Here is a 72089-nt window from a genome sequence, read left to right on the forward strand (position 1 = left end):
GTCCGCAGCCACCCTTCCTCCCGGCACAGCTCAGCAGGACACCACCTCTTCCCTACAGACCTCCAACTCTGGCACCTCCGGTAGGTGCCCGCAGCACCACGCCGGCCCTCTGCGGCCCCCGAGGTACTCGTCCAGCGACCACCCACCCCCCGTTGTCTACCGACCTGGGGGAGGAACGCCGTGGCCCGCAGTCAAAGCCCCGCAGCTCGCGCAGCACCTAGCAGGACGCCGTGGGCAGCGCCGATCCAGCCACTCTCCCGCAGGGGCCCCGCCGCGCAAGGCCCTCAGAGCACTGCCACCTAGGGCCCACAGTACTCCCTGTCAGCCTCACACCGCCCAGCCCCACGAGCCTAGCCTCGACCAGTGCCGCACTCACCGGTGTCGGCCTCCAGGCAGTCCGTCCTCGATCTCCCGCTCCACTGCCTCCAGGAGACTGTGCCCGGCGTCTGGATCGCCACTTCGTCACCGCTCAGAGCCCAGGCCGGGAGCCGGTCCGCGTCCGCGGCAAGGCTCCAGGCGAAGCACCACTCGGCTCCTGCAACTGTTCCTCAATGCCCCGCAGGTCGCCAGCAGCAGCAGGGGGCAGGGTAGTTCAGCAGAAGTCACCCCCGATCTTCAGCCCCAGCCTCCAATTTCTTCCACGCTACGCGATGGAGCCGCCCAGTCCCTCTCAGCTCTCCGCGCACAGCGCCGACATTTTGTCTGCCAGCTCGCAGCCCGCGCCACCACAATATTCAGGGCGATTACTCAGTGCCCACACATGCTACACTGTCATAAGTCACGCCGCTGGCCCCCTGGGATCCTCCGCCGTGCTCAGCGACGGTGTTCAGCGCCGTTCAGGATGGTATTAGCCTAGTTTAAGGTTCCGGCGTGCGGAGCTCCCTCACAGGGCAGCCATTCTGCTTCGCGCCATAGCCAAACCCCCCAAGTGTTTCTAAACTACCTTAACAGTCAAAGGCGTCAAAATCTACAGCAAGTGCAGAAAAACGGCACTTACCAATCAAATGGTGTCCAGGTTCCTACTGCCAAGTTCTCAAATCGACTAAACGGTCACTGCACAGCGAATCAACAGAAGAGATCTCAGTCGAGGACCGGCGCCACCTGGATGGTCAGAACAGAAAGAAAGGGAAAACGCCGTGGATGCCAAGACTTGGGTCTCCTCCGGCAGTGATCACGTCCAAAGTGAGATTCCAATCCTTCGTCTCGACCAGTCCTTCAGGCATCTGAGTCGCAGATGAGCACCATGTTAGAATAGCAAGCCTCAGCCAGGCCTACTAGTGCAAGGGATTCGCCCTTCTCTGCTTAGAGTCCTTAGACCAATAATAAGAAGTTGGCACAGAAACTGGAATAGTAAAGACAGAGTTTATTAAACCTCATGAGGTGGAACTACAACACCCTTCGGTAGAGTATGAGGTAGCACACTGACTGGAAGGAGCTTGGTCCTTTTATACCCACACAGGGGCTGAAATGAAGGCGGTACAAGGCACAGAGTGTTGGTTTCAAATACATATAAGGTCATACAGAGAGTGTGCTAGCAACAAGTGGAAAGGGCTGACAGCTAATTCTGGTGGACACATCTTGACAGTTACAAGTTGGAGACAGCTGCATGCTCAACTGAGCATGTGCAAAGCAGAAGAGGATAAATATATCTTGTTTCTAGGCAGATTTCAAGAGCAGTTAACATGAAGGTAGGACAGAGCACATGGCAAACAAAATGGCCGACAGAAATACAAAATGGATTCCGTAAAACGGACAAGATAGTCTCTAAATACAAGATATCTTCTTCTAATGCTTAACCTAATCATTGCTAAATTACCACAACTCAATCCCTAACGACTGATGTTCAATGGCCTTAAGTATAGTTGTGTTCCTGAGCAGAATACCTGTAATATTACTTATCCCACTGTATTTGCCCATAAGTTTCTAGCTGGAAAAAAAGGAGAAGATCTTGCCCAGTGAAATTAAATTGCCATATCACTTTATATCTGAGGTAAGCATTGGCAAAGCGAAAAAGTCTGGCCTATGATTCCCATTGGCTAGACAGTTCTTTTTAGTCATGCTGTACAGCAGGTATGCTGTTGTACAATATGGATGAAAATAAAGTGATATGACTCGGGTGTCACGCCATTTTGTAGGCCAACACACATGTGCCTGCCTAAAATTGAGATGAGAACTTTTTTTTCATTTGATTTCTCAATCTGAGATGGGTTAGTAAATAAAAAGTTGAACAAAATTCACTTTTTTGATATGGAGCGAATGCATTTAAAAAAAAAAAACGAGGGATTTATGATCCTCAAGTACAAAGTATTTCAATGGTTGCAAACCCTCAGATTCAGTAAATCTGCAACTGCTAAAACACATTTTTTAAACACATTTTAAAGATTTGGCAAAGGGTTTCAGAATTGTTAAATGACTTAGGAAATATTAAGGAATTGCTATTTGGAAGGGGGGTTCTTCCAAATACCTATTCTTTAAGGCATTCATTAGTGTTGTGCGACTGAAATCCAGTTACAAAATATTAATATTTTCAAAGGAAGCGGTAACCCATTTGTAAACAGGAAGGATTCCCCAATTTGTGAATGGTGAACAAAAATTGTTTAACCCCTTGTATGCTCATGACGAGCTGAGCTCGTCATGGCATACAGTGCTCGGTGCTCATGACGAGCTCAGCTCGTCATGAGCCCCACGCGCGGGGGGAGCGCCAGCGCTCCCCCCGCGGGTGCCCGATTTCCTAAGTTTCTGCGGGGAAGGCAGGGGAAGACCTTCCCCTGCCCCCCCGCCCGCGTCATCAATGACGTCAGTGCGCGCGGCGCGCTGACGTCATTGGAGGTTCCCTTTCTCCTCCGACGCGCAGGGACGCCATTTGCTTCCTGCGCGTCGGAGGAGAAAGAGGTAAGTTTGGGGCCTGGGGCAGGTGGGATTTAAACTAAAGAGGCATCGGGGCAAAGGAAAGGGTTTTCCTTTCCCTCGATGCCTCTTTAGAGCATTCCTGCTGCACGATCATGCGATCGTGCAGCAGGAATGCCCACTAGACACCTGGGATTTTTTTTGTACTTTGGGGTCACTTTGGGGAGCCGCCCCTTGGGCAAGGGTCGCTCCTACATTTGGGGGCAATATGTTTTGCTTTGTCTGGCCCCCAGGGGGGGCCAGAATTCGCGTTTTTTTTTTTTTTAAAAGCCGCATTTTGGGGCACTGTTGTGCGTTGGGGGAGTGGCCCCTTGGGCAAGGGTCACTCTCAAAATGGGGGCCATTTTGTGCTGCCCTTTTGTTTATTTTTGGTTTGGGGAGCGTCCCCTTGGACTAGGGACGCTCCTGTATTTGGGGGGCATTATAATATATATATATTTTTTTTACTGAGGCAAAGAGCAGTGGAGTTGCCCCTTAGGCAAGGGCCACTCTTTTTTTTGGGGGCTATCTTGTGTGGCCCTATTGTTTTTTTTAGTTTTTGGGAGCGACCCCTTGGACAAGGGTCGCTCCCCTTTCTGGGGCAGTAGCATACAAATGGTTCTATGCACTGGGGCAAAGTGCAGAGGAGTGGCCCCTTGGGCAAGGGTCACTCTCCTTTTGGAGGCCATTTTGAGTAGCCCTAATGGTTTTTTTTTGTTTTGGGGAGCAACCTCTCGGACAAGGGTTGCTCCCCTTTAGGGGGCAATTACTTTTGCTTTGTCTGCCCCAACTTAGGGCAATCAAAGGGCACAGGGTCAGTCTGATTTGCATATGGCCATGTCTGAACTGGGTTGGTGAAGTGAGCTAAACAATGATGATGGATTAATTCAAGATCAGTTGCCTGGGGGTGAGTGTTAGATATGCGCATGCGCTCCGTCCGTCATCCCCTTTGGTATCACCTGGAAGGGCAGTTCTGCTTTTTTTTTTTTTTAGGGCCACTAGGGCACCAGGGTTTATTTTTATTTTGGTGATCCGCCCCATGGTCATGGGTCGTTCCCCTTCCTTTATGGAATGAATGAATGAATGAAATGAAATTTATAACGCGCAACTAAGCCCGTAGGCATCAAGGCGCCTAACAAAGTAAAATCAAAAAGGCAGAGCCCAAGCTAAGGATAGGCTATGGCGAACAGCCATGTCTTAAGGACCTTTCTAAAGGCTTGCTTTGAGGGAAGAGTTTTAATATCAGAAGGCTGGGGCCAAAGTTGAGAAGGCTCTGCCACCCCACCTAGCTCTACGGACACGGGGGATGGATAGCAAGGCTTTATTGGCCGAGCGCAGGGATCTGGAGGGGGTATAAGGATTTAGCAGATCCCTTATGCCTCCTGACTTGTTCGAGGCCAGGGCCCCATAGATCAAGCAAAGGGACTTGAATGAGATCCTGGCCTCGATTGGAAGCCAATGCAGTGCTTTCCTGGCAGCCGTAGCAGAGGCCCGCCTGGGAAGATCTAGTACGAACTTTGCAGCTGCATTCTGCACCATTTGGAAGGATGATTGTGGCCTTTTCTGCCCTCTTTGAGTGGCAGAGTAGCAGTCCCATCTGTTCCCAAGGGGGGCAGAAGCCAGTAGACACCAGACTTTTTAAAAAATGTGTCTTTTTGGGGGTGTCCTCAAGGGCAAGGGTTGCTCCCCTATTGATGTTATACTGTTAGGCCCACCCACCCCTTAACTTGGCATGTTGGACTAGTGTATTTTTTGTGTATGTGAATATAATGTTTTTTTTTCTTCTTTTTTAATCTAGTCTAAAGCTTTTGATTCCTGTTTGCAATTTCGTCAGTGGTTGTTCTCCAGTTTTGTGTATTTGCATTTTTGTAGGTAAGAAAATTATTTTTGTTGTATGTACTCCAAATGAGTAATATTGCAATGTTTGGTTTTTTTTTTGTAAGTGGTGTCTTAGTGGCATTTAGTTAGTGTTTTGAGCATGAACATTTTTGTGATGTGTTTTGAATTGTCTTATGTCTATTTTTTTCTCTTTCTTTTTTAGTGGGATATTGTTGATCCATACTGTGTCAGTGCAGACTATGATGAAAAAGGGTTCAGGCAGATCAGGTCGTTTACCCCTTTTCTAGGTTTGCCCGGCGTTAGCCGCTTCTCACCCAACTCACGATTACCCAAATAAAGAGGCAGGCGCTGGAGACTGGAAGGCAGGAAACAGGAGTTTATTTCCGACGGAACAGAACACGTCAAATCAGACAACAGGGTATCTTCTCGAGGTGCTCTCTCAAGTTTCTCTACGGCTCCGTCTTTTATACACAGGTTTATGATGTACAAACATTCCTTATTGCAATAAAGACACTTTGAAGTACAAAAAGGGCATGTTTGGGACCCCAGCTCCAGGCCCATTCCATACTGACCGCTCTGATGTTGTCTTCCCCTCCCAAATGTGACATGTGATTGTAATCTGCAGCCGGACATTCCAACAGGGCACGAGGGCAGGAGGGGGCGGTCAGAACTAAGGTTGGGCGGGCGATAAGATCATGTTTCGCTATGCGGGGCCGGAGGGGTACATCAACGAGACCTAGTTTTATGATGTGGGACTGGGTCGAGAGGCCAGGTGTAGCCGGGGGGGGGCCATCAGAAGAGAGGAAGGGTGTTCCTGGGAGGGATGCGGGGGTGTCGGTCAGGTCTAGGGGTGTGAAGGCCTTGATTAATCACCGCTCCTCTGATGTGAGGCGAGGTCCTACTGTAGGAAGCAATAAACTGCATCTGTTGGGCTAGGTGATGGCCTGGGATCAGGCCGGGCAATCGGGCAGGGAGGAAGAGGTTACCAAAAGGGCCCGTTCTATGAGTAGAATGAAAGAGCGAGGGGGCCGGGGTCCAGAGTGGTGACAAGGTCGTGTTTAGCGGTGCGCTTATGGCCCGAACAGGAGAGACCGGGGGCTGTCGGGGCGCGGGGTGCTTGCGGGGCTGGAGAGAGAGAGAGAGAGAGAGAGAGCGAGAGAGAGAGAGAGATGATGGCTATCGGCAATGGGCAGAGAGGTCATGACACAAAGATGGCTACTATCTATGTTCGTGATGGAGCCTAAAAGGGAACAAGATGGCGGGGCCACTGTTTCGTGACTTTCTTTACCTTCAACAGTGGCGAGGGTGAACACAAATGAACGCCGCTTATGTACATATACATTTTGTCATTTTCCACAGCCGCCGCTTTTTACATAAGATAGATCATTTCCGTGTTTATCATACATATAGTCGTGTTTAGTCAATGAAATAGCGTTTGTCAATATTGGTAGACTTACATATAACCGTGTGTAGTTGATGCAACATACGAGGTGGAATACATATAAATTTACATTTGTCGTACTTAAAAGTGACCGATGAAACATTTTACAGGCAAAAGTGATTGAGGGAGGAATTTAGTCCAATACAAGCAATTAGTCAAGGGGTGTAGAAAGTTCCGAAAAAGGGGGGGTCTTCGCCACAGTGTCTTTATTAGTAGCGAGTCATCACTGGTAGGTTCTGGTAGTTCGTTTTCTTCCGTTGGCGCTGTTGAGCACCGGCGGTGGAGCTATAGGTCCAGCTCGGGTCCTTCTTTACACGTCGTAGGGTGTGATCTGTCCTTTGCCGTTAGGCCACAGTCCTGTTTCCTAGCTAATCTCTCTTAAGGGTGCCTTATGCTGGGCACCTGCATTTCTTTCTCGGAGTCAGAATCCACGTGGAAAGGATAGAAGGGGTTTTGTCGGATAATCGAGGGAGGAGAGGGCGGAGTGGGACCGGATCTTTGAGACGGACCAGGGGAGCAAAAGGGTGATGCGCAGGCAGGTCCATCAATCGGGCTCAAAGGGGCGGGGACTTCTGGCACGCGTGGGTCAACAAGTAGAGGGCTTCAAGGCAGCCCCCCATTCCTTCGTTTTCTGCGTTTGAGAGTGGTGCATCGTCCCGCGTCCCGTTGCTCTGCGGCTCCATCTTGGGTCGAGGTCACACGCGCCTCACGATCTGTGGCCAGGCTGTGCGTCACGTCCAGCCCCTCTCCTCCGGTGGCTGTGTATCCTTGAATGGGTACAAAACAGGTTTTAGCGAACTGGCAAGAGAAGGCATTTATACATTTCAATTCCGTCCCAGATCTAGGTAGCTGGGGGTACGTTTCATCGGTCACGGTCAGAAGTTATCACTGTGGAGTATGTATACAGGCGTGTCTACTGATTTTGAACTAGGTCTATTTGGCGTTCATTCATGTCGCATGTGGCTTTCTGACCCTAGCCCTGGCAGTCTTTTATCATCATGAGAGAGGGGTAGAGGCTAAACACTCTTTTCTCGGGGAGCAACAGTTAAGCAGGGTCATCAGTTACACCTCGAGTTTACGGAGCTGGGGTCAAGCGGGAGGAACGGGGACGTTTTGGACATCCGTACTTGGGTGCGGAGGGGTGGGGCAATCTGGGCCTAGGAGATTGTGTTTCTAACGAGCTGAGAGCAGAAGGCCACTGACGTATAGTCCTCCTATAAAAAGGGCCAGATTAGGGGGACATCAGTCGTCTTACCTGTCCTTTCCTTATAGCCAATTCGAGTTCTGTCATTTTTACAGAAAAGGAGAGGTAGTAACATGGCAAATTACAATTGTTTTAGTTTCTGGCAATTTTGTCGATCACCTTTGTGTTCGAAAAACCAATTAGGCTCGTGCCGGCGGGGCACAACATTACCACACAGAGGAAGCGGGAGCAGGGGTCGTTCGCATTTTAAATGAACTATTCGGTACACGTACAACATGAAGGGAAAGGACGAGAGAGAGAAACGTGTACAATAATAGGCCATTTTGATGCGCACAAAACACAAAACAGTAGGGGTCATATTATATAGAAACACAGACTGAGGGACAACGTAAATCCATATACCACATACACATGAATTCAGGCGAGGGGGGGGTACATGCATTTACATACAGAATTCAAGACAAAACATAGAACAGTACTTGGCCAAAGACATTTCCTCCTGCATGCTGCGCATCCTTAGTTTCCTATTTAATTCGCCTGGCTGTCTTTTGCTGTTCGTCTCTGTTGCAAATACTTATACTTTCGTCAATTGTTCGGGAACTATCCTGGTCGGGCTAGTACTTACGGTGGGATCTTTGAATCATTTTTAGCGGACGGGTATCCAGGCCAAGGCAACGGAGGGTGTTAGTTGGGGGAACAATGGGCAACTTCGAGTTTCATGGCGTAAGAATCTACTCGTAGGTGCACGTCATTCTTGGTTGCATTATTAGAGAGATGGTCGTTTCTAAGTAAGGGTGCGTTATATCTATGTCTGTTCATCGTGTATAGGTGCTATGTTCAGACCCCCTTTTTCCCCATTCCATCGGCCGTCCAATCATCACTCAAGTCGTACAAAGACATCTCTCTTATCAGGTCAACGCGTGCAACGTATATCCAGTCGAGTTACACACATTCGGTCATACACACATGCATTCATATCACCCAAACCCGCGTTGCTTAGGTCTTCTCCACACTTTAGTCGATGTTCTGATGCGACCTGCAGAAAGAAGGGGAAGAAGAAGGGGTGGGGGCGGCGTTTAAAGACACATTCGCGCGCATAAACCTAAAAGGCTTTTTACTTACTACGTATTTCGACCTATCTCCGCGGGGTGCAGTCCCTTCCATCTCGGCGTTTTAAGCCCCGTGGGACTGGTGGTGCGGGAGGCATAATCATTTATGGACTGCACATTGCATAGATCGCCCACGTGTGGTATTGCGGATCTTGTGTGGGGGGGGGGGGGGTCGAAACAAAAGGGCAATCAGGGTAAAGTGGGTGAACTCGTGTTCTTCTTCGAGGAGTCGGGGTGGTCTACAGTGGTACCGGGTCTGGTTTAGGGGCATCTGAAACAATTTCCCTGAGATATGTGGCATACAAAGTAAAACAGAACATCGGGACCTTTATCGATTGCCTTAGGTTGCACAAAAGTAAAAAACACACGCAACAACTTGGATCGTTCACATTTTCAATATTCCTAGGTACTTTGCTTTTTAACCTTTCAGTAATCGACTTGCTTTATTTCGCCTATATTTTACGTAGATCGGAAACAAGGGCTATGTATTCAAAACTTACCAATCCAAAAGCTACGACTGTATTTGTTGTCACAAAATCTTTATTTAAAAAATGTTGACGTACAAATGCAGGCCTACAACCACGTGGGCCAGCCACGCAGCAGACTGGAACTGTACATGAGGGCATATTTATCTGCGGAAAACATAACCGAGTCGGTGGTTGTTTTATTTCATCAAGGTACGATAAGTGCAATAAAATCATATCGAAAATTCATTGTGGGTAAGTACCATCAGTGTCAAAAAGATTCGAACTTTCTATAATACTGTAATCAATGATGCGTCAGAACTTAATATCAAATTCACTGTTCGAATGTTCGAGCAATACTCATCCCCTCCCGCCATGTGCTTCAAAACTGCATACATATCTCACGATATCAAGTCTGAGCATCCGGAACACAACGGGGAATTGTGAGTTTCGTTTGTACCGGCGCCATTTTGGGTGGGGTCGGGCGGGTCCAAGTATAGTCAAACTGTCTCTACCAACTCGTGGTTGGACCAGAACTTCTTTTCGGCAGTCCAGAAGTTGCGTTAAGGGGCAACAGAAGGGACCGGTGACATGAACCATCAATCAAAGAAAAGGGAGGGGCAACAATCTTTCCTACCGGGTCATACTGATGTTCCACCGGAACTGATCAAATCGGTAGTCTGCAGTATCTTGGGTCATTCAAAACTGAGGCTGGCGCCAGCATGAGGGCGCCGACGTCCCGTGGCTTCGTCTTGGTCGTTCTGCGGGCAATCATGGCAGTCATTTCCCATCAGGGGGCGGTCGGGGCCCGCGGAGGTCGAGGGCCCTCCGCAACTCTCGTAGAATCTTCAAAGCTGAGGAGAACGTTTCTGAACGGAGGACTCGTTTTTCTAGCTGGCCAGCGACCAGGCCATCCTTGCACGTCAGGTTTGTTCCTGCAAGGTCGACCGCCATTTTTAGGAGTTCTGCAGCTACCGGCAGTCACTGGGTCAAATGAGCAGACGGACTCCAGCCTGTTGGGTGAGGCGTCGTAGCACCGCCACAGTGGACGAGACCCTGCTGGGTGTGTGGAGCGTCCCTATACTGCAAGAGTGTACGAACCCTTTGCCGGGTGCGTGGAGCGTCCCTGCACCGCAAGAGTGGACGAACCCTTTGCCGGGTGCGTGGAGCGTTGGGGGTGCAGCTGAGGGGCCTCCACCTGGGGAGGCGGGAGAGGCTCGTCCGCGCCGCCTCTCCCTCCCAGTGCACCCCACGGCGTCTCGCTGACATTTGTTATGGCCGGACCAGGCGATGAAGAAGAGGGGGGGGTCGGAGGCATATGCAAGACATTCCCCCCCCGTGGCCTGCAAGGCGTCAAGAGAAGAAGGGAATGGGAGGACGAGTTCATTCCGGGCCGGGCCATTCACCCCACGACCTCTCTGGCCGAGGGGCGGCCAGCCGCTTCTCCACCCCAGGCCACAGGAGCGGGTCCCTTGGTTCATCCTGGGGACAGGCCTTGGCGCGTGGTGTCGCCTCCGGACTATTCGCGTAATGGTTCTCCACCCCAGGCCGCCGCCGACGGCTTTTGTAGACTTTCTGACGCCCAAAAACCTACTAGAAAGTAGCCCAAAGTAGCCCGACATTGCTACTTTGGGGAAGGAGGGACAGGAACGGCGTCAAGCAGACGGCGAAATGCATTGTGGGTTTGTTGTTGCAGCCATTTGCCGTGTAAATAGTTGTTTAATATATTTTTGTTCAAAATAAAAACGTTTTAACCTGTTACTTTGCTATAGTGTTGTATATTTCTAATATTTGCCTAGGGTTTGTCGTTAATTGGGCGGGGTGGTCGGTGGAGCCGAGCTGTCTCGCAGTCATCATGGTGTTGAGTTCGGCTTTCCTCACTAGTTTCATACTTCCTGAGGGGTTGTTCCTAATGTTTCCATTTCAGTAAGGTTGAAAAGAGATCTCATCAGTGGCCTACTGACTTTACTCGATTCCTTTTGTTTTTCCTAATGATTCTTATGTTCTTTTATTTGCTAGCACGATACCGCGGCTAATCCGCATTTTCTTTATATATGTCCTTTTTATTAGGGGTGTCCTCCGGTGGAGCCAGATGGTCTACCTTTAATAAATGGTCCGGGCTGAACCAACTACTGAGCAATGGGGGGGGATAGGCATGACGTGTTACAACAGGGACAAAAGTCAGCACTACCTTTCCTTCACTACTTTGCGGAGACTAGGTAGAATATTTCTATTCTACAGTATTCGCAAATAGGGAATACCAAAAGAGAGAACCAATTCCAAACAGTCAAGTTCGGACAAACAATCAATCAATCAAATGAGGAATAAAATAGGCGCGACGGGTTACAACGGGGGCAAAAGCCTGCGCTACCTACCCTTCACTATCTGCAAAGAGAGAGATTTTCCTGTTCCTCTCTGTTTGTAGGCAGAGAAGATCCTTTCCAAGAACCAATTCCGAACGATCAAGGTCCGGTCAAACAATCAATCAGTGGGGGATAAAAATAGGCACGACGGATTACAACGGGGCAAAAGCCTGCGTTACCTATCCTTCACTATCTGCAAAGGCTAAACAGAGTATGGCGGCCCTGTGCTTGTTTGCAAATAGAGAATGATCCAAAAAGAACCAATTCCAAAACAATAAATGCTTGGATAACAATCAATCAAATGGAGAGGGAAGTAGGCGCGACGGGTTACAACGGGGGCAAAAGCCTGCGCTACCCACCCTTCACTATCTGCAAAGGGAGAATACTCCTATCCTTCCCCGTTTGTAGACAGAGAATCTCTCAGGACAAAACAATCAAAATGCGTAATACTAGTATTTTCCAATGACAATCAAACAATCAATTCGCAATTTGTCGTGTTTCCACGACCTTACCCGGACCGTATGGACGGTTTCTCGTCTTCCGTTTCCAGCGCCCGATCGTCCTCTATTCTCCGTAATTGCTGTGGCACTCCTGATGGTTCCCAGTCAGGACCGTAGATCACTCGAGAGAGGTCTGTTCGGAACCGGTGAAGTTCGGATGATCGGCTGCCAGACAAGGGTCTATCGGGCAGGAGCTCTTCCCGATCGTTGCAGTCGTTCACTCTGTCGTTGGGACCTCTCTCACTGGATCCACGTGTCGCTGATGGGCCCCACGCTGGGCGCCAATTGATGAAAAAGGGTTCAGGCAGATCAGGTCGTTTACCCCTTTTCTAGGTTTGCCCGGTGTTAGCCGCTTCTCACCCAACTCACGATTACCCAAATAAAGAGGCAGGCGCTGGAGACTGGAAGGCAGGAAACAGGAGTTTATTTCCGACGGAACAGAACACGTCAAATCAGACAACAGGGTATCTTCTCGAGGTGCTCTCTCAAGTTTCTCTACGGCTCTGTCTTTTATACACAGGTTTATGATGTACAAACATTCCTTATTGCAATAAAGACACTTTGAAGTACAAAAAGGGCATGTTTGGGACCCCAGCTCCAGGCCCATTTCCATACTGACCGCTCTGATGTTGTCTTCCCCTCCCAAATGTGACATGTGATTGTAATCTGCAGCCGGACATTCCAACAGGGCACGAGGGCAGGAGGGGGTGGTCAGAACTAAGGTTGGGCGGGCGATAAGATCATGTTTCGCTATGCGGGGCCGGAGGGGTACATCCACGAGACCTAGTTTTATGATGTGGGACTGGGTCGAGAGGCCAGGTGTAGCCGGGGGGGGGGGGGCATCAGAAGAGAGGAAGGGTGTTCCTGGGAGGGATGCGGGGGTGTCGGTCAGGTCTAGGGGTGTGAAGGCCTTGATTAATCACCGCTCCTCTGATGTGAGGCGAGGTCCTACTGTAGGAAGCAATAAACTGCATCTGTTGGGCTAGGTGATGGCCTGGGATCAGGCCGGGCAATCGGGCAGGGAGGAAGAGGTTACCAAAAGGGCCCGTTCTATGAGTAGAATGAAAGAGCGAGGGGGCAGGGGTCCAGAGTGGTGACAAGGTCGTGTTTAGCGGTGCGTTTATGGCCCGAACAGGAGAGACCGGGGGCTGTCGGGGCGCGGGGTGCTTGCGGGGCTGGAGAGAGAGAGAGAGAGAGAGAGAGAGCGAGAGAGAGAGAGAGATGATGGCTATCGGCAATGGGCAGAGAGGTCATGACACAAAGATGGCTACTATCTATGTTCGTGATGGAGCCTAAAAGGGAACAAGATGGCGGGGCCACTGTTTCGTGACTTTCTTTACCTTCAACAGTGGCGAGGGTGAACACAAATGAACGCCGCTTATGTACATATACATTTTGTCATTTTCCACAACTACGTGGTGGTGAGTTTAGTTGCTTCTGGCAAGTGAGTGGTATTGTTTTGCACTGTGTAGTTATTTTTGATAAAGGTGAATTTTGTTCATTGCTTATTTCACATAGTGATTGTAGTTGTTGACGTGTGTGTCAAGTTACCTTTGTGAGTAATCATTATGGCTAGTCGTAGAATGACTGCTCAGCAGGTGGTAGGTATGCTTCTTGAATCTTCCTCTGAGCCGGATTATGACACTGACAGTGCGTCTGAGGGAGAGGAGGGAGGGGAAGATTCTGGCAGTGAGTTTTCTCTCCACATGGAATCATCGGATGATGAAGGTACTCTCAGTGCAGATGAAGGGCCTGTGTTAGAGGAGGACACTGCTGTGCCGATGGTGCAAGAGGCAGCTGGATTGCAGCCTGAGGCTGCTAGTCTTCCTACTGGAAGTGTTGGACTCTGGGTTGATCCTAAATTGGTGCAGCCGGTGTTGCCTGCCTTTAGCGGTAATGCAGGGTGTAGAGTGGATTGTGAAAACTTTTTGCCTATACAGTATTTTCAGTTATTTATGGATGATGTGTTTTTGGGTGAGATTGTTGAGCAGACTAATTTGTATGCTGAACAGTTTTTGAGGGTCAACAGTGACAAACTTAGACCCCACTCTAGAGCTACCCGGTGGACTCCCACAAATCTGGAAGAGCTGAAGAAGTTTTTGGCATTGACTTTATTGATGGGTTTGTTAAAGAAGCCGAACCTGGCTTCATATTGGTCTACCAGTCCTTTGATGGCAACAGCCATATTTCCAGCTGTTATGACTCGTGATCGTTACTTACTTTTGCTACGCATGTTGCATTTTGTGGATAATTCTGAGGCGTTGCCACGTAGTCACCCTGACTGTGACCGTCTTTTTAAGATTCGGCCTGTTCTTGATCACTTTGTTGATCGTTTTTCAGAGATTTACATTCCTGGAAAAGAAATTTCTATTGATGAGTCTTTGGTTTTGTTCAAGGGTTGTTTGGTTTTTAGGCAGTACATCCCTAGCAAGAGGGCACGCTTTGGAATTAAACTGTATATGTTGTCTGAGAGTAAGACAGGGTATGTTTTTAATTTTCGAGTGTACACTGGTAGAGATTCCACTATTGACCCCCCTGGTTGTCCGTCCACTTTTGGAGTGTCAGAGAAAATTGTGTGGGATCTTGCTAGAAGACTGTTCAACAGAGGCCACCATGTGTACCTTGATAACTTCTACACTGCTGTGCAATTGTTTAAGGAATTGTTTAAAGTGGACACTTTTGCATGTGGCACAATCCGCTCTAACCGCAAAGGTTTTCCAAAGGAGCTTGTTTGCAAGAAACTTCAGAGGGGTCAATGCAGTTCATTACGTTGTGGTGAACTACTAGCTGTGAAATGTGTGGACAGGAGGGATGTGTACATGCTGAGTACCATCCATGATGAGAGTACTTCACCTCTGCCAGTTTGGGGTCAGGTTGCTGAAGTGCACAAACCTGTGTGCATTCTGGACTACAATAAGCACATGGGTGGTGTTGACAGAGTAGATCAGAGGTTGGAACCTTACACTGCTATTCGGAAGGCTTGTGTTTGGTATAAGAAGTTGGCCATCCACTTTTTTCAACTTAGCAACTTTCAATGCTTTTATTGTGTTCAAGGCGTGTTCTCCTGGGTCAAAGTTGACCTTTCTTCAGTTTCAGCACTCTGTGATATCTAGCCTTGTTGTTGTGGAGCAAGTAAGTGTTCCTAGATTTGGAGTGGTGGAGGATGTGGCTCGATTGAAAGATCGCCACTTTACTGATTACATTCCTCCCACATTGACAAAAGACTTTCCCACTAGGAGATGTAGAGTCTGTTGGCGAAGAGGTTTGCGGAAGGAGACTCGTCTTTACTGCCCTGGGTGTCCTTCTAACCCTGGGCTGTGTGTGCCTGCTAGTTATAGAGCTTACCACACACAAAAGAATTTTTGGGAGTATCCATGAGTGGTAAAAAGTACTTCCTGGTCTGTGTTTTTTAAATAATTTGTATTCTTTTTTAAGGTTGGCATTTGAGCAATGTTTTAGTTACAGATTTTGTGCTACTAGATTTTTATCTATTTGCAATTATGTTGTTTGTTTTGTTAAAAAAAAGTCAAAATGTGATGGCGATGTGCGTAGGCTGGCGGTGTGGGCGGAGTGGTGCTTGGCTGGCGGTGTGCGTGGAGAGGTGCTTGGCTGGTGGTGTGCGTGGAGTGGCGCTTGGCTGGTGGTGTGCGTGGAGTGGTACTTGGCTGTCGGTGTGCGTGGAGTGGCTTTTTGCTGTCGGTGTGCGTGGAGTGGTGCTTAGCTGGAGGTGTGCGTGGAGTGGTGCTTGGCTGGCGGTGTGCGTGGAGCGACGCTTGGCTGGCGGTGTGCGTGGAGTGTTGTTTGGCTGGAGGTGTGCGTGGAGTGGTATTTGGCTGGCGGTGTGTGTGGAGTGGTGCTTGGCTGGCGGTGTGCGTGGAGTAGTGCTTGGCTGGCGGTGTGCGTGGAGTGGTGCTTAGCTGGTGGTGTGCGTGGAGTGGCGCTTGGCTGGTGGTGTGTGTGGAGTGGCGCTTGGCTGGTGGTGTGCTTGGAGTGATACTTGGCTGTCTGTGGGCGGAGTGGTGCTTGGCTGGCGGTGTGCGTGGAGTGGCACTTGGCTGGCGGTGTGCGTGGAGTGGTGCTTGGCTGGTGGTGTGCGTGGAATGGCGCTTGGCTGGTGGTGTGCGTGGAGTGGCGCTTGGCTGGTGGTGTGTGTGGAGTGGCGCTTGGCTGGTGGTGTGCTTGGAGTGATACTTGGCTGTCTGTGTGCAGAGTGGTGCTTGGCTGGTGGTGTGCGTGGAGTGGCGCTTGGCTGGTGGTGTGGGTGGACTGGCGCTCGGCTGATAGTGTGTGAGTAGTTACTTTCTGTTGGTCACTACACACACTGCGAGTTGAGTGACACTCCACGCAGTCCATCATTTTGTGTAGTTGCAGTGTCAGGAATGTGGGCATGTGAAAGTGATGGGCCCTTGAATGGCGCTGTCTGCTGGTGCAAGTGTTGTAATGTGATGGGTCTGCTGCTGGCGGTGTGAATGTTTTGTATGTGTCACAAGTACGAAAGGTGTATGAATGGCCTGTAAAGAGGTTGGTGCCTTGACGTTGCTTTACAGCTCACGAGCTGTGAGTCAGTGGTTCAGTTTCTCATACTTTCAATTATTCGCAGTGCATTTCATTTTTGTGAAATTACTTGCGTATACAATTGTATGTACTGAATCATCACTCACCCTCGTGCCAAATCCAACCAGTATGTGTGTGTGCTTGCGGATTAGATGGCTGTGCAGTAATATTTGCCTTTTTTCTCTTTCTGAAGTAAGGGTGTACCTTATCCCTTTTTGTGAATTTTGTAATGTGTTGCTTTTCCTTCCGGATGGTGTCAATTGTCTGGTGTGTATCAGGTTTGAAAGGTGCGTGAATGGCCTGTAAAACGGTTGGTGCCTTGTCGTGGCTTTACAGCTCACGAGTTGCGAGTCACTGGTTAGGTTTTTATGCATTTATTTTGTTGACAGAGCATTTCATTTCGTTGAAATATCTTGTTAATAAAATTTTATGTACTGAACCATCACTCACCCTCGTGATAAATCCAACCTGTATGTGTGTGTCTTTGAGGAATAGATAGCCGTGCTAGAATGTTTGACTTTTGAGTTACTCTGTTAAGGTGTACATTACAGCTATAAATAACTTACTAAATGTAGATATTATTGTTAAACCATGGGAGTATATGGTCATGTCTTTCTTGTGAATTCTATTGTTTTTTTTACCCACAATGATAAATCTCGCTCTCAAATTGAAAACTTAATTCAGTCAAAACAATTTGGTTTTGCAAGGGGGTTCCCATGAGTTTTTGGCCCGGGGCTCGGCGGCCATCTTTGGAATCTTCCAAACCCAAACAGTTCTGAAAACTAGACACCCGGGGGAGTCCAGGGAGGTATGGCATGCATGGGTCCTCCATTGTATTCCTACCCAGAATTCCCTGCAAACCTTAAAATTAGGTTAAAAAAAACAGTTTTCCATACATTTTTGCGTGGGATCTCCATGCCAGCACAAATGTCCTACCGCCCAGCGTTCCCCTTACTCTCTCGAGTAAAATGATACCTTACTTGTGTGGGTGGGCCAAAGGCCTGTGACTAGGATGACCCCAAAACTGTAGAATTCTCTGTGCTTAATTTGTCAATCCAGAACGCTCCAATTTCTTAAAAATAAATTTTTGGCCTGTTCTGCTTTGGCCCACCCACACAAGTGAGGTATAATTTTACTTAGGAGAACAAGGGGAACGCTGGGTGGTAGGACATTTTTTCCGGCACAGAGATCCCACGCAAAAATGTATGGAAAAGTGTTTTTTTTAGCTAATTTTAAGATTTGCAGGGAATTCTGGGTAGGAATACGATGGGGGACCCACGCATACCATACCTCCCTGGACTCCCCCGGGTGTCTAGTTTTCTGAACTGTTTGGGTTTGGTAGTTTCCAAAGTTTGCCGCCGATCCCCAGTCCAAAAACTCAGGTGCCCCCGACCAAACAATAAGGTAGTTTTACTATAGGTTTTTTTAAAGTCTCCACCGTACGATTTGGGCCTTTTCCTGTTGCAGCCACTATGCCTACCCATGCAAGTGAGGTAACATTTGTTTTGGGAGACTTGGGGGAACGCGGGGTGGGTGGAAATTTGTTGATTCCAGAACTTTCCACCACAGAAATGTGAGGTAAATGTGTTTTTTGGGTCAATTGTTTAGACTTGCAAGGGATTCTGGGTAACATAACCTGGTGGGAGGCAGTTGAGTCACCCCATCCTGAATTCCCCTGGGTGTCTAGTTTTCAAAAATGTATAGGTTTACTAGGTTTCCCTAGGTGTCGGCAGAGCTAGGATTCAAAAACGAAAGGTAGGCACTTTGCCAAAAAAGGGCCCGTTTTGACTGCGAAATTGAGATGCGACCACGTTGCGTTTTGCGCTGTTTCCTGTCGCAGGCACTAGGCAGACCCAGGGAAGTGAGGTACCATTTTTTCCAGGAGACCTGGGGGAACGCGGGGTGGGTAGAAATTTGTTGATCCACGCAGATTCCAGAACTTTCCACCACAGAAATGTGAGGAAAATGCGTTTTTTTGGTCAATTTTTTAGCTTTGCAAGGGATTCTGGGTAACAGAACCCGGTGGGAGGCAGTTGAGTCACTTCATCCTGAATTTCCCTGGGTGTCTAGTTTTCCAAAATGTATAGGTTTACAAGGTTTCCCTATGTGCGGGCAGAGCTAGGGTTCAAAAACGAAAGGTAGGCACTTTGCAAAAAAAGGGCCCGTTTTGACTGCGAAATTGGGGTGCGACCACGTTGTGTTTTGCGCTGTTTCCTGTCGCAGGCACTAGGCAGACCCAGGCAAGTGAGGTACCATTTTTTTCGGGAGACCTGGGGGAACGCGGGGTGGCTGGAAATTTGTTGATCCACGCAGATTCCAGAACTTTCCACCACAGAAATGTGAGGAAAATGCATTTTTTGGTCAACTTTTTAGCTTTGCAAGGGATTCTGGGTAACAGAACCTGGTGGGAGGCAGTTGAATCACCCCATCCTGAATTCCTCTGGGTGTCTAGTTTTCAAAAATGTATAGGTTTACTAGGTTTCTCTAAGTGCCGGCAGAGCTAGGGTTCATAAACGAAAGGTAGGCACTTTGCCAAAAAAGGGGCCGTTTTGACTGCGAAATTGAGGTGCGACCACGTTGTGTTTTGCGCTGTTTCCTGTCACAGGCACTAGGCAGACCCAGGCAATTGAGGTACCATTTTTTTCGGGAGACCGGGGGGAACGCTGGTTGGGTGGAAATTTGTTGATCCACGCAGATTCCAGAATTTTCCACCACAGAAAAGTGAGGAAAATGCATTTTTTGGTCACTTTTTTAGCTTTGCACGGGATTCTGGGTAACAGAACCTGGTGGGAGGCAGTTGAGTCCCCCATCCTGAATTCCCCTGGGTGTCTACTTTTCAAAAATGTATAGGTTTACTAGGTTTCCCTAGGTGCCGGCAGAGCTAGGGTTCAAAAACGAAAGGTAGGCACTTTGCCAAAAAAGGGCTTGTTTTGACTGCGAAATTGAGGTGCGACCACGTTGCGTTTTGCGCTGTTTCCTGTCGCAGGCACTAGGCAGACCCAGGCAAGTGAGGCACCATTTTTTTTGGGAGACCTGGGGGAACGCGGGGTGGGTGGAATTTTGTTGATCCACGCAGATTCCAGAACTTTCCACCTCGGAAATATGATGAAAATGTGTTTCTTTTGTCAATTTTTTTGATTTGTAAGGGATTCTGGGTAACAGAACCTGGTGGGAGGCAGTTGAGTCACCCCATCCTGAATTCCCCGGGGTGTCTAGTTTTAAAAAATATACAGGTTTACTAGGTTTCCCTAGGTGCCAGCAGAGCTAGGGTTCAAAAATGAAAGGTAGGCACTTTGCAAAAAAAGGGCCCGTTTTGACTGCGAAATTGAGGTGCGACCACGTTGCGTTTTGCGCTGTTTCCTGTCGCAGGCACTAGGCAGACCCAGGCAAGTGAGGTACCATTTTTTTTGGGAGACCTGGGGTAACGCGGGGTGGGTAGGAATTTGTTGATCAACGTGGATTCCAGAACTTTCCACCACAGAAATGTGAGGAAAATGCGTTTTTTTGTCAATTTTTTAGCTTTGCAAGGGATTCTGGGTAACAGAACCTGGTGGGAGGCAGTTGAGTCACCCCATCCTATATTCCCCTGGGTGTCTAGTTTTAAAAAATGTATAGGTTTACTAGGTACCCTAGGTGCCGGCAGAGCTAGGGTTCAAAAACGAAAGGTAGGCACTTTGCAAAAAAAGGGCCCATTTTGACTGCGAAATTGAGGTGCGACCACGTTGCGTTTTGCGCTGTTTCCTGTCGCAGGCACTAGGCAGACCCAGGCAAGTGAGGTACCATTTTTTTCGGGAGACCTCGGGAAACGCGGGGTGGCTGGAAATTTGTTGATCCACACAGATTCCAGAACTTTCCACCACAGAAATGTGAGGAAAATGCGTTTTTTGGTCAAATTTTTAGCTTTGCAAGGGATTCTGGGTAACAGAACCTGATGGGAGGCAGTTGAGTCACCCCATCCTGAATTCCCCTGGGTGTCTAATTTTCAAAAATGTATAGGTTTACTAGGTTTCCCTAGGTGCCGGCAGAGCTAGGGTTCAAAAACGAAAGGTAGGCACTTTGCCAAAAAAGGGGCCGTTTTGACTGCGAAATAGAGGTGCGACCACGTTGCATTTTGCGCAGTGTCCTGTCGCAGGCACTAGGCAGACCCAGGCAAGTGAGGTACCATTTTTTTCAGAAGACCTGGGGGAACGTGGGGTGGGTGGAAATTTGTTGATCCACGCAGATTCCAGAACTTTCCACCACAGAAATGTGAGGAAAATGCGTTTATTTTGTCATTTTTTTTAGCTTTGCAAGGGATTCTGGGTAACAGAACCTGGTGGGAGGCAGTTGAGTCACCCCATCCTGAATTCCCCTGGGTGTCTAGTTTTCAAAAATGAATAGGTTTACTAGGTTTCTCTAAGTGCCGACAGAGCTAGGGTTCATAAACAAAAGGTAGGCACTTTGCCAAAAAAGGGACCATTTTGACTGTGAAATTGAGGTGCAACCACGTTGCGTTTTGCGCTGTTTCCTGTCGCAGGCACTAGGCAGACCCAGGCAAGTGAGGTACCATTTTTTTCGGGAGACCGGGGGGGAACGCTGGTTGGGTGGAAATTTGTTGATCCACGCAGATTCCAGAACTTTCCACCACAGAAAAGTGAGGAAAATGCATTTCTTTGGGCAATTTTTTAGCTTTGCACGGGATTCTGGGTAACAGAACCTGTTGGGAGGCAGTTGAGTCACCCCATCCTGAATTCCCCTGGGTGTCTAATTTTCAAAAATGTATAGGTTTACTAGGTTTCCCTAGGTGCCGGCAGAGCTAGGGTTCAGAAACGAAAGGTAGGCACTTTGCCAAAAAAGGGCTCGTTTTGACTGCGAAATTGAGGTGCGACCACGTTGCGTTTTACGCTGTTTACTGTCACAGGCACTAGGCAGACCCAGGCAAGTGAGGTACCATTTTTTTCCGGAGACCTGGGGGAACGTGGGGTGGGTGGAAATTTGTTGATCCACGCAGTTTCCAGAACTTTCCACCACAGAAATATGAGGAAAATGCGTTTTCTTTGTCAATTATTTAGCTTTGCAAGCGATTCTGGGTAACAAAACCTGGTGGGAGGCAGTCGAGTCACCCCATCCTGAATTCCCCTGGTTGTCTAGTTTTCAAAAATGTATAGGTTTGCTAGGTTTCCCTAGGTGCCGGCACAGCTAGGGTTCAAAAACGAAAGGTAGGCACTTTGCCAAAAAAGGCCCCGTTTTGACTGCGAAATTGAGGTGCGACCACGTTGCATTTTGCTCTGTTTCCTGTCGCAGGCACTAGGCAGACCCAGGCAAGTGAGGTACCATTTTTCTTGGGAGACCTGGGGGAATGCTGGGTGGGTAGAAATTTGTTGATACACACAGATTTCAGAACTTTCCACCACAGAAATGTGAGCAAAATGCGTTTTTTGTCAATTTGTTAGCTTTGCAAGGGATTCTGGGTAACAGAACCTGGTGGGAGACAGTTGAGTCACCCCATCCTGAATTCCCCTGCGTGTCTAGTTTTCAAAAACATATAGGTTTGCTAGGTTTCCCTAGGTGCCGGGAGAGCTAGGGTTAAAAAACTACAGGTAGGCACTTTGCAAAAAAAGGGCCAGTTTTGACTGCGAAATTGAGGTGCCACCACGTTGCGTTTTGCGCCGTTTCCTGTCGCAGGCACTAGGCAGACCCAGGCAAGTGAGGTACCATTTTTCTCATAAGACTTTAGGGTACGCGGGGTGGGTAGAAATTTGTTTTTGATCCACGCAGATTCCAGAACTTTCCACCACAGAAATGTGAGGAAAATGTGTTTTTTTCCTATTTTTTAGGTTTGCAAGGGATTCTGGGTAACAGAACCTGGTGGGAGGCAGTCGAGTCACCCCATCCTGAATTCTCCTCGGTGTCTAGTTTTCAAAAATGTATAGGTTTGCTACGTTTCCCTAGGTGCCGGCAGAGCTAGGGTGCAAAAACTACAGCTAGGCACTTTGCCATAAAAGGGTCAATTTTTAACTGCAAAATTGAGGTGTGACCACATTGCATTTTGCACCGTTTCCTGTCGCAGACACAAGGCCGACCCACACAAGTGGGGTACCGTTTTTATCGGGAGACTTAAGGTAATTCAGATTTGAAAATCAACTGTTATTACCTATTGAGTTTTCGTGCATTTCTCCCTTCCCAATGAACGACATTCAGTAAAAAAAAAAAAAATTGAAAAATGACCAATAATTCTCATGCTAGTATGACTATTCCCAATTTTGAAAATGTGCAAATATATACTGTTTCTAAACTCTATAATTTGTACCCAATTCAGAAATACATAGGTGTCTTTCATACCGATTTCTCCATGTACACATTTTCCAAGAATAAGTGCTCTATACCCGGTAAATAATAAAATACCATTGCAAGTTGCTGCTCAATTTTTGGCTCTGGGTTCGTCGGGTACTTGGTGAAACTACAAGTCCTATATATCCCCACAATCAGGAAGGTCAAACGGATGTAACGGTATATTGATTTCAAAGAGCTGTCAAAATTACAAGAAGTTACAGGTGAAAACTTTGAGACAAAAGGCTGTTTTTTTCAACTAATTTTCAATTATTCCAATATTTAACTGTTAGTTTCTATAAAGAAACCTTTATGGATTTAGACAAATGACCCCTTTCTAAATTCAGAATTTTGTCTACTTTTCGAAAATGTATAGCTTTCCATGATCCATTATTGCTTTCAAACTCATTTCTACCATTAACTGGAAGGAGGTTGAAAGCTCTAAAAATAGCAAAAATAGGCTATTTCCCAGAAAAATGCCAAAACTGTGTGAAAAATGTTGGTTTTCTGACAAAAGACTGTCATTCCCTAAAAGCTGAGAAAATGGAGATTTCATCCCCACAAACCCTTTTTGATAACATTTGCAGGGAAAAACCCAGAGGCTTTCATTTGCAACCCGTTTTCCCATTTTTCTGAAAAAAACAAATATTTTACTGTATTTTGCTTAATTTCTGGGACCCCTCCAAGGCAATCCACAAACCCTGGGCACCTTTAGAATCCACATCATGTTGGAAGAAAAGGACGCAAATTTGGCGTAGATACCTTATGTGGTCAAAAAGTTACAGGGGCCTAAGCGCGCACTACCCCAAATCGCCAAAAAATGGCAAAGCACAGGAGGGCAAAAGGCCTAGCAGCGAAGGGGTTAAGAGAAAAAATGTGTAAACATTTATTTTTTAAATGCTTCCTGCTTCACCGTTAGCAAAACAGCCTGCGTAAAAAAAAAACTATCAAAAACTGCAGCAGGCCACCATGCCTGTGATTCTAGCCAATCATAGTGGGTTGCAAATTGCAACATACCTCATTAATATTTACGAAGCAAGTCGTACTGCGACCCACTACGATTCTGTATTGTGTGAATTGGCCTATTAATATATATGTGGGTCGGTAAAAATCTGTGTGCAACTTGCGATTACATTTACCTAATGCACTGTTCGTACATGAGGCCCAATTTCTTGTTAAGATTTTTTTTTTTTTACTTTCTTGTATTTCTCAAAAATAACTTTAAAAAATATGTGCTCTACTCGTTAGGCTTTGGTAACATCAGAACTTTCGTGACTATTTTGTACTCAAGTTTAATGTGATCTACTTTTCTCTTGCAAGTCTTGAGTCACTCACGTAGCAATGCTACAGAAACGTATGGACACTGGTATAAAATGCCAGCAAGTCACTGGCACAACTTGCCTTTGTGATACTCACGAGAAAAAGGCACATCCCTTTTTAGGTCTCACCTGAGCCAATGCGCTTGCGCATTGCTCCGGTGAGATTATAGTAAGGGGAAAAGAACAGTCTACCAAAACGGCGGATTAGACACAGTTCATGTGATCTATGCGCGTGCACAACGCCAGCCACGTCACACACCACCATTTGTCTGTGCCTCGCATCAGACTTCAAAGGCTGCCACTCCCCCTCAATCAGTCTTCAAAGGCTGCTGCTCCCCCGCCCGCCGCATCAGACTTCAAAGGAATGCGCTCCCGCTCCCCCGACTCCCCGCCACAGCAATGCCGAGAGCTTGTTTTGCTTGTGTGCTTGCATCTTCCTTCCTTGGCCCTTAGTGTTTTCCGTGTTCTCCCATTCAGTGCCTTCTCGACCCCGTACTTGATTGCTATCCAAGCTCCAGCCCTCGCTGCCTCTATCATTATACACTCACCCTGTGTTTTACTGTTTCCCCTTGCTTCTTCCCGGCTCCATCATTCTGTGCTTTGATAAACTGAACGCGCTTTGTGGCACTCAACCCTGCGTGTTCTTAGCTCCAGTCTCTGTGCTGCTGCACCACATCACTCAGGGGCACCACCACATCACCCAGGGGCACCACCACATCACTCAGGGACACCACCACATCACTTAGGGACACCACCGAATCACTCAGGAACACCGCCACATCACTTAGGAACACCACCACATCACTCAGGGGCACCACCACATCACTCAGGGACACCACCACATCACCCACAGACACCACCACATCACTCAGGGGCACCAACACATCACTCAGGGACACCACCACATCACTCAGGGACACCACCACATCACTCAGGAACACCACCACATCACTCAGGGGCACCACCACATCACTCAGGGGCACCACCACATCACTCAGGGACACCACCACATCACTCAGGGGCACCACCACATCACTCAGGGACACCACCACATTACTCAGGGGCACCACCACATCACTCAGGGACACCACCACATCACTCAGGAACACCACCACATCACTCAGGGGCACCACCACATCACTCAGGGGCACCACCACATCACTCAGGGACACCACCACATCACTCAGGGGCACCACCACATCACTCAGGGACACCACCACATCACTCAGGGGCACTACTCACAGGCACCACCACATCACTCAGGGACACCACCACATCACTCAGGAACACCACCACATCACTCAGGGACACCAACACATCACTCGGGGACACCACCACATCACTCAGGGACACCACCACATCACTCAGGAACAACACTACATCACTCAGGGACACCACCATATCACTCAGGGACACCACCACATCACTCAGAAACACCACCACATCACTCAGGGACACCACCACATCACTCAGAAACACCACCACGTCACTCAGGAACACCACCACATCACTCAGGGACACCACTGCATCACTCAGGGACACCACCACATCACTCAGGGACACCACACATCACTCAGGGACACCACCACATCACTCAGGGTCACCACTCAGGGGCACCACCACATCACTCAGAGACACCACCACATCACTCAGGGACACCACCACATCACTCAGAAACACCACCACATCACTCAGGGACACCACTGCATCACTCAGGGACACCACCACATCACTCAGGGACACCACCACATCACTCAGGGACACCCCCACATCACTCAGGGGCATCCCCACATCACTTAGAGACACCACCACATCACTCAGGGACACCACCACATCACTCAGGGGCACCACCACATCACTCAGGAACACCACCACATCACTCAGGGACACCCACACATCACTCAGGGACGCCACCACATCACTCGGGGACACCACCACATCACTCAGGGGCACCACCACATCATTCAAGGGCACCATCATATCACAAAAGGACACTACCACATCACTCAGGGACACCACCACATCACTCAGGAACACCACCACATCACTCAGGGGCACCACCACATCACTCAGGGACACCACCACATCACCCACAGACACCACCACATCACTCAGGGACACCACCACATCACTCAGGAACACCACCACATCACTCAGGGACACCAACACATCACTCGGGGACACCACCACATCACTCAGGGACACCACCACAACACTCAGGAACAACACTACATCACTCAGGGACACCACCATATCACTCAGGGACACCACCACATCACTCAGAAACACCACCACATCACTCAGGGATACCACCACATCACTCAGAAACACCAACACGTCACTCAGGAACACCACCACATCACTCAGGGACACCACTGCATCACTCAGGGACACCACCACATCACTCAGGGACACCACACATCACTCAGGGACACCACCACATCACTCAGGGTCACCACTCAGGGGCACCACCACATCACTCAGAGACACCACCACATCACTCAGGGACACCACCACATCACTCAGAAACACCACCACATCACTCAGGGACACCACTGCATCACTCAGGGACACCACCACATCACTCAGGGACACCACCACATCACTCAGGGACACCCCCACATCACTCAGGGGCATCCCCACATCACTTAGAGACACCACCACATCACTCAGGGACACCACCACATCACTCAGGGGCACCACCACATCACTCAGGAACACCACCACATCACTCAGGGACACCCACACATCACTCGGGGACGCCACCACATCACTCGGGGACACCACCACATCACTCAGGGGCACCACCACATCATTCAAGGGCACCATCATATCACAAAAGGACACTACCACATCACTCAGGGACACCACCACATCACTCAGGAACACCACCACATCACTCAGGGGCACCACCACATCACTCATGGGCACCACCACATCACTCAGAAACACCACCACGTCACTCAGGAAAACCACCACATCACTCAGGGACACCACTGCATCACTCAGGGACACCACCACATCACTCAGGGACACCACACATCACTCAGGGACACCACCACATCACTCAGGGTCACCACTCAGGGGCACCACCACATCACTCAGAGACACCACCACATCACTCAGGGACACCACCACATCACTCAGAAACACCACCACATCACTCAGGGACACCACTGCATCACTCAGGGACACCACCACATCACTCAGGGACACCACCACATCACTCAGGGACACCCCCACATCACTCAGGGGCATCACCACATCACTTAGAGATACCACCACATCACTCAGGGACACCACCACATCACTCAGGGGCACCACCACATCACTCAGGAACACCACCACATCACTCAGGGACACCCACACATCACTCGGGGACGCCACCACATCACTCGGGGACACCACAACATCACTCAGGGGCACCACCACATCATTCAAGGGCACCATCATTTCACAAAGGAACGCTACCACATCACTCAGGGACACCACCACATCACTCAGGAACACCACCACATCACTCAGGGGCACCACCACATCACTCATGGGCACCACCACATCACTCGGGGACACCACCACATCACTCAGGAACATCACCACATCACTCAGGGGCACCACCACATCACTCATGGGCACCACCACATCACTCATGGGCACCACCACATCACTCGGGGACACCACCACATCACTCAGGGGCACCACCACATCACTCAGGGGCACCACTCATGGGCACCACCACATCACTCAGGGATACCACCACATCACTCAGGAACACCACCACATCACTCAGGGACACCACCACATCACTCAGGGACACCACCACATCACTCAGGGACACCACAAGATCACTCAGGAACATCACATCACTCAGGGACACCACCACATCACTCAGGGACACCACCACATCATTTAGGGACACCACCACATCACTCAGGGACACCACCACATCACTCAGGGACACCACCACATCACTCAGGGACACCACCACATCAGTCAGGAACACCACCACATCACTCAGAATACCACCACATCACTCAGGGACACCGCCACATCACTCAGGAACACCACCACATCACTCAGGGACACCACCACATCACTCGGGGACACCACCACATCACTCAGGGGCACCACCGCATCACTCAGGGGCACCACCACATCACTCAGGGGCACCACCACATCACTCAGGGACACTACCACATCAGTCAGGGCCACCACCACATCACTCTGGAACACCACCACATCACTCAGGGACACCACCACATCACTCGGGGACACCACCACATCACTCTGGGACACCACCACATCACTCTGGGACACCACCATATCACTCTAATATACCACCACATCACTCAGCCCAACCACATCATCACTCAGCAACACAACAGCACTGTCCTTGCTTGCTACCAATAAGCATTGCCATAGCCAAAAGGACTTGCATTAGGAAAGTGTAAGCTATTGGCTTTGTGAATAACAATGCTATTAATTTATATATTTTCAAAGCCAACACATATTTAAAAAATGTGTCATTTACAATACCAATAGCTCACACTTTCCTAATGCGAGACCTATTGCATTGTAAATGCTTGTTATTGTTATAGCCCTCTGCCCCCCCACCACCGCCCCCCCACCCACCACAAGCCCGCCCACTCATCCAGCGCCCAACGTGAGGCGTACAGACTCCAAAAGAGTCTGTTAGTGATGAGCATGCAACACATAACCAGAGTTCCGTCGCTACATAAATAATGCCAATGCTGAGCTCCATTATCAACCTTATTTGTTTTAGTTTTTCATTCTTTTTTCACCCTTTTTCTCCTTTTTTTAGTTTCTTTTTCCCCCCTTTCTTAACAACAAAAGAAAATGATTTTTCTGAAAGATACTACATTGTTCTCATTCCAAAAGCACTCAAAGACCATTACTGGGGCAGCCTAATTTAGCCCATCAAGGTATTCTTTGGCTTTGATTTCGGAGAGAAAAAATTTAGTTTGCCCCCCCAAACACTTTAAGCCGAGCAGGGTTGTTAAGATACACCTGTGCCTTCTTATCTTGAAATGGCTTGATTAATTGGCGCAGCCTCCACCGCCTTTCGACAGTGGAATGACAAAAATCTGGGCACACAATGTAGGAAACACCATTTCTGGTTTGTTTAGACTCAGGTCTGGCCTTTTCGAAGACCGCCTACGGAGCAAAAAATTGCCAAAAAGACAAGAATGGCACGGGGATAAGCCCCGGGTTTTGATGGTTGTTTTAGAGTGAAGGGCATGCGGTGAGCATGTTGGATTTCTGAAGCCCAATCCCAGCTAGAAAGTTCTGGCATAGAGTCACAAAAAAAGTCCACCACAAAGGAGCGAACGTCTTCCCCTTCCACCCCCTCGGGGACCCCCAAGACTCGAAGATTGTTCCAACGCTGGCGGTTTTCGAACTCTTCCAGCTTCCATCTAACATCTGCTGGCTCCGCTTCATGAGAGTCAGTCCGTACAAAATTTGCTGCGATCTCAGTTTCGTTAGAGACAATCCTTGATTACAAATCAGTCAGTCGTACTCCGAATGTACTGCAAGTCCTGGTTAGTTTGCGCACAACCCCTTGGACCTTAAGTAAGGCTGCTTGAGCTTTGCGCCCATCCTGGGATGTTTCCTCACGATGTGCTGCGATAGCCTGGAGAATAGTACCCAGGGTTGGAGTAGCTGGGTCTAAATAGGCTGGATGATCTGATTGCTGCTCATAATTAGACACGCAACAGGGATTAATCAATTGGTTAGTCGGAGTATAGTCTCAGGCCAAGTGCTTTGAGCCATGGCGATTCTTTTTCTTTTTCAAAGCAGTTTTTAATTTAGACCCAGTGTCTTTATTTTTTTCCTCGCTCCCACTCTCATCAGTCGTATAGGAAGCAGTATCCTCAGACCACTCAGCTCCATCTGAGAGGGAAAAGAAGTTACTAGGATCCAGCTCCGTGTCTGGATCAGCACTGTTTTCATTGTTCTCATTAGCACAGTCTATATTTGGCACCCTGTTAGGATCATCCATTAATATCTGCGATATTTGGGGTATATGAGTTGGATTGGTTAAATTACCTAGCTGACATTGCTGAGCAATCCCCCAGAAATTAACCCCAGTACCGGTATCTGAACAAACTGTCCCAACAGATTTGCAGGCATCAGTGTCTATTAGCAGGGTGGGTATCGGTAAGATCATACCTTCGTTGCTGCAAAGATCAGCTTCAGGCTGAATCCTCATACTCTGATCATGCGTGGTTACCAAACTGCTGTCTTCTCCGGCACCCGCAAGCATTACAGGTACAGGTAAAATGCTCACCAGGGCAGCGCCCGTGTTTTCATCTCCGGTAAGAGCAATTACAGCAGGCTCTGTGTCGTTGATAATCCGAGCTTTGCTCTGATTAGCCTGCCCAGGAAGCGCTTTTGCAGGGGTTTTCCGAAGTAAGTCAGCCACTGTGGGACCGGTCTCAATCCCCTTCTGTTCGACAGTGCTCCCGCGTTTTGGCGTCCTGGAGGACGGAGCGGCAGCACCCTGTACTTCCTCTGCACCCCCGCCTGTCTTGTCCCCTGGTTCCGCGAGCTCCCGTTGGGCCTGCCTTGCTGCCCTTCCTTAGCCGCTGCTGTCGCAACTTTAGGCACCATGAGAACGCCAGCGTCAGCGCGAGTGCAAGTACCGGACTCAGGGTAAGCTCCGACTGCCGCTTTCAAGTTAGGATATCCCGTCCACAGATAGCGCAGAACTGTGAGCCCAATTATAGTTCCTAGCGTCAATAACCGATTACTAACTGGCTTCTCCTCTTCAAAGCGAGTTTCCGCAATCATTTCTTCATTTGGTATGGCTTTTGCTAAGCATAACTATGTCATATTTCCTTAAAGAGCTCTGATCAGAGCGCACTGCGGTCAAACTCAACCGCCATCTTGCCTCGAGTCTAGGTCGACTACCATCAAAAAGCAACTCCAATAATAATATTGATATAGCAGTTGAAATAATTAAAGTGGTTTTACTGATAAATGAGAAACAAAAGGTACAAGATATTTTTAAAATTTGCCACGGCTTTGAGATTGGGTTAGTAAGTTCCGGGAAGTTAACTAGCAAACTGTAATGGGGAAAATTACAATTTGCTCATGGAATGTGGCAGGCCTAAATGACAGGAGCAAGAGGGCTCGGTTAGCAGAAATAATCAAACAGAAATCTTCGGATATAGTCTGTCTTCAAGACACGCACTTGCCCTGGGATAAGAAAGATCTTTTAAGGGTCAGAGGCTATAATATCCTAGCTTGTACAACACAAACATCAAATACTCGGGGTAGCCATTCTAGCCAAATTATATCTAGGATTGGCTTTACGTAAAGATGACACCCCCGGGAGATGGGCTATTATAGAATTGACATCAGGTCTAACTATTTGTTCAGACTATGGCTCAAACCAAGACGACCCTCAAACATTTGAGGATCTTGAAGTAGACTTCGCCTCGTGGCCAAGATCACTAGTTTTCTGTGGAGATTTTAATATCTCCTTGGGATCCTCACATAGAAAACAAACCCATGATAGATACTTAGGCCGAAAACCAAGGGTATACAGAGCTATTAACCAACTCAGAGATAGCTATGATTTGGTTGATGTTTGGGATGCCAAAAATCAACCTGACCCTGGGTATACTTATTTCGCACACCCCGATAACAAATATGTCAGGATAGGCTATATATTAGTGAGAAGTGATTTAGCTGGTCCAGCAGAAGTTGTTAAATGCCCTGAAATAATTTCAGACCATAACTCCCTAGCGCTGACAATACATCTAACCAACTTTACCAGACCTCGTTCAAACTGGACCTTTGATAGGAAGCTTTTGGTAAAACAAGATTATATCAAAAATTTTTAAAGACTGGGCTCAAAGTTACTTTGATATGAATTGTTATAGCACATCCAGGGGGGTTGTCTGGGACTGTTTTAAAGCTGCTCTTAGAGGGGAAACAATCACCTATGCGGGAAGAACAAAAAAAAAGCTTGATAAGGAAAATCATTTATTGATGCAAGATTTGGCTAGAGCTGAAGCGGAACATATATCTTCAATAACTCAGGGAGAAGATGGGGGACAAACTACGTGTTGCATACTTGTCTTAAAAACAGAATTAAATAGCTGCCTGACCCAGAAAGCAGCAGAGACTTTTCAATCACACCAAAGCAGTATCTATGAAAATGGAGAGAGGGTGGGTAAGCAGTTGACTTTACGCACTCTGCAGAAGATCTCATACAATACGATAACCTCTATTAAAATAGACAACCAGGAATACACAAGCCCAGGGGATATTGCCGAAGTATTCCAACAGTACCATCAAAAGCTATATCAAAGCGATATCCTAGCTGATTCAGATGAAATGTTGACATTTTTAAGGGAATTTACGCTAAATACTGGATGGAGTAAGTTTCTAGATAGTACAACCAGAGAAGATCTTGAAAAAGAAATCAGTATTATAGAGCTGCAATTAGCCCTGTCCGGGTTAGCCTCTGGGAAAGCGTCTGTCCCTGATAAAATCCCTCTTGAACTTTATAAAATACTAGGCGCACAAATAACACCTTAGTATTGAATTTGTTTATCGGTATACAGCTGAGTGACAATCCTCCAGAATCCTTTTTGCTAAGAAGGGCAAACCTGTCAAGATTCCATCATCATACCGACCTATCTCCCTGATTAACTCCTACTCCAAGCTTTATGCAAAGATTCTGGCTAATCGACTCGGGAGGGTCATTGAACATCTGGTCTCCCCCTGGCAACATGGTTTTGTCCCTGGTAAGGGTACAACGGATCATACTCGCAGTCATCTCATTGTCTGATAGCATGTCCAGGATGGGGGGCCGGATGTCAATTATCCTCCTCGACGCCGAGAAAGCTTTTGATCAGATGTCGTGGGAGTTTCTTTGGGGCGTGTTAGAGTTAAACAACTTTGGGCCTGGGCTTAATAATTCTATCAGAGCCAAGTACCAACAACCAAAAGCTAGGCTCCAATTAATGGGTATAGAATCTCGTCCTATTATTATATCGAGAGGAACGAGACAGGGATGTCCCTGTCCCCCAATATTGTTTTCTTTGTACATTAATCCTTTGATTATTAAATTGCTACAAACCCAGAAAATAAAACCAGTTACGGTAGGGGCATACAAGACCAAAATATTAGCTTACGCTGATGATGTGGCAGTATTAACACCGAACCCCGCTGAGGCTATTCTAGAAATAGAAATAATCACCCAGCGATTTGGTCAGTATTCCGGATACTCCCTTAACAAAGATAAGACGATCATGTACTGACAATATGATTATGATGACCCCAGGAAAACAGAAAAGGCCATCTACCTGCGGGTATGCGTAAGCTCAAAGATTGAAAATATTAACAACTTGAATTATGAACCACTAATTAAGAACATCAGGAAAGATCTTGTGAGATTTAATAGCTTATATCTGTCAATTATTGGCAGAGGTAATTTTTAAAAAATGAATATACTCCCTAGGATATTGTATTTGTTTCGGGCTATCTCGTTAATTTTAGAGGCTCATGGAAATTCCGAAAATCAACAGATATACCCCTCCTTGTCAATCCTCTGTGCTACTCCTACAAGCTAACGATGACATGGCTAAAAGGTGGGAAAGGGTGGGGGTAAGAACGGTATGGGATTTCTTGGGGGGAGAAGCCAATAATAGATTTCTGAATTTACAGAGAACTTTTGAAATTTCTATTAATGATTATTTTAAATTCATTCAGGTTAATACTATTCTTGGCTCCAAGACCCCGGTGATTTCACTGAAAAGATCCCATTCTATACTTAAGAACTCAACCCGAATTGGAACAACATATGGCCTACTCCTTGAGAAACTCCCAGACGATCTAGATCATACAGAATCATCTTGGGCTTGTAACCTAGCTAATCCCAATATTGATATTGATATGAGCTTATTTTTAACATCACAACTACTTCTATCTTCTAACTTGCCCAGCTTTACAAGACAATTTTAACTTATACTTTACCCCTGCTAAGTTGTTTGCATGGGGAAAGAGAATAGACGACTCTTGTCCTAGGTGTGGGCTAGGGCCAGCCACTCTGCCACATATGTTTTATGATTGTGCTAAATTAATATTACTTAAGAGTATGTTGTCAGGATTTTGGGAGGAGGTATTTGAGCATAGGGTGGGGGAATCATCTACACTTTTTATTCTTGGTTATGATAGTTCTCTGGGGTTAAGCTCGGAGGAGGAATCATGTCTTTTTGTGGGGGCAGCTGTGTATAGAATATTATTGGCAGCACACTGGAAGGATGCTGGTCCCCTAGCTTTCAAATGTGGTTAGCTAGGTTTTTGGGGGTGTATAATCAAGAAAAGCCATCTACGCTACCAGAGGGAGACGTTCTAGACTGCTTGGCAATAGGATCAGGTCACCAATTGTGGCCTGGACAAGCGATGTAAGAAGTCGGTGAGAAAGCTATACATGTAATAACTTGGATATTCATGATTTTAGGCGCTGTTTTTCTAGGACTGGTACCTTTTTCTATTATTTATGTATGTATTTATATATTTATTCATTGATATTTATTGCCATTTTTTCTATATGTATAAATTGGAGTTGCTTGATCAATAAAAATAAAAAAATTTAAAAGGCACATCCCTTTTAGCACCAACTGAGAGAAAACATGTGAGAGATCTGATGCAGGCGAAAGGCAATCAGGAAACAGCACGATCTAAGGGCCAAATGCATCAAGCAAAAATCTGGTCGCAAATGGGCAGATTCACAGAATCTGCCCATTTGCGACCGGTATTTTTGCATTTGGGATGCATCATCCCAAATGCAAAAGTCGCAAAATTTGCAATTACTCAAATTGTGATTGCATTTAAGGAACGCAAAGTGTGATTTCTTAAATGCAATGCATAAACCAGTAAAACATTGCGATTTCGCAAATTGGAATCGCAAATTACTGTCAATCTCAAGTTGATGGTAATTTGCGATTTCTCTGAAAAATGCACTAAAGTGTCTGTGAATCCTGCATTTTAAAATTCACATTTAAAATTGTCACTTACGTTGTTGGAGCACTGATTTTATAGCGCCCACTTTCCGCTGCATATTTTGTATATTTGCACCCTTCCTTAGGCCTCCCTTGCCCCGTTCCACCGCAGCTGACAGTGCTGTTTGTGTGGAGGGCGAGGCGCCATCTTGGGCTGAGTTTCCATCGAAGCCTGACCGGAGTTAGCGGTCTAGCGCTTCTTGGGGAGGCTGGGCATAAAAGCAGATGTGCCTCCGGGAGCGCAGCGGACGGGCGCAGCGGGCGCGACGATGGCGCGCCGAAGGTGCGCCTAAGGTAAGCCCGTCTGCGCCCGTCCGCGCCCCGGCAGCGCGCCGGGCCAGAGAGACCTCTCGTTTTATGCCCCAGCAGGCGACTCCTTATATAAGGTATAGTAGGGAGGCCCTCATATCCCTTAACAACATCACCTGTGATACAGGCAAGGTATGGGAGTGCCAACACCCTGACAATAAGTCCTGCCCGGGATGCCAGTTTCATTTTAAACCGGACCTCCCCTCCCCATGTAATCTGGGGGAAAAAGAAGGAGATCCCTTAATTCGAGCGGCTCTCATTAATGCCCGGTCCCTAGTCAAACACACGGAAGAGGTCCGCGAGATGATACTTGACAACTCGCTCGACCTCTTGTTTGTGACCGAGACCTGGCTGCACATTCACTGTGCCCCTACTATTGAGTTAGCCGTCCCCAGGGGCTTTAAAATCTCGAGGGCAGATCGCAGCTCTGGTAGGGGTGGAGGTCTGGCAGTCATATATAGAGACAAATGGTCTCTAACCAAGGAAAGCACCGGGGCCATCAAGGATGGGGAAGTATTGGAATTTTCAATTGCCCTCACGCCCAATTTCACCCTGGGCGGGCTCCTTGTTTACCGCCCACCGGGCACCCTGGGCTCCTTTATTCCATCATTGGAGGAATTAGTGGTCCAGAGAGCGCTGAGATTCCCTAGGTTCCTGCTCCTGGGGGACCTGAACATACATATGGATGTCCCTACAGCCCCTGGGGTCAGTGACCTTGTGGAACTAGGTGCCTTAGCACAGTTAAAAATGCAAGAGCCGAATATCACTCACAGTGGAGGCCATTGCCTCGACTTGGTATATTCCAATTTTGATGTCACCATCAAAACTCCCCTTCCAGTTACATGGTCGGACCATTTCATGGTAAACTTTTCCTGGGCTATGGACAGGACTCACGTCACAGCAGATAAACAACAGACCCCCTTCCCCCCTAGGATCAGTATTCCTGCCCTGGCAACCGCTCTATCTCATAGTTTGCCAGAGAATTCGGAAAACCTCGAAGAAGCGGTCGAGAATTTCTCGGCATGGATCCGTTCCTCCGCAAGTCAGATATCGCATACCAAAGCAAAGATCCGCCCACGAGCCACTCCGGCATCTCCATGGTATACTGAACAGCTTAAAAATCAAAAAATAAACTGTAAACTGTTGGAAAGATTGTGGAGAAGGGAGTACTGCCCCTTGGCTAAATCAAAACTACGAGCTGGGAAAAAAGACTATCATGCTGCTATTAAAATAGCCAAGGGAAACTACTATGCAGATAAGATCCTTAAAGCAAAAAATAATAGCAAAGAAATATTTGCCATAGTTAAGAGCTTCACATCACCGGTGGCAGAAATCCAAGCAGCCCCCCCCTCGGAGGAATGGTGTGAAAAATTATCCACTCATTTTCTCGACAAAATAAAGAAAATTCAGGCCAGCCTTAAGACTATTGGCCCTGCCCAACTCCCACCTGCCCAAGCTACTTATGAACAGATTACCTCCCACCTCCCCCCCACTCCTACCATCATCACAAAAACGAAAGAAGTAATGTGCTCTTTCGCAGAGGTAGAGGTGAGGGATGTACTGGCCATTCTAAAGGTGCTCAAATCAGGCTCTCCGGCGGACCCCTGTCCGGCCAGAGTGTTGAGCGGAGTGGCGGAAGTCATTGCACCGATTGTTACTGATCTGGTTAACAAATCCCTCACTACGAGTAACGTACCAGCTCAGTGGAAGCAAGCCAAACTTCTTCCACTTATAAAAAAACCCTCTGCAGACCCCCTGGATGCATCTAACTACAGACCCATCTCCCTGCTTCCAGCAATAGCCAAAGTATGTGAGAAAGTGGCATTCCGTCAGCTCGAGAGGTTTGTGGAATCTACGGGGGCATTACACTCAGCCCAGTCAGGTTTTCGCTCCACCTTCAGCACTGAGACCGCGCTGGTGGAGGTCACCGAGGCTATTAGGGATTGTTTGGACGGGGGCGGCAGAGCGGCCCTAATTTTATTGGACCTCTCTGCCGCGTTCGACACGGTCCCTCATGCCCAGCTAATCTCTAGACTAGAGGATATTGGCATCACTGGTGCCGCTCTCACGTGGGTTAAATCCTTCCTCACGGACCGCTCTCAACAAATCTGGCTCCCTCCCTACCAGTCATCGATTAGCGGGGTGGACACTGGGGTCCCCCAAGGGTCGACTCTAAGCCCCCTGCTCTTCAATGTATATCTGACACCCCTGGTATATCTTGCAGAGAGTCTGGGTGCCAAAATAATGGCCTATGCCGATGACACCCAGCTCCTCTTCACGTGGGACAAGAGCAACCTTGACACGTTGAGAGTCCAATCCTGCTTGTCCTCAGTATTTGCTTGGCTAGCCAAGGCGGAGCTCAAGTGTAACGAGGACAAGTCGGAGATCCTCCTGTATGGCCAATTCCCGGTGGGATTTAGGGAATCCATCTGGCCCATTGGACTGCCTTGCCCACCTGGAAACTGTGGAGTTGCTAAGAACCTTGGGATATGGTTCGGCGCTGACCTGTGCTTTCGAGACCAGATCTCGAGACTGGCGGGAACCTGTTATGGGACATTAATCACCCTCCGGAAGTTCTTCCCTCTTCTTCCCCAGGAAGCGAAGGAAACAGTGGTTAGAGCACTCATACTGTCGCGCCTGGATTACGCTAATGCACTTTACGCGGGCGCTCCTGATTTCCTGCTTCGCAAATTGCAGGTGGTCCAGAACGCGACAGTGAGGCTCCTATTCAACATCCCTAAATGCCATAGTGTACGAAGACAACTGGCGGATCTTCATTGGCTTCCAGTTGCTCTCAGAGTGCGCTTCAAGGTCCTAACACTGGCCTTTAAGGCCTTACACGGTCCTTGCCCACCATACCTCAGTGCCAGGTTTGCTTTCTATCAACCCCTGCGACAATTGAGATCGGCCTCTCTCAGACATCTGGTCACTCCGAGATTTAAGAGAGCTCGTCTGGGAGGAAAATCCATGACGGTCATAGCTGCTCAGCTATGGAATAGCCTCCCTGACCATTTGAGACACACGACTAACCTCATTTATTTTAAAAAGCACCTTAAGACTCACTTATTCAAGCAATTCATGTAAATGCACATATCCTCTCTTGTTATGTTATCCCTTTGTTATTTTCTGACACTGAATCCCTCTTCGCGCCAGGACAGTCTTGACTAGCAGTGCGCGCTACAAGAAATATATAACATAACATATAACATATTTTTCATATGCCCATGTTACACACACATGCCCTTGGGGCATGTGTGTGTGCAACATGATGATACATTGAAATTTCAGGGGTGCTACAGGGTGTCCTTTTGGCACCCTTGCAGCCTTGAAATTGCATGCGTAAGTTGCGAGTACCTATTTGGTACTTGCAAATTACGTATGCAATTCCCATTCATTCCAATGGGCCTTTAGGAAGCAATTCCTTAATTGCAACTTGCAATTTGTGAATCGCAATTAAGGAATGAGTACTAATCGCATTTTTTTTGCAATTCCTACATGCATAGGCAATTGCGATTCTTTAATTGTGATTCCTTAAAAATCGCAATTGAAGAATTGCAATTGCCTTTTTTGATGCATGTGTATCTAAGTGACGGCAGTAAGTGTGATCTATGCGCGTACATAAAACTTCACAAACCACTACTTACGTTCTCAATAATTCCTTCAAATGTTACAAAACGATAACTAGCGGGAAAGGAAGCCTTGTAACAGTTATGGTCCAATAAGTGCTTGCTGGCATTGTAAATGTCCGCCTCAGTTTTTCAGAGTAGTGTCCAGAGAGCGAAAAGCACATGTAATGCATAAAAATATATGAAAAATACTTCAGTCTTATTTTTGCCATGTTTTCTTTGCTCTTATTCGTTGATGATGCTCGTTTTTGCGGAAATATAGTTGGCTTGGCTTCTGGTGGGTGTGGTTTTTGCTATTTCCCATTTTGTAGCTTGGGCCTATCTTCCATTTGCCTCCTGTGTCAAAGCCACTGTTTAGGGTCTTACAATAGTGGTTCAGGTCACCCACAACTGTCCAGGGGGGTGCGCAATACCACATCATAGATGATTAATATACTTCATATCTAGCAACCAATGATTGAGGAAACCTGTATAGAAGGCCCTCCTCGCAATTAGGAGGGTTTGGGGGGCTAGTACCTCTGCCAATTAGGGTGACCACAAGCACTGTTTCAGAAATGTACTTTTGCTTTATAGCCTAATGCATAGTAGGTATTGCAGTCTTGCTTTTCTTTCATTGAATTAATTAGACCAACATACCTGAAATCCATGATTTGTAGTTGGAAACTTTCGGACTGGAGTCAGTGCCCATGACAACAAGAAGTAATGTGGTCACCCTACTGCCCATTGATAATATTGCATTTCCTATAGTATACGAGTATAGTGGCAATAAACTGATCTACAAAAGTCAGAAAAAATAAATAAATAACCTAGTATGGAAATGCTAGGAGAAAACCGACTGCTCAACAGTTAGTGGCAGACAAACATTTGACTGCTGCTTTGCTATCCAAAAGTACGCATGCGCGCTCATGGTAACTTTTCTTCACTTCATTTGACATGTCAATCGAGCTCATTTTCTTATAATAGCGAAAACCACCTCCCCGTGATACTTTTTTTTTTTTTTTTACTAGGATTGACGCACAGTTTGGAAAAGTTACCCAGTGTCTGAATTCATGCTGTGATGTCTGCATTCCACACGTGCTTATCACGGACAACGCATGGTTTCGCCCTCCCCTCCTCCTCGTTCTGAGATGGCTCCATCATGTGTAATTTTAACGTGCCTCTCGCACTGAGCTGCAGGCGACAGAGGGCACGTTGTCTCTCTGACCGCCCCCGAGTGATAATGTGTCTGTCTGGAGTGTTTCTTAAAATTGCTCCATCACGTGCCGCTTCCGAAAATGGGCCCCTCTTGAATTTTATTTTAGAAAGTATGGCGGCGGCAAGTTTTCTTTTTTTGCTGTAAAGCACGACTCGAGAGTAGTGCCACCCCTGAGCAGCGCGGTTTAAAATAAACAAATGGCCTCTGATTATCCCTCAGACTACCTTCAGAGCACGCCACAGGAAGTAAACAGAGTTTATAGCACTGCCATGGCTCGTGCGGTAGCGAACGGCCGGATGTGGGTGTGCGCCACGGGCTGTCTAGCGTATGTGCTCACAGGTACAAAATAGATTCGTGTGTTTGCTTCATAATCGGTTTGAACTTGCTGCCAGACTTCATTTTATCATTTCCAGGGATTTTATGTTTTTTTACTCTTTTACTATTTAGTTGTTGTGCTGTTCAGCTGCCAAAGTATTTTTGCATAGATAAGTATATTATTATAACAAGTCTATATTTAGCCTCAACTAACTCGAATTAGGTGCCAAGTTTCATGTCTTAGACCCAAATGTTTCTTTCTTGCTATTCTGTTATTTACTTTTTTTCATATTGTGAAGTTCAGCTCATCTCCATGTGTGAGAATTTATGTAGTTTTGCTATGATAACTTGTTTTCTTAGCGCTTTCTGCCATTTCTAAGCACTATAAATTACAGGCGGTGTTATTACCAAATTTAGTGATAAACCGTTTATCACACCGAAAGGATGAAAGGCTGAGGGGGTATTCACAGCTCGAAATCAGCAAGCCACATTGCTTTTTTTTGTTATGTTTTTTTTTGTTATGAAACGTAACACATTGAACATTGGGGGCTTCAGAATTCTTTAGATAGAGAAATAAGGGACAGTAGTTTCGCTTCATATGTGAAGGACCTCCATTTAGTTATCCCCGGAAAGATAAGGCAGGTAAGGAAGTCCAGTGAGCCTGTATATGGTAACAGGCTAGCAGCATCTTTATTTTTGAGTCCTGGCCGGAAAGGAATCTGTGAGTTTGAATTTGCCGCCGCTTTTGCTATTGGTAAGGAGGCACGTTCCACTGATAATTGTGCAGTGTTTTCTAATTTAATAACTTGTGTACATCTCCTCTGTATCACTAGCAGCCCTGTCAAGTGTCACACATCCGGTGTGACACTAACGCATTTTAAGTTACATTACCGCATTACCGCATGTGAAAGGATTGTCACGCAAATCAGCGTATTTAAAAGCTGAGTATATTACCAGTATTTGAGGCTGTCACTGTCAAGCCTGAGTGACTATCAATCCTGACTAAAACTGAGAGTCTGAGGCAGCGAGCAGCTTTAGTATATCCTGGGTGAATCTAACTGCCACGGCTCGGCTCTTACTAACAGGCTGATGTCATCGCGGAGGGACGTCACTGCGGAAGCGCGCGCAGTTTATTTTGGGCGCTCGATGTGGCTGGGATAGTTTGCCGGCTGCGCAGCATGTTCACCGTTAAAGGGAGCACTGCTTATAATTACGGCACCGTCCGCAAGTTTGCATCGGCTCGGGCACCAGTGCAATTGTTATTACTGCCCCCCCCCCCCCCCCCCATCGAATCATGCAATATCTTACTGTAGCGACGGAAAGAAGTCAGTGACACCGGGGCTGCCTGGGCAGACTGGAGGTGGAGGGCCCTTCTTCTGTGACTGAGGTTAGTGAAACTTTGATATCACCTCATGTTCGAAGTCAGTGGGAGAGAGAACCTGTGTGCGCTAAGTTAAGATGCTAGCTGAGCCCCCACCCCCACGTGCAGCTCTTCCACCGTACCTCTCGGTTATCTCTCCTCGGAGCCTTGGGAGACGCAGTGGGTCTCTGAAGCGACTGGAAGCACCCACCCCCTCATTGGGCCTCCTTGTTTGTTCCAAGCGTCACGCTCTGCCTCACAAGTAGAGTAAAAGAGATTAGAGGCAGCACATGAAGGCCACGGCGGATCTTTCACTTATTCAGAAGCACTCAGATTGCCCGGGTCAGGGCAGCTAGCACAGCAAACCCCACTCCCTTAGTGAACCAATATTTATTAGAGCTTCTTGTTAAATTGAATAAACTGTGCCGTGTTTATTCACAACGTCAAATTAAATGCCACGGATTACTTTCGAAATATTAGGGCATCTTAAACTGCAGAGAACTTCAACCATTTTAAACTCATGAAAACATACCTGAGAGCTTACCCAGTTCTGTGTGTTAAGTGTGGATCATCTCAATCAGGCGCCTACCACTCTATTCTAGACTTATTCCGAGTTTGCCTGTGCCCCTGTCACTCACACAAGTATGTCTCTGCTTTGGTTTTCAGTTGCGTTATAGCTCAGGTCACTGGCAGCAGTTGAGTGAGACTGCGAGTCATTCAGCTGATTATAAAGACATTTTGAACCACTTCCAAGCTGCTTTATCTAATTTCTGTAATTTTAGCTAGAGTCTGATCAATGGAAGTCGTTTACATTTCTTACGTTTTGCAGCAGTTAATTTCGTTTCTCGTTCCTCAAATGTGTGCAATTTCTGATATTATTGTTTCCCTCCTCTTCATTGCTTAATTTTGCTCACGAGACAGTGTCACTCATAGTCATCGAAATGTCACTCATAATTACTCTAAAATTATTAAAATGTCACACATAGCAATCTGAAACCTTGGCAGCTATGCACTAGGTGTACAAAGTCCCCTGTGCTTGTTAACTTTTGGACCTTATGATCATCATTGGAAGCCGGGAGATGCAGCAGATAGGCTGTGAAGTTATGTGACGCAGGCCGGTAGGTTATTGAGAAGTTGTACTTTGTGCCTCATATTCAATCCTTGGCACTGGGTACTGAGTAGTTGCTCATGAACAGGGGTACAAAGGGTTTGCGGTCTGTAACCATGTGGAATTCTTGACCCTTAAAGTAGAGGTGAAAATCGCACAACCCTACTAAATGGCCAAGGCCTCATTCTCTAACTGTGAATAGTTAGTTCTTCTCTGTGTTCATTAATGCTCAACTACAAATGCCACCAGGTCACACTGTTTCTTCAGTACTTTAGCATCTAGGCCTTCCAAACTTACATACACTACCAGTTCTCTGTTGCCTGCTGGTCAAATTATCTCATTATGTCCGACTTAGTGTTTAGTAATACGTTGTGTTCCATAAACCACTGCCAGGCTATCTCACTGTTAGTGAGTTTGTGAATGGGCTTTGCCAAGTGTAACTAGAGGTGCAAGGCTTATGTTTTTTACCTCCTTAGGGTCCACGCTGATGACCTTTTAGGGGAACACAGAGCCAAAGAAACTGGTGGGTTCAAGAATTCCGATTTTCCCTATGTGCAAAGTGAGGACTGATCCAGCTACGCATTGCAGAGTGAGGTTTAATCATCAGTGGTGTACAGCAATGTTTTGTTGTTTACATAGGGATATCATGACATATTAAAAATTCAGTGTAACCCATTCAGTGTCCTTCGTATGGTGTTTTGAAATCCATCGGCGGCTAACTACACCCCAAAGTCTAGTCTAACCTGAAAAGTTTGTGATGTAATGACATGAATCGCCTATTACCAGCTGGTGCTAAACAAAATTTGGATTGAGTTTTGAAAGCCACTTGGAGCCATTATGGGCAGCCAAAATGTAATCTGTTGCTGAGGTAAAGTTGGCGTTCTTTTTGGACGGAAGTGTCAAGCAGTCTAACGTCGAAGCATATTCGCACTGCCTTTAATTGTTTAGGCTTGGTTTGACTAACATAGGTGACATCCGTTGTGTGGCCAGTGTGAACTTTTCAATCAATCCCATTTCCTCCAGTCTTTCGAGTTGTGCCTCTACTTGGGCCCTCAAGTGAAATGGAATGATTATGTGCCTGAGGACAAAAGGCTTCACACACGTATCAATGTGTAATGTGACAAGCTTGGTTTTCAAACACCAAAGGAGGAAAAAGAGGTAACTGTATTCTTTCTGAATCTCTTCAATGTCTCACTTATTGACCCCGTGAGCAAAGAAGATGAAGCCAGGTATTGCCTGGTTGTTTCGAACTTGCCTGCTAGTGGCTTCAAAATTGAACTCCCATTGGCACACATGTGCTTCCTGGTTAGTGTCAGCATGGATCTACAACTTATTTGTGATAGTTGTTGTCAGCCTGTAGCATTAAGTGATAGCTTTGAATCTATGAGGGCAGTGATAGTGAAGCCTTGAATCTGGCCCCTTTATTTAGAGGATGATTTCTTGTCTTTTGAAGAGCTATCCGCTAATAAGGTCATAAGATCTAGACCTCTTCCTCGCCTTCTTCAGCAGTTTCCCACCTCTTCAGAATTTCCCATGATGGAGGCCGGCACCACCTGTTACAATTCATGTGAAATGGTCTGCAATGTCCATGTGTCCACAGTGGTCATCCTCTTCCAGTTTGTGTGTCCTCTTCTGCTCCCTTAACATACCTTTGTTAAATCGTTTAGTCTGCCACATGTGGGGCACAATTTTCCTTATGCAGGGCTTAGGGTGGTTCATCTCTACCACATCTACACAGCGGCCTAACTAGTTGCCCTCCTTGTCTCCTGTTGGAATTACCTTCAGCCTTGGATCAGTTAGGCTTGCAACTTTTTTATTGCATTGTCATCAGTGCAATAAATAGTCAATTCATTTGCATTCTCTTTGTTGGGCGCAAGATTAGCCATTCATAGTCCAAATTGGTGCAGCAGATGCAGTGACACCAAGACCAAAAGCTCTAGGCACCCCACTAAACACTTCAAATTGCTATATTTTACTACTAAACAGTCAGTCACAAGTGCAGTTACCTTGCTGCCGACAGGGTCATGATAGAATGGTGCAGTTGCCCTGGGCCCAAACTTTGTCAGAACTCCTCTAAACACCTAATATTGCTATACTTTACAACTAAACAGACAATCACAAGTGCAGTTATCTAGCAAGCGTTAGGGTCACTATTTCAAAAGTGAAGCAGATGCAGTGGCACCGGGACCAAAAGCTCCTGGATCTCCCCCTAAACACTGATTACTGCTATATTTTATAACTGAACAGACAGTCACAAGTGCTGTTACCTTTCAGGCACTAGGATCATGATTTTAATGGTGTAGCAGATGCAGTGGCACCAGGCCAAAAAGTTGTCAGAACTCCTCTTAACACCTAATATTGCTATATTTTACTACTAAACAGGTAGTCACAATTTCAGATACCTTGCAGTTGAAAGGGGCTTGATTTAAATGCCGCAGCAGGTGCAGTTGCACTGGGGCCAAAAGTTGTCATAACTCCACTAAACACCAAATATTCCTATATTTTACTACTAAACTGGCAGTCGCAAGTGCAGTTATCTGGCAGGCAACATGGTCATTATTTTAATGGTGCACCAGGTGCAGTGGCACAGGTCTAAAAGTTGTCAGAACACCTCTAAATATCTAATATTGCTATATTTTGACCACTAAACAGTCATAAGTGTAGTTATCCAGCAAGTACTAGGGTCATGATTTCAATCGTGCAGCAGGTGCAGTGGCATCGGGACCAAAAGCTCCAGTCACCCCACTAAACACCTGTTATTGCTATATTTTGTTTCGAAACAGATAACCACAAGTGCAGTTGTTACCTTGCAGACAACATGTTCATGATTTGAATGGTGCGGCAGGTGCAGTGGCACCAAGCCTAAAAGTTGTCAGAACTCCTCTAAACACATAATATTGCTATTACATCAGTTAATTGTATTTTTTCCCTCTTTCAATTCATTTTTCAAAATGTTGCTATTATTTACCCACACTATACAACTAGTAACAGCACAACATATTGCCTTGTTGTACATAAACAAGTCATAACACTTTGACATACTTTCTGTAACTTATATTCTACAACTACTTTTATCGGTGCTTAGTAGAACATTATAGGCTTCCAAAGAGGGGTCTGTAGAGTAAAAACTCTTAACTGCTCCAAAATTTGGCACTGGCATGAATGGGTTAATTAAGCATGTATATCTGGTATTGAGCTGATAAGCAGTCATTTTTGATATGGAAGATGTCCAATATGCCTGAGTCCAATTAGGGCTTGTTGATCACACCAAAGTAGTAAAATGTGTTCAGTTTTCAAAATATCTGCAATTGGCATGTATTTGAAACATTTACATGCAATTAATTTTCAGTGGACGTTATTCGTATAATTGCAGATTGTACTGAAACTCTGAAATAACGAGGGGAGACAGAACCACTGGCAAAGCGAGTTCAATGGTGCCAGTTCTACTGCTTTAAGACCTTCCACTAAAGTGTATACCGCCTCAACAAGCCAGGATTCCATGCCTACTCTTATCTCCAGATCAAGATCATCCTTTATACTAATGTCAGTGCTGTTGTCCCTCTGTTAACACAGAAGACAATTATTACTTTTCTCTTTTCTTTGTTTTATTCTCATTTGAATCTTTTGCTGTAGATAAATACATTTACCATTGTTTGCTGATCCTCAACATGTCCAAAAAAAACACATCACCCAACACGGGAAAGATCTGCACTAGCTCCTTGTCTAGAAGAGATGCTAATTCAAGCTTCTGACCCATGCCTAGAAAGCCCTCCACGACCAAGGACAAACCTACATAAACCATTGCCTGCATTTCCACCGACCTCCCATGAACCTCCGCTCCACACACCACGCCCCTGGACAGAAACCACACATCCGCCGTGGCCGCTCTGGAGGACGCTCCTTCTCCCACCTCCCAGCTGAATCTAATTGCTACATTTGATGACTAACCAGGCAGTCACAATACAGTTACCTTGCAGTTAAAGGGACTTGATTTGAATGATGCAACAGGTGCAGTTGCACCGGGGCCAACATTTCTAGGGACCCCACGAAACCCAGATTATTGCTAACATTTTAAACTAAACAGGCAGTTACAAGTACAGTTACATTGCAGACAACAAGGTCATGATTTCAATGAGGCAGCAGGTGCAGGGACACCAGGACGAAAAGCTCTAAGCACCCCACTAAACACATGAAATTGCTATATTTTACTACTAAACTGTCAGTCACATGTGCAGTTACCTTGCAGCCAACAGGGTCATGATTTGAATGGGGCAGCAGGTGCAGTGGCACCATGCCCAAAAGTTGTCAGAACTCCTCTAAACACCCAATATTGCTATATTTTACAATTAAACAGGCAATCACAAGTGCAGTTATCTAGCAAGCGGTAAACAACCTTTACAACGCGGTCAAAACACCGCAGTGCCATCACAACGCAGATTTTACAACGCAAGTCGTTAACACGACTTGCACTGGAGGGCGCTCTAGACCAAGGAATAGTAGATTTACTATTCCAACACCTTCCGTACGTAGGCTGTAGTTGGAATAGTAAATCATACCTTTCCTAAGTCCATCACCCTACAGCGCAAGTCGTGGTAACGACTTGCGTTGTAAAAGCTGCGTTGTGATGTACCGCAATCATTTTGATCGCGTGGTAACATCATACATCCCTAGCAAGCGTGTCTAGCGGGAATGCCCTTCCCCTCCCCCTCTGTCTCCGCACCTTACCCTTGCTGACCCACTTCAGGAAGGGACCCAAGAACTGGCTCTTTGACTTATACCTGTAGCACAGCGCCTGGATGCCCTATTGTGTGATATGAAATGCAATACAAGTTCGACTTGATTAATTGATTGCTTTGCTTAGGGCCTTATTATGACTTTGGCAGTGCAGGAGCGGGCCGCCATGCCAGCTCCCCGCTCCCGCACCGCCAAAGCTACAATTAGACCACACGCCGGATTCCCTCTGGAATCCAGGTCGGGTAGTCCTGCAGCGGCTGGACCACTGCAGTGCCTGAGAGCCGCAACAGGTAAGGCAATGGGAACACCATTGCCGGTTCCTAAAGGGCATGGACTCTCACGTCCATGCCCTGCAGGAACAGGGGGTGCATGCAGATGGGGGGGGGGGCACACCATCTGCCCCCCTTCATGCATCCAAGAGGGCCGGCCAAACAGTTCATGCGCACTTAGAGAGTGCACACCACTCCTTCCCTGCTCTGCCCAGCCCCCGCCTGAGAGCCATTGACTTCAATAGCCAATAGGAAAAATAAAATGATAATAACAATATGTTATTATCATTTTATTTTTCCTTTCGAGCAGTGGGGTGACGCTCCTCTGCCTTAGCGGAGAAGCCGCCCCTTTCTCCATTTGTGTCCTCAGCCTTTGCATAGAAATATAGTTTTATTTGAATCCTGCTCTCCTTTTTGGCTGCTGCATCATTAGGAACTGAGTGAGGCCTGACCTCAGTAGCAAGACCCCAATCCCTGCTATAAAACTGGCGTGGGGCTGATTAATCTGCAGGGGCGGGTCTGTACCTTGCTACTGCATATTCTCATGTGGGCCCACTGCACGACACAGCTAGACCTTTCAAAGTACTCCAGTCCTACTAGCAGACCATCTAGCTGCACTTTTTCAAACTTTCTTCAAATCTGACTACACAAATTTACATAACACTAGTAGCCTTTGTAACATATATAGTGCCAATATCGGCAACACACCCAACCCGCAAACACAGTAATACCATAATAAAGAACACACAAGACGCATTATTTGTTGGAGAAAACATTGCTGCAGGTTTATTTTGCATAGGAAAGATGCCAACATGGTGGGTCAACTTATGGGCGATCCAAAGGCAGGCAGCCCCTATGCTGCCTATCCAACCGAAGAGTCAAATTGCACCGTGGCGTACCCAATCGGTGCTAAACATTTTGGGGATTACCCCTTACATCCTGTGGACCACCAGCCCACCCATTTGCTCACGCCCCTTGAGGGGGCAGTGCGTATCCAGGTAATCCCCTGGTTGCTCGGGTTTACAACTGCCCGAAGGACTAAAGGGGTGCCGTCGTTCCTCCAGGGTCCTGCCGTAAGGACTTCCTGGGGCTATTTGGCATTTACACCCTTCTTCTGGTCCTGAAGAGGGTACCCCTATGTACCATTCAGCCTCTGGATTGCCCTGTAACTCTGCCTGCAACACAAAATAACAAGTTAACAGCCTTTCTACCCTAGCTACCCATCCAGCCGACACGCCGGGTAAGCGGTAGGGAGGGAGATGACGTGATCCTGGCGAAAAGGCTAGCCAGCTGGGCGCGGGAGGTAGATATACCTGCCCTCCCCGCCCACTGGCGCACCAGAAATGACGCAGGTATCGCCGGACCCCCGGGGAGTGCAAACACTAGTCCTGTTGGGTTTGTGCCCTCATGTGGCACTAAGGTACCGCCCTCCTATGGGGCCCCGCTGCATGGGCCGCGGGCATCCTCATTCTGTTTGATACATATAACACCCTAAAACGATATAATTGTGCGCTTTTAAAACTAAAAGGAAACACAGGGCTGGAGAATTGTGGCCAGCGCTGAACCAGGGCATAGCATCGGGTCCCAGAAACCTGAGGAGCCCCCTGAACACAGATGATTGCCCTATTTTGCTACCCATTCAGTAGGCAAATAGCCCATTTTCTTAGCTTGCACTAGGGTCTATTGGACCCTTGATATCCCACTTCTGCTGAAGGAAGCTTACGCATTCCGTTCCTCCACAGGAAGGGGGGATTTTCTCGAATACTGTTCTGTTTATTCATTAAGCTATATTCTTATGTCTGCATCAGAGTACACGATCCCAGAGCAAGAGGTCAGATTTGAGCCTTTAAAGCTCCGGAAGGAGGCCTGGGAGTGATTGACAGGCACGGCTTCACAAGATGGATTGGCCCTACTTTAATATGTGTGTACAGCACACAGACCTTTGGCCGGGGACACCCCCCTCCTCCTGTTATGTTAATGATAAACGACTGGGCGCAGACACTTATTAATTAAACTGCCTGCAGTGGGAGTGCGCCCACTGGTAATGACCCAGCACAGACTTCCAGGCCGAGTCATACGTCACATTCCTGAAGTCACCCTCATGAGAACTGCGGCTGGCGCTGCTCCCTCGCCTGGTACAGATTAAATTAAATTGCGCCCGTTCCTGTAGAAATTAGCTACCTAGTAACTGTCTCAGCGCGCCAGCCCTAAAAATGAAATCCTGTCTCTCTCTTTCTCTCTAGAGGGGCAGACGGTCATTAATATGCTGCATTCTTTCTGCAGAAAATGCTTCCCTTCTTTTAAAGATTTGTAGGAAAAAACAGTCCGGCCCCTTCAGCTACAAAGCACTGCGTGATTAAGAAAGGATTCTGTGGGATTTCCAAGGGAAAACAAGACCCTCGGTATCACTAGGTATTCGTGACTTAGAACTCGACATTTACAGAAGTATATATGGCAAACGAACCCGCCACGTACACTCAAGTGATGTATGTCGATAATGGGGTAGCGTTAGTTTTCCTTTCCTTCTCTGTATTGCCTTATAAAAAATAAATTGAAGCAGTTTAGAGAAATAAACCTCCAGGCGGACGGCAGTTCAGGGCAAGCATTGACTGCAAATCTACCTGTTCTAATCACATGGTCAGCGACTGGCTGCCGCCCCCCCCCCATCCGACACCCAGAAACATGAACATGAGGCCTGTTTATCTTTGGAAGGCGGGGGCTAGTACCCCGGCCGTATTTATTAAGATATGAAATTAAAAAAGGTTTTAATTGCATGGTCAACAATTTATACAAAAATCAGCAGGACATTAGATACAATATCGTCAACAAGTTTGAGCGGCTAACCTTAACAAAACTCTAATACATGTTGTTTCCTAACCGAATCTAACATCCTCATCTTGATTTCTGTACATTTCTGGCCATATGGCAAGGTCGCTAACCGGTGTCAGGTCCTACAAGCTGCGCCTCACCTAGAGATGTGCGCATGCGCAGCCGTGCCCGGTAATTGCCCAGTCTACGCCGTGAACTCCATTTACCCACTAAAGGAGGGCCCTTACTCTGCGCCATCCGGTGACGTCATGAGTATGCGCGCGCGGGGTGGCTACCAGCCTAAGGAAAGCGTGACTACTCCGACCCGCGCCCCTTTGAAGCATCAATTACCTTGCCCCTGGAGTTCTAGGAGTGGCCAATGGCCCCTCCCCCTGGGCGGGAACCTCCATAGGATGATGCCCGCCCCCTCAGACCTTAAAATTATGTGCTCACCGGTCATGACCTTACCGCATGCCCCATACCTAATAAATACGACAACCTATGGGAAAAAGTTCTAAAGGACAACTACACTGGCTAAATAATAACACGCACAACGTAAAGCTAAAAAAGGGAAAAAAGGCCTAAACACAATTGGCATCAAGCACATTTACGCACAGTTCACTAAAAAGGGAAAAATTCCTAAACAAAGTATCATCAGCAACATATACTGTCCAGATAAAGTTCAATTACGCATGTAAAACATGTTAACAATACCCTAGCAAAATTACACCTAAACCAGACTAGTAAAGCCAACATTTTTTGTTCCAGGGATGGTGGGTGGGAAAACAAAGAAGCCCCGAGCGCGGGGCACAACGTGCTGTGGGGGAGCGTCCAGGGACAAGGGGGTCTCCCGGGCGCTCCCCGCCTCTTTATTCCCAAGGGGCCGGGCGGGGCGGCGACGCCCCCCCGCCCAGCTCCTCCAGCAGCACGCTCCCCCCTGACCCGGACATCCTACCCTGGTATCCGGGTCAGGGAGGCCGCCGGCCAATCGGTGGTGGGTCGCGCCCAAGGGCCCGCCCCACCACCGAGAGGCACAAAGGGAGGGGGGAGGCGGTCGCCGCGCCGCCATGCGGGCGGGGGGGGCCGAGGGCCCCCCTTTTCATGCTGCTTGTTGAATACATTGAGTGAATCCGGCTGCTTATTTTAAACGGACCTTTCCGTGTGGTTTTCAGAAAACAGAAGTAGACTCCGGAAGAAGAAAAAAAGAAGAGGAAAATCGTATTTGAAATTGAATGTATGGGATTGGTCCGATTAAATCAAGGATATGAGTCGCGTGTCAGCTCATTAGTTGCTTCTCCTTGTGAACATCTCGCTGTGTGTATGAGTTTAGTACTATAGAGACGACTGCATAGGATGAGGCGCATGGTATTCTAAACTGTGCACAGTAAGCCTCAGGCTCAATACAGATTGTCCCTGGTGAAAGCCAGGCTCCATTACAAACTGAACACAGTGAGAGCCAAACTCTATATGCTAATTATTCCTGGTGATGAAAGCCATACTCTATACAAATTGCACCTGGTTGAAAACCAGGGTCTGTTACAAATTTACATAGCCCAGGCCCTATACAAATTATACTTGGTGAAAGTGAGGTTCTATTACAAACTGTACATAGTGAGAGCCAGGTTCTGTAGAAATTGTACCTGGTGGAAACCAGGCTCTATTACAAATTGTACATAGCAAGAGCTAGGCTCTGCACAAAGTGTACCCTGTGATAGTGAGGCTCAATTACAAACAGTATAGTGAGAACCAGACTCTATTCAAGTATGGTGGAAGTCAGGCTCTATTGCAAACTTTAGATAGTGAGAGCCAGGGTCTATTCAAATTGCACCTTGTGAAATCCAGGCTTTATTACAAAATGCACATAGAGCCAGGCTCTATACAAATTGTCCCTGGTGAAAGTGAGGCTCTATTACAAACTGTACATAGTGAGAACCTCGCCCTGTACAAGTGTGGTATAAGCCAGACACTGTTACAAACTGTTGATAGTGAGAACCAGGCTCCATACCAATTGTACTTGGTGAAAGCCAGGCTCTATTACAAACTTTACAAAGAGCCAGGCTCTATACAAATTGTACCTCTACAAAGCTCCACAAAACTTTCCAAATAATGGTTCATCCACCACAGCCCTTTCCTGGACTTTTTCACACTGATCTATCAAGCGAGGGGCAATTAAAAGGGGCACCCACATTGGGAATTGAGGGAAGGACTGAGGGGGGCCATGCAGGCCCGGACTGGCCATAGCGGGCACCGGGCAATCCCCGGTGCGCCACACGGGTGGGGGCCGGTTTTGAGCCCCTGGGGCCGATTTTGTTAGAGGGCCGTTGTTGCAGCATTGCTGCAAAATCGGCCCTGCAACAAAATCGGCCGAAAACCGGCCCTAGCAAAGCGCTCGGCGGCACCTCCAACCCCACCCCCAGTGGGGAGGGGGGGCCGGCCGAGCCCTTTGCCAGGGCCGGTTTTGGTTCCCAGTCCGGCCCTGGGGCCACGGCAGCAAACTGACTACAGAGGGCAGGCTGGGGCAGCTGTGGCAGAACACAAAACCAGGAAGAGTGGGAGGGAGGGGCAGGGGCACGCACACAGAGAACGGAGGGCAGTGAAAGAAGGACAGGGGGGAACACCCTGTACAACTCGGATATTACCACGAGCTGCCATTACTATGCTGCTTTTACAACGCAAGTCGTTTCAACGACTTGCGCTGGAGGGCGCTGTTGGCAAAGGAATAGTTTAATTTTCTATTCCAATACCTTCCCTACTGTCAACGTGGGCTGGAGTTGGAATAGAAAATTAAACTATTCCACTATCCAGCTCTTACAGCGCAAGTCGTTGTAACGACTTGCATTGTAAAAACAGTGTTGTAATGGCACACGTGGTAATAGCCCGCGTTGTAGTGACATACATCCAGGGCAGGAGCATGTGCAGCAAGCTGACTATGGAGGGCAGTTGGGAGAGGTAGTGGCAGCCCAGCGTACCATGGAGAACTGGAGGGAGGGGTCATAGTCATGTACATTGAGACCAGAGGACAAGGGGAAGGCGACAGGGGAAGAAAGTGGACAATGGACGTTAGGTGAGGGGCTTTGGCAGCACAAAAGACTACTGCGGGAGGGCGGCGGTAGTGGGCCACACATGGAGAACAGAGTGTTGCAGGGAGGAGCGCAGGGACAGGGCCAGCAAACTAATCATGCAGGCAGAAGGAATGGATAGTGGCAGGCCAATGGACCATGAGGACAAAAGGAAGGCGATAGGGGCATGTACATGGTGAAGGAATACAGGGGGAGCGGGCAGGGGCAACAGGCTGACCATGCAGGGCAGGCTAGAGAGGGAAGTACGTAATCCACATGAACATCAACCATTAAAATCACTTGAGCTACATCGTGTGTCAGAATCTATATACAGAAGAATAAAACCATTGCAAATTTTTAATAAAAACATGGGCATGTGTGGGTTGGGTAATTCACATAAGTAAGGGTAGACTGAGTTAGCCTGCCTTAATTGCATTAAATAGTGAGCTGATTTCTTATTGGCCAAATAACGTAAATCTGCAAGTCTTGATTCCCTCGCACAGGTTTCATTCACTTCTTTTTTTGAACAGAACATAGGTTCCTCCACCTTCCAATCACCAATATTTAATCCTGCAATATTCAACAATTGCCTTCTTGACTTTTTTGCGCATTGCAGCTCACTATTGTAGATTTCCCTAGCGCACAGAAGCACATAGCAGTTGATGCCAAAAACTGCAAGTTAATTACAAGTTACATCTAACATTCTTTGTGGAGAAGTGTGGCTCAATGGTTAGAGCAGCAGACCCTGATGCAGAGGTCTGACCTGGGACCAGGGTTCAATTCCCGCCTCGGCGGGTCTCGGGCTCAATTTCCTCAGACCTGATAATTCTCGCCTTGGTGCCTATTCTAATCATGGGTCCCACTCTGCAACTCTGGGCAATAGCTTGCTTAATCTCCACAACGGCCCCAACAACGCTAGGATACCTTGCTTCATCTTGGGGGTGCCCAGGAGTGGCCACTTCGCAGGGAAAAGCCAGGAAGGGTTCCACAGCGGTATGCGTACAAGTGCCGAGATGCCTCATGGGTGATTTGTGTACTACATGTTGGGACGGGAAGTCTCCTGCATGTCTCTGGAGAGAGTGCTTCCCCTGCCTTATGCAAGTCACTCAAAAGCTACTGTATAGTTTCTAGATCCCTACCTCAGTGAGCATGACAATCATACATGTCCACTGAGGGTCTCCCTGTTTACATGGATTGAGACCCTAGAGCTTGGCTCTGAGGTCGAGGGGGCATGCCTAGTGCACCCCTATTTTTCAGAGAGTGGCTACTGCCCTCTCTATTATGGCTGTGGTAGACTGACAGTGGTGGCAGCAATAAATCTATAGTCAGGAGGGGTGAGTCCCTAGGCACCCTCCTGACCAAGTCTGTGCAGTTTGCCATGCCTGTGGGCCTGTGGCCTTTGCCTGACTGATGTGTGTTTGAGAACCCGTGGGTGTACAGGGGAAGAATGGTGATTTGAGCCAGTGTGAGGAATGCGAGCTGTTCTGCTGGACATCCCAGCTCCCCCGTCCCCCTCCCTATTTCCTTGGAAAGGCCTGGTGGGCTGGGGGAGACACTCAGCTCTTATCTGGGTTTAGCTGCACTAACTTTGTGGAGAGAATCCTCCCCCACTGGTCAGGGCCTCCTGGGCTGGAGTTAATTAAAATTCCTCTCTAGAGGGTTGCACAGCCTGATACCAGAACAGGACCTGCTACATGCTTTACCCATGCATTGAACACGCGGTGAATGGTCTGTGATTGGAGGTGTATTCAGAATGCAGAAAGCGGCAGACCCTCTGATTGGATGAGCCTATCAATCAGAGGTGATAAAAGTCTGGCCTGAGTGGTCAGCTGTTTTTCAAGACTGGTCTATGACTGACGAGTGGCCACACCAGAGCCCTCGGACATTAACCAGCCGCGACCCCGCGGTGTGAAGACACGAGATAAGACTGTTCACTGCGGTCTGGAAGAAAGGCATCATTAAGGACTAGCTGTTTGTGAGGCTTGGAGGAGCATTCGCTTTGGACCAAGGAAATTACAGACAGCTGCCCAAGGTGTGGGAAGGAAGCTTGCGGCACATCACCAAAGGTGTGGGAAGGAAGCTTACAGCACATCACAGAGGCTGATGGAAAGAAGCTTGCAGCACATGACGAGAGCCAGAGAGGTGGATGCTTGATTCTAGTCTTTGAAGGTGAGATCAAATCCCCTCTAGGCTCCTCCCTTGCGCTGTGGGAGCCTGTACAAGCAGTAACTGGGAAGAGAGGCCAGTGAAGCAGACCCCCACCTTTTGTGATCTCTGAGGGTATCAGGGTGAACTGGCACTCTGTCCAGCCACTACCCTTCTTCAGCTAGCCAGTGGCTATTGGACTAGTGGGACTCCAGTAAACTGTGCCAAGACATCCGGCACCTTTGATCAGATCCCTGACACCACTAGAGCGGTGTCCTCACTCCCAATGGGAGGGCACTTCTGTTGCTTTGGGTGGGGGGTTATGGGGCTGATCATGAACATTTGACTTCACATCATATGCTGAAACTATATCCTTTCAATACAAAGTTTGGTATCAAGGCTCTAGTGAATGAGAACAGCCCTGTGTAACATGATCTGTAATATGCAATGCTTACTGTGTGTTTCATGTTAACTGTGTTTTTATAGTGCTTGGCATCTAGGTGCTATAATACTGTTTGGGGTCAGAACTCTGTCCCAGAGGGTTGTAGAGACTTCTGGTTTTCACTGTTTATCCTAGTTTTATGTGTAGAATAATTATCTTATGTGTATTAAAGTACTTTTCTTTTATAAAAAGTAAAGCACTGACTGGACATTGAGTTTATCAGCTGGTGGTACGGTTTACACTGTATTCTGAATGTCTAACCCCACCTCACCTCCTTGAGTAAGCCTTGGACTGCTCTGTCTCGCTACCCTGAGAGAGTCAAGTGCTGGAGAGGAGTACTTGGTTATCCAGTTTTGGGTCCCTTAGTACTGAGGCCCCAGGACACCAGTGAGGGAACACTCCAGTTGATGCGATTGGAGCGCAGTTACCCCTGAGTGCCCTGGCGCCCTGGAAGCCGGGTCTAACACTACGCATTTACATTTAAGCCACTGCACTAAGCACCACACTATGCCAATGCACTCTCTGCCACTCTGCTCTATGACACTGTACTCTGCACCACTCTACTCCAGTGTACTCTATGTCACTCTACACTGCATTCTACTATGTGCCACTTTAATCTATGCACTGCATTCTACAACACTGCATTGTATACCGCTGAATCCTGTGCCTCTGCACTCTACGCCACTATATTGTTTGCCATGATACTCTGCAACACTCTACATCAATGCACTCTAAACCTGGCCACTCTACTCTACATCACTCTATGCCACTGCACTCTACTGTACTATACTGCACTCAAAACTACTGCACTTCCTGCCACTCTACTCAATACCTCTCTACTCTACGCCACTGTACTCTATGTCACTCTAGACCACTGCACTCTATGACACTCTGTTTGTGTGGGTGAGAAGGTGTCAGCAGCAGCCTGGATCTTTTCACTGGTACTGGTCCATTGGTGCATTGGCTGCTGTCACAGGTGGTGGAGAGGTGCAAAAAGCTGCTGGGGCCCAAAAAGCTTGGTGGCACGTTTAGTGTTGATGTTGTGCAGCCTCCATTGCCATGGTTAGTGGACTTGTGGCTGGCTTGCCGAGAATGCGGAGGCTTTACTGCTCTTTATGACACTCCCGCCAACTCTCCTCTACACCACCACTTTTAGCCATGCAGAAGAGCAGCCATGCTTCTGTACAACATGATAAAACATTGGCAAAGCCAATAACGTTTGCATAGATCAGACCTATTGGCTTTGCCAATGCTTGTTCATATTGTCGTTTGTCAGGAATGTTGCTTCAGGGATTCCATGCAGAGTTTTTTGCATTAAGAGAAGAACATCTAGCGTAGGTGATGGACGGGAAGCCGAGTACTTCAAATTAGAAGACAGGAGGATACGCTCATGTTGAGAAGTTTTAGATGTATTCCATTCCTTGGAGTATTACCTCTTTCCAGCAACCCGCTGATATTCCCAGTTAGCTTAAGAAGAGAGTCATTCATAAAAGCTGCCCTACCTTCACTTCCAAGACCATGAACATTTTCACACTGCAGATGACTAAGATTTGTCTGGGGGGGCTTGAGAGAAACACTGCGAGGACGGCTCTGCAAAAACAACACCCAAAAGTTCCCAACCATCCTAACCTTGTCCCAGGAGACCTTTCGATAGCAAAGTCAACTGGGTGATAAAAACATATCAGAAGCTTGAAAGGCCAGTTGTACGACCTGTTTTTGCACGAGCAAACAGATTTGCGACCTGTTTGCACATGCAAAAACCTACAGGGCCATGTACAAAGCCTATTTAGCGAGCCGCAATTTAATTGCAACTCACTACAAAGGCTTTGCGATTCGCTATTAGGAAGGGGCATTCCCTTTCTAATAGCAACTCACAAGCAATGTAAGAATGTTTTGTGACCGCAATTGCGGTCGCAAAACACTCGCAGTTTACCACCCTCTTTAAGAGGGTGGTAAAGCACTAACAAAAGGGGAGGGGTCCCTAGGGGACCCCTTTCCCTGAGTGTGTGCGAAAATATTTTTTAAGGACAGGCAGTGGTCGCAGCGACAACCACCTGCCCTTAAAAAATAAAACAAAAACGTTGAATTTTTCTTTTTTTAAATGCATCCCATATTCCTTTAAGGAAAAAGGTCTGCATTAAAAAAACTGCTTTATTGAAAAGCAGTCCCAGACATGGAGGTTTCCTGAGCCCAGCAGGCCACCATCCCTCGAAGGGCCAGCCTTTCCCAATCAGGTCTCAAATTGCGAGTGCCTCATTAATATTCATGAGGCTCGCGTTTTGCGACCCCATTGGGAATCGCAATCAGTGTCTCTGACACTTTTGTACATTGTACATTGTGATTCATAATTTGCGACTTGCAATCAAGTGCAAATTACGAGTCACAATTTACACTGGTCGTACATCTGGCCCTAAGTGACTTGCACACATTTTTACTTTTGAAGTGTTTCCTCATAAAATACTTTACATAACATGCTAAAGATTCAACTAGTGTGCAAGATTGGGGGGGGCAAGAGTGGGAAGAGCTTAATTTTGAGGAACATCAATGCCACTGTAATAGCACCTGAGGCTCTGTGGACTATGCAGACCCTTATCTTCTCTTGACTCCCAGGATAAACATGCTATTCTGTGTATACTAGTACCTAACCGCCTTTTCCTTTGGGCCCCTTGCAATTTTCTAAGTCTTTTTGTTGATCATGCATCTGTGGGTCAGTTTCTCCACCAACACAACACAATATTATGAACCCTGTGAAAATTCTTAGTTCCCTCTCTAGCAAAGTCAATTATGCCATATTACATAGTTAACACCATACATGAAACAATGATATACAAAAAGTGCAGCCTATAATGCTCACCTCCTCCTGGACTGCTACTCTTATTATCGCCTCCACCCTTTAACCGCTCAGTCCAATGGTTTCTCGTCATGAAAAATACAAACTACCACTGCCTTTTTTTAACCGGACCCAGTTTCAGGCTTCCTTGCGATTTGTGCGGATTGACCTGAGCCTAAGGGTCAGCAGACACAGTGCCCCCACGCCCTGCCGCTCGACTGCCCCTCAACTCCCTGAGGTGCGGCACAGTGGTGAAGGAACAAATGCCTCTAGCCCAAGTTTGAAGTGAGGAAACCCCTGCAAGTGCCTCCACGCCCCATCCTCCCTTCCCAGACACAGATACAACAAGCATTTGCAATGCAGTAGGTCTCGCATTTACCAGAATTTGAGCTATTGGCATTGTTAATGACAATGCCTTTTATTTACGTGTTGTTTTTAAAACAGATAGTTAAAAGGCATTGCCATTTACAATGCCAATAGCTTAAACTATGCCTGTGCTGCCCAGCTCGACCTAAAAAGCAGGAGTTGCTGGTAACGGTTTTATATTGCGTCCTGGCTCAGCACGAAATAGCTGTCAGGTGTTTAGAAGTGCATGAGGAGGGAAACGCTAAGTGCATTTCGGCACATCACCACAACAGCATTGAGGGGGTTCCCACTCTCACCACACTATATATTCCCTGCATAAGTGAGCAGCACTTGAGACTGAGACGATTAGAAGACCGCTGTTTGTTAGGACACTTCCACCGACGAAAACCACCCAAGTAGTACTCTGTATCAACAGCACGTTGATTCATGCGCCCCCTCCAGTGGGTGAACATTTTAAAATGTGGGAGGGGATTGGGAAACAGGGATGGGAGGGTGGTTGAGAGGGAAAGGGAAAATAGGAACAGGAGTGCAGGAACTGATAAAGTTTAAATAAAAAGAGTTGGCCACGTCATAGGGCAAATAGTGCCTGAATCAAAGAGCGAGTGGCAGATGGCCAGCAGAAGGGCACCAAATCACAGCTAATTAATCTGTACTTGGTCCATGCGCTGCAGACCAAAAAGGAAGTGACACGTGGCAAGCGCTGCCCAATGACAAGGCTGTAAAAAAGAGCGACAATGATGACAATGAATAGTGAGGAAAGGGTGAGTTCCAAGCCCATTATTAAATACGAGTCTTGCAAGCGAGAGTGCATGTTCTAGCGCATAGTCTCGCAGGCTCATCCTAAAAACCAGGCTTAAGCATGGCAGAAGCCCTTCCCTCCCCCTCTACGACGGCATGGTGTCAGCCCCATCCAGCCTGGGTGTGTCAAGGGAATCCCCCTGCCGTGAATGCACTTCACTGATCTTCACTGGAGTGCAGAACTCACAGACACTGTACTCACCACAGCCCACAATTGTTTAAGCTATCTTCCTGTTTGCTGAAGCTCTGCTTACTATAAGAAAAGAGAAAGACTGGTAGGGCTAACAACAGGAAACTGTCAATTAAGCTACAAAAAGCTACAAAAAGGACAAGCACGGAATCAAAACCTGTGGTGCGCGCGCACCACAGAGGAGCCAATGCGGGAATCGAAACCAGTGGTGCGCGCGCACCACAGAGGAGCGGTGGCAAGGGAGCCTGTCGTCTGTGCCACGCTGATGCAGGTCCTAGACACCGACGGGAATGGGCCTTGCCCTATTTGTGTAAAAAAAACACGCTCAAGCCAATGGCAGCGGGCGAAAGTCACACGCACGAGCGAGTGGTCAGCTTTCAGAACTCCGTACAAGAGATCTCACGCTGCGCGAGCACTGTTGCGCACTGCAACGCTAGGCGCAAGACCTAAAAATAAATATGGGGCAATGCAGGGGCAGTGAAAAAACAATGCAGTCCAAGTCCAATTAGACAAGTCTCAACAGTCTCCATCTGATGCCAAGAGGCTCAAACCTTTAATCCATAAGCCTACAAGGTGGTGTAATCATGTCAATAATGTCAGCTGCCATCAGTACGGCTTAAATGACATTCAGGGGAGCAGTGTGTGCTCAAACAAAAAGCAAAAAGGAGTGAACAGTGAGTGGGCAAGCGGGTACGCTCGAGCATGGTAACGCAGCCTCACTTGAAGAGTCAGAATGCCATTCCAACTTCCAGCAGTAGCAGCAGCTTGTTCGATTACCCAGTGTGCTACTGCATCTCTTCAACACAGTGGTCTATTAAACAACTAGAGCACTAATATTTTATAATTATGACAAAAGTGTGGCACACCTGATTGACATCTTGATTGAATCAAAGCTGTAATCCTAAAATAATTTCCTATAGAAATGCACGAAAGAGGGGGTTCATTTTGCCATAGAAGTTAGGGTTAGTGCTCCATAAACCAAAAAGGAGGAGACATTTTCTATAAATTCTCAAATATCTTCCTTATCAATGTCAGAAAAAGTCTGGTATGCTGAGTGAAGCTTACAACACCAGCAGCAGTTTGTCAGTTGATTCTCCAATGTTCGACTGCAGCTTCACCACAGGGTTGTAATGAACAACTACAGCACTAACATTCAGCTTTTTTGACAGAAGTGTGGCACGCATGAACGCCTTTGTGATGATAAAAATACATCAGTGCCCTGCAACATAGGGATGTAAGTGACTTGCACATATTTTTACTTTTGGGTTGTTTGCACACAAAGGACCTCATTGACAAGGCCATTGCACACCGGCGGTGCAGTGTGCCTGCCCATATTTACAAGGCCAAATAAAGTCACCCTGCGTGACCTTTCATAGGCTTGTAAATATGGGCTCTGTTCACACATTACTCTGTGTGAAAGGGGCATTCCATGGGTGTTGCTGTGGGTGTTCCCACGCAACATCCTTGGAACCTGGCACATTCACAGTTTTGTAAAGCTGGGAATGCGTCAGAATTGTACTCCTTGCCTGGGGAGGTGTAGGAGTCGCGCAACGAGGAGAAATACTTTTATTTCTCCTTGGTGTTTTTGTTTTCTCCTTCTGAAGAATTCTGCAGCATGCAGAGAAAAAGGAAAATGTCTTCAATGATTCTTTTTGTGAAGGAAGGTGTCCCTTAACCCCTTCGATGCTCATGACGGAACCCAGCCGTCATGAGCCACGGGTGGCATGTGCGCATGATGGCTTGGTTCTGTCACGACCACGCCTGTGATTGAAATGTCCAGCACCGGGCTGGAATTCCTGTCGCAGGCAAAGTGGTAAGGAGTGAGATATCGGTGTATGTACAGTATCCCCTTTCCACATCTATTTACTCACAATGCCCATCTTCGTAATCACTAAATTACATTTAGTAGGCAGGTATTGTGTGTAGTGAGGTTTGGCTTTTTCAAGTGATTTTCTGAAAAGTTGGTCCAATCTTTACACAAGAGGAATTCAGATAAAAATGAAAAGGTTTGCTTTAATAAGTGGCACCCATGGGTGAAAATCAATATAAGAGATGCAAAAATTGTAACCTTTCATTCTCTGTGTCAGTGACTATTCTGTCTACTACAGGCTAGCCATAGTAGGGACTATCTGCGAATATGAACTGTACATGGCCTGTATTTTGCATTTTAGTCGGTTTGTCCAACAGCCCCTAGGGCAACAGGTTCAATTACCCTACCACCCTTGGCCCATCCAGTCCTTGATGTAGCCACTGCCCTTCAGCCAGCACATGGTTTACAGGTGCCTGACCTAATGGAAGATGTACAAAGCCTTCTTGAAGGCATCAATTTGTCAGAGGATTATAGTGCTTAATATTGCATTTCTCCAAGTTGGCACTATAAAATATATTTGATCCATAAATCAAATTGAGACAGTTCCTTTCGGAATTCCATTTTTTCTGAACTCCTGTACGGATATTATTTCCAAAGGCAAATGTTTGTATTCTCTAATTTTTTGTTATCATTCGGTGTATCCGTGAGTACCCTACCGATGAGCATCATTCATTGTATACAGATACTGATAAACATAATATGCTGCATGGTCTCTTAGCCCCAGAAAGTAAGCCTGAGGGGACCCTTCATGAATTCTGGCACGACTCAGTCAACTTTCTGTGGTTCCACTTATTCCAATTGGCGGTGATATGGAAGTACTGTGAAAACCCGCATCCAATTTAAAGAGTATCAATTTCTCCAATATTCTTATTTTTTTCTACAGTTTTGTTCTTCTTCACTGTGGAAGAAGGACATGCTGATAATGTTCTCAAAGCTAGATTCTTAAGCCTAAAAGACATTTTAATTAAAAAGGATTATGCTTCTATTTTAACTGGCTTCTGTTGCCTTGAGATAGCTTTGTCAAAAAAGCCTTTTGAAAGAAAAAGGAAAATAAAACATTTTTTAAATTAAAAGCCTGTCTGGTTCCAGTCGAGTGTGATCCGTATTTCTAACATCCTAAATCCTGCCTAAGAGGGAACGAGACAGGGAGACTTCATTTCTAAGTTTTTTGTTGTATTTACATTTTTGCGCCAAACATTTTTGCTGTCTCTAGAGACACCTTTGGAGAAATTTCTGGCTGTATCTGAAGATCCACAGTGGGATACCAGTTTCCTCCAACAATGCTAAGAAATGGCTTCCAGTGTGGTTGATAGTTGCATATAAATGAAGTTCCTCACTCGGTTTCTCACTCATTGACTTAAATAAATACTGAGTTCATCCAGTATTTTGCAGACTTGTGCCTTTAGCATGCACAGGACATTAGTTTGTCTTGTCAGGGAATCCATGTTTGTGTGGGTGAGTAGGTGTCAACAGCAGCCTGGATCTTTCCACTGGTACTGGTCCATTGGTGCATGGGCTGTTGTGACAGGTGGTGGAGAGGTGCAAAAAGCTGCTGGGGCCAAAAAGGCTTGGGGGCACGTTTAGTGTTGATGTTGTGCAGCCTCCATTGCCATGGTTGGTGGGCGTCTGGCTGGGCTTGCCGGGAATGCGGAGACTTTGCTGCTCTTTGCGGCTCTTTGTGATTCACCCTGAATCTTTGCAGTGGCCTTGACTAGGGGTGTTCAGCAATAACCATTATCTGTTTCCAATATGCCACTGTTTGTTTGTTTGTTACTGTCACTCTATCTGGCTTTTTCATTTAGCCCTAGTAAAGGCTGGCTATTCCAGCTCCTCGTGGCAGCTTTTTTCACTGGAAAATACATTAGATTTGAGAAGAAGCTTAGTCGTAGCATTACAATTGCATATTACTAGATCTGTCTTCTGGTGTGCAAATATAGGGGGTGGCTGATCGAACCCAGTAAGCTTTATGAGCAGATGGAAGAAATAAATAAATTCAGTCATATTGCCCTATCTTCCATATTATGAGTAGTTCAGCAACACGCCAAATGAGCAGGGGCTCAATAATTTGAGAAGTGAACTCTTGCTAGAGCTTGAAAAATATTCTGTGCATTTATAGAGAAGAGGCAGAAGGAGAATACAGGAGATTGAACAAGAGGAGTAACATGGACACTGTTCCAGTGTAAGTGAACGAGGGCTATTATTCTGTTATTCCATTTCTTTTCCCACTCTCCAACTGGACTCTGACAGCAGATGCGGCCCGTGCAGGTAAGAGCGATGGGCGGAGGTGGGATAGGTGGGAGTCGGCAGACGACAAGGTAAATTTAAATTTTAAAAAACGAAAACCACTTACCTTGCTCTCGCCACATTGCTGAGTCATGACTCTTGAATGTTAGAAAGAGGAGGGCAACTCAAAAAATTTCCAACCCAGAGTGAGATGTGAATAATCTCGACTTGATTGTGTGATGCCCTGTTGAAGTGAAACAGAGTCTAGGTTGAAAGGCAGTTGGAGCTAGAGCTGGTATGCAGGTGTCCATATTCTGCCATCCAGCCATGGAGTGTACTCATAAAGGTCTTGCGGGGACCTGCATTTATATAATTTTATATCAGAATACTCCAGCACAATGCATTGAATGGGGTTAGTTGTATAAATATCAACACTGGGAGAGGGGTGGTTGTACATACTTATGAAATTGATGCTGCGAAGAATAAAGACAGGAATATACAGGTTATACTTCGAGTTTGTGACATCTTACCTGTGTGCCTTCCAACTTCCTACACTATCCCTGTTGTTTGTTACTGTTGCTAGTTCCATCTACATGCTTCCTGTCCCGTCTTTGGATTCAGAAACCTTGACTTGCATCCCTACGCTCCTAGTTTTGTGTGCTTATCTTCTGTCCTGTTCTTGTTTGTGCGCAAATTCCTTGTCTGATATTGCATGTTCCTCAATCTGCATACTTCTAGTCCAATCCTGTTCCTGTTCTTTAAATCCTGTCCTTATTTTCCCTGAGTCCTATTTCTATAGTCAGTTCCTCTTGCTCCATTCCATTCCCTTTGGCCTCTCTTGTGCTTCTGTTGAAAACATATTGTTACTAGAGGCTCGGGCCTCTTGCACAAATACTCTCTCACTGGTCTTCTTTAGTAAGAACAACAGTGTCTTTCACGACTCTGTGAGATCACCTGCTCCTTGCTTTATGGGTAGATCCTTTCCCACTACAGAGAGATCACCTTGCATGGAACATAAAGACTATCATTTATGATGTTTGTCTATTGGTTGTACTTTCTGATTCCCTTCTTATTGTTTGTTGTATGATATATTCCTAGCCTGTTTAGATTTTCAGATATTACTTGGTTCATGTCAAGTGCCTCAATCCCAGTGCTTAATTTGAGCCAGTGGTTTCCAGTGCTCAGCACCGGCACTTAATTATCAACACCAGTGCTTTTCATGAGCACCAATTAAGGACACACTACTTTACGGGGAGATTAAGTGATTTGCCCAGAATCACAGGATGTTGAGCCAACGCTAAGACTCAAACCGGGTTACCCAGCTCTGAAGTCGGCAGGTCTGGCCATTACTTCTCATCCTCTTCCCACTTTCATAGATAGTAGTTGGTTTTCTTTTAGCTGGCACTAACAGGAGAAATGGGCTGGTGTTAGATGCCTCCTGACGAGAGCCCCAGCACTTATTTTGTTACAAATTAACCACTGCGGGCCAATCCTATTTCATTCTGCCCTGTTCCAGTTCCTCATATTCTGTCTTGTCCTTCTCCTTCCAGGCACTCCTTTGTGTTGGCCAAACCCCTCCTCCGGAATTATAATTTTGCTTGAATAAGGCAGACGGGAAAGTGCAGAAAGCAGAACCTCCCTAAATGCTACAGTTCCCTACTTTTTTGACAACTTGCAGTGGTGAAATGTTCTAGATTATGGTGCACAGGAAGCAGACACTTATCTGAAGAACATGCAGAGTATTCCTCACTGAAGGTCAATGATGGAGCTGACGGTAGAGCCGCTGGCGAGGAAGAGCTCAAAAATCCATTATCACCCATTGGAATAATGATCAATTTGAATAACTAGGGGAACTGAGCACTTTTCAGCACTTGAAAAAAAGCTTTAGGAAACCTTTTATAGATTCAATGTAACACTCTCCAAAGAGGGTGATAGAAACCCAGAACAAAGTTCTCTAATCTCTAATGTTTACTTATTTGTTTTATATTTTGTTATTTATCCTTGTTTTTAACTGGGCCCTATACTCGCACTACAATAGTTGGAACACCGCCATTTGAGCGGGTCCGGTACCTGGGGCGGGTCGCTTCTTCTTTTCGCCGCCATATTGTAGTGGTGTGGGTGCTTGGCAGGCGATAGGATCGGCGTGCGCTCTACTGCGCAGGCGCCATTGAGAGACAGTTACTTAAGGCGAGTCCCAGCATTGCTCGGCCTCACAAGGTTTGCGCACCGCTGTTGCAGCGCTTCGCGCTTCATCGCTGATACCGCATTTTAAATCTTCCTGTTTACTTATTTGTTTTATATTTTGTTATTTATCCTTTTTTTTAACTGGGCCCTATACTCGCACTACAATAGTTGGAACACCGCCATTTGAGCGGGTCCGGTACCTGGGGCGGGTCGCTTCTTCTTTTCGCCGCCATATTGTAGTGGTGTGGGTGCTTGGCAGGCGATAGGATCGGCGTGCGCTCTACTGCGCAGGCGCCATTGAGAGACAGTTACTTAATGCTCCTCCCCTAGCGCAGCGGGGGCGCCGTCGCTTAGCCGGAGTCGTGCCAGAGACCTGCCCGTCTGCGCCCGTCCGCGCTAAGGCCGTGCGGGGCGCTGCGGGTAGGAGGACTGTGCTGGCTAGGCTCTTATTTGTAAGTCATCATGCTCTCCTACTCTAGAGAGAGTCTGTGGTCTATTGGTCTGGCAGTTCATAGATGTCAGTTACCACCTGTTCATCCTCTCCGTGGTCCCTATCGCTGCCCCTGCGATGAGTGGATGCTTGACTCTCCGGTATCCGTCCGTCAGAGGGACTTTTCATCCGCCCCTGGGACCACTGGTCCGGTTTCCACTCTACGGGTGTTGAATCTGAATCCCAGATCGGTGGCTAAACACTATCAAGCCATTTATGACATCATTGAGGATGAGTCGCCGGACGTTTTCGCCATTACTGAAGCATGGCTTCAGGATGCGGACGCGGCTATTATCAACTTAGCCTGTCCCCCTGAGTACTCTATGTACACATTGAATCGACCTACGAGAGGTGGTGGCATAGCCCTCATAGTTAGGTCTTGTTTCAATTGTAAGTGGAGCGGCCTTAACATCGCTGGTTGCGAAAGCGCCTCTTTTAAGATCCTAATCAGCCCTCAATTTACGCTTTCGGGGATGGTTGTCTACCGTCCACCAGGTAGCGATGTAGCGTTCAGAAATGCTTTCCCAGATGCTGTTAGCACACTAATTTTGGGTTGTGCGAACTTTTCCATCTTAGGCGATCTGAACCTGCATTTCGATACTCAGACCAACCCGACGGTGAGCAGTATTCTAGCCGACTTAGAGGCTCTGCAGCTCTCCCAACAGGTATCTCAGCCCACCCATGTAGGAGGCCATATTTTGGACCCCCTCTTTACCAACTTGGGCGAGGTTAGGGTTACGGCCATCTCCCCTTTAGACTGGACAGATCATTTTTTGGTGACCTGTCGGTTTTCCTTACCTGAGATCCCTCCCACTCCATTGGCTAGAAGGCTGCCCAGGCGGCGCTGGAACAAACTGAAGCTAGACGATCTGCATCAGCTTCTAGCGGAAGAGCCGCTGGGCCCACTGAATAATGCAGAAACAGGTTATGACCAGTTTTGCGCGTGGATTACTAGGGCACTGGACTCTTTGATTCCTATTGTGTCTAGTAAAGTGAGTGTTAGACAATCGAGCCCTTGGTATGACAATGTGTTGCGTGCCCTGAAGGGTGCTTGTAGACGGGCGGAGAGGGCGTGGCGGAAGACATATGGGGTTGACTTGAAAGCTTCTTACGTTGCCTCTGTCAGGACTTACCACCGTGCTATTTGTAGAGCTCGTGCGGCATTTTATGCCTTGGAGTTCCGCAATAGCCCGAACCCGTCCAAGACCATTTTTAAGGCCGTCAAGGATCTCTTGGTGAAAAGGACTTCCTCGGTGGCAGTGGGGTTCATCTCCCATTGTGAGGCCTTGGCTGTCTTTTTTCTGGAGAAGGTCCAGACTATTTACCGGGCCTTCCCCAGCTCGGGGCCCGTCCTGGAAGTTCGAGAAGGGGGTCAAAGCCTTTCCATCCTGCACTCCTTCCCCCCATTACTCCTGGAGGGGTTTAACAAACTTGCCTCTCAGATTAAATCGGGTTCTCCGTTGGATCCAGTTAGATCTGCTATTTTTAGAGAACAATCTTTTGTGGGGGGCTCTGCAGTTTGTACCCTAGTTAATCTTTCATTGGAATCAGGGGTGGTTCCAACCAGATGGAAGCAGGCGGTGGTCTCTCCAATCATTAAGAAGCCTGCACTGGACCCCTCGAAACCTGAAAGCTATCGCCCCATATCACTCTTACCCTGGCCGGCAAAGATAGCGGAGGCCCATGTCAGCCTGACCTTGTCAGAACATCTGGCCCGGACTAAGGCCTTAGACCCTACACAGAATGGCTTCCGTGCTGGGCACAGCACGGAGACGGCTCTTCTAGCTATGGTAGAGCACCTACGATTGGTGCTGGATGCTGGTCAGACGGCGGCGCTGTTATTATTAGATCTCAGCGCCGCCTTCGACACTGTCTCCCATAGCATCTTGTTACATCGGCTAGGGGAGATTGGTGTTGGGGGACAGGCTTTACGGTGGTTCCACTCTTTCCTTGACAATCGCTCATTCTGTGTGGCTATTCCTCCCTTCAAGTCCAAATATCATCCTCTGGCCATGGGGGTTCCGCAGGGATCCTCGCTGAGCCCCACGTTATTTAATCTGTACGTGAGACCGCTGGCTGAGGTCGCTAGGCAGTGGGGCCTGACTTTGGTCTCATATGCCGATGACACTCAGCTGGCGGTTACTCTCAGCGGGGATGCGGACCAAGATGCCCCCAGGTTTCAGAATGGACTGAAGGCGGTGGCCAACTGGCTGACGGCGAATTGCCTCCAGCTTAATGCCACTAAGACTGAGATTATGATTGTCGGGAAGAGAGTGGAGCTTTGGGGCGACAGGTGGTGGCCTCCAGAACTGGGTCCTGCCCCGACTCCGGTTCTGGAACTAAGAAACCTGGGAGTCTGGTTGGACGCTGGCCTTACTTTTATCGGCCATACTAAGAAAACAGCAGCTTGTTGTTTTGGCGTTCTTCGAGGCTTGAGACCCGTGCTTAGATTTTTTGATGCTCCAACTAGGCAGCTGGTGATTCCGGCTACAGTTATCTCTCGCCTGGACTATGCCATTTCTCTCCTGGTGGGAGCTAATCAGGCAGAGATCTCCCGCTTGCAGCGGTTACAAAACGCCGCCGCAAGAGTGATAGTCGGTCTGCCCAGATTTTGTCCTGTCTCCAATGTCCTTCGTTCTTTGCACTGGTTACCTGTCAGGAAGAGAATTGATTTTAAAGTCCTCTGTCTGGCTTTTAAAATTCTGAAGGGCATGGGGCCTCAGATTTTATCTAACCTTTTGTCCCTCTATGTTCCAACTCGTGCTCTGCGTTCCGCTGGCCAAGCTCTTGCCGTGGTCCCACGTTTCAGGCCGTGTCGTGTTGGTGGACGCTCTTTCTGTGTTAAGGCGGCTAATATTTGGAACTCTCTCCCGATGGAAATTCGTCTGTTGGAGGATCTTATGCTCTTTCGGAAAGCTATCAAAACATTTTTGTTTTAATATTCTTGTTTAGCTTTAGCTTTAGCTTTTTCCAATTTTCTGTTTTCCAGCTGCTTGTTGTGTTGTGCTTCCCCTTGTTGGTGGGGCCAGGACGCTCCTTTGCTGGAACAGCTGTGCGCAAAATAAATACATATAACATAACATAACATAACAAATGTATCATTCAATTGCCTGGTAGAGAATGTAAATACCACTAAGACATTTGTAGCATTTGTATGAGGAAGGAGAGGAAAATGTTTGAGGGGAGGGGTGAAATAAAGAAAGTTGCTATTCTTATCTGGAAGACTGAAGTGCCTGAAAACAGAGCTAAGGAACTAGAAGCTTTGAAAGAGGATAAAAGACATTTCATGATCACTAATGTCCCAATGATTACTTCTATGGAACCTAGAGAGCAGTGAAGAACAAAGAACTTGTTTGGGTGACTCAAGAGTAAGACCTAGGTGTGGCTTTGGGAAACAACCTAAAACTGATCAACAGCAGCATCCAGAAATGTGCTCATTATTTATTTGAAAAGTTTTATAAAGCACGAACAAGACCCTTACAGGTATCAGAGCGCTGTATAGCTGTGGCAAAAGCACAAATAAAACACAATTGAACAAACGGTGTAGTTAAATCCCCATACTGTCAAACAGAGGGGGGAAACAATCAAGGTCAGGAGTTGGGGAGTTGGCCCGACCCGTACCTAATCAGAATTGCCCTAGAGCAGGATACCAATTAACAGACAAGAATACAATAAGTCGAAACAACGGTGTCAAATAAAAATCAGTTGCCCAAGCGCAAGATACCAATTAACAGACAAGAATACAATAAATCAAAACAATGGTGTAAAATAGAAATCAGATTTGTAGACCGGGCATGGGAACAAGTTGATGCTGTTAGTGTTCACTCAAGAATAGACATCCATTTTTCTTGAAAGATGCAGTGGAAGGTTTGGATCTGATCTCAGAAGACAGAGCATTCCAAATTCATGGAGCAAGATCAGTGAAAGTACGATTGTAAGATCTTTTCTTTTTGAATTTGGGATGTTTCAAAAGTAGGGTGGACGTACTTCTTAAGTTCCAACATGAGCCCGATAGTTCAAGCTTATTTTCCAAGTAAGGCGGGGTGTTGTAGTGTAAAGCTTTATACATCAAGCAAGCTATCTTGAAGCGTATCCTAGTTTCGATAGATAGCCAATTTAGTTGCAAAAGGTCGGGGGAGATGTGGTCATGCTTTCTGGAGCAAGTGATGAGCCTGGCTGATGCATTTAGAGTAGCTCTGAGTGGGGCCCAGCTAGTTTTGGGAAGCACAGTAAGGGTCACCAAGCCATATTCCAGTCGAGAGATAACCAGGGATTGTACAGCAGGACTGATGTCTTCGGGGGAAGGAAAGGCTTGATTTTCTTAAGGGTGTTGAGTTGAAAGTTGGGTCCTCTAGTAGTTGCTCTGATGTGCGCTTACATGTTTAGGTATTTGTCCATGGTGATGCCTAACGATTTAGCAGAGTCAACCACATGAGGGGTGTAATTAAGAGCAGTGAGTTATTTATGCCAGCCTAGGGTAGGTACAGAGTGGTTGAAGGGAGTAATCAGAAGGACTGCAGTTTTGAGAGTATTTAACAAAAGATGGTTCTGGGCTAACGATTGTTGAGTTTGTGAGAGAGCATCATTTAGCGTTTTTATGTCCTCTTGAGAGGAGATCTTCAAGTACTGTTGTGTGTCATCTGCATACATGTGGTACTGAATGTTAGAATGGTTCAGAATGACGGTAAGGGGTTCCATAAAAAGTTTGAAAAGAGTGGGTGAGAGTGCGGATCCTTGCGAA

The sequence above is a fragment of the Lissotriton helveticus genome, chromosome 5_1 (assembly GCF_964261635.1).
Source record: "Lissotriton helveticus chromosome 5_1, aLisHel1.1, whole genome shotgun sequence".
NCBI classification, from domain to species: Eukaryota; Metazoa; Chordata; class Amphibia; order Caudata; family Salamandridae; genus Lissotriton; species Lissotriton helveticus.